The following is a 72089-nucleotide window of genomic DNA, read 5'->3' as shown; positions in this document are numbered from 1 at the left end:
CTCTTATCCAATTAAACACTCTTCCTTCAACCCCTATCTTACTTAATTTGATTAATAACCCCTCCTTCCACATTATATCGTAGGCTTTTTCTATATCAAAAAAAACTGCAATTACGGACTCTCTATTTGCTTGCGCCTTTCTTATTTCAGTCTCCAATCTCACCACTGAATCTATTGTGCTTCTTCCCTTCCTAAAGCCACTTTGACATTTAGCCAGTATTCCTCTTTTTTCAAGGACATAAGTCAGTCTATCCGCTATCATCCTTTCCATGATTTTACACAGATTGGATGTGAGCGCTATTGGTCTGTAACTAATAGGATTAGTTGGATCTTTACCCGGTTTTCTTATTGGTATCACTATCGCTTCTTTCCAGATACCTGGTAACTTCCCCTCTTTCCACATTTTATTATATATCTCAAGAAGCTTCAACAATGATTCTTCCCCTAACTGTTTTAACATCAAATAACACACTTGATCTTTCCCTGGGGAAGTATGTTTTGCCCTCTTTATTGCTCTAATCAATTCAGCCAAAGTAAATGGCTCATCTAACTTACTTCCAGTTTCTTCCTTCCTATTCACTTCATTAAGATGCTGATTTAAAGTTATAGATCTCCTCCTCCTCCCAACCTCTGACAGATTTTCTGAACTATGAACCCTTGTAAATGATTTGGCCATCATCTCAGCCTTCTCCTTATTAGAAACTGCAGTTTCTTCTTCAAATACCATAACTGGATATTTCCACTTCCTCCTGTCTCCCCCCATTCTTTTAATCATTCCCCAAACTTCCCCCACTGGCGTAGTTCTACCTATTTCATCACAGAAATTTCTCCAACTACTCCTCTTTGCTTGGTGAATTTTCCTTCTAACTATTGCTTGTTCCTTCTTGTATTGCATTAGATGTTGCACATTATGTGTTCTTTTAAGCTTCCTGAAAGCTTTATTTCTGTCCCTTACTGCCTGTTGACATTCCACCAAGGTACCAATTTTCGATTTACCCTCTTTCTCGTCTTAGGTATAGCTTCCTCTGCTGCCATAATAATTGCAGAGGTTATCTGATTGTTAACATCATCTATACTTCCTACCACCTCAACCTTAACCATTGCATCATCACACGAATTCTTAAACCTTTCCCAATCAGCTTTACCAAAATTCCACCTAGCAATTATATCTTCTGTTCCTCCTTCCAATTTCTCACCCACTAAGCACAAGACAGGGTAGTGATCACTTCCCACTGTTGTTGCTGTCAACACTTCCCAATTAGTATTTCCAGCCAACACACTAGATACTAATGTTATGTCTAATACAGACTCTTTCCCTGTTGAAACATTTATTCTAGTTCCTCTTCCATCATTTAAGCACACCAATTCTCTTTCTTCCATCAATTCTTCAATTATTTTACCATTAGTATCTGTATGTACACTTCCCCACACCGAGCTATAAGCATTCAAATCTGCACACCAGATTATTTTTTGTCTATCTTGCCTTGGTAATCTTAGAAGCTTGTCCAGCTCCAACCTCTTACATGGGTTATAGTAATTAATAATACTAATTCCCTCCCCCCTTTCCCACACCTCCACCACTATATACTCTTGATCATCCACTTTGCCCAGTAATCTATATGATACACCCGCCTTAATAAATATAACACACACCCCTCCCCCCTCCCCAGAATTCCTATCTCTTCTAATTATTGTATACCCATGGATCACAAAGTCTAGATTTTTTTTGGATACAGACATAATAACAACAAAACTTTGTGCACTTATAAAATAAAGATAACAAACAAGGTGTTCTGTCTGCAGCCTTTGTCTGCGCTGATCTTCTTTTACAAACACGTCATTAAAATGAACTGTAACTCCGTGAATACTCAACGAAAATACATGAGAGAGATATCTATAGAAAGCTTGACATGTCTATTTTTAAACTAAACAAGTGCCGCCGAAAACAGATATTCTGTGATAAAGTAATCCATATGAAAACAACGCGATGTCTGTTTTTAATGTCTCCCTTCATTATATCTAATGTGACCACGCCCCCGCGCTGAACGCGCTATTCAGACTCAAACTGAAGCGCGCGGCTTGAATACGCCCACACAGAAGAAAAAGCAGCCAGACTGTTCAAGTTTTTTTATTTTACTGTTTGCTTCGCGATGAGAGGAATAAGACATAATTCACCCCAAAAAGATGTGATGTGGTTGAGGATTTGAGAAATGGATTTCCTCAGAAAAAAATAAAAAATAAAGCACGTTATTCAGCAGAGATCATAAACATGAGTAAGTCTCTTTTTATTTATTTATATACTTGTACTAGTTTTCACATAACGTGTAAACATTTTACTAGTTAGACTTTTTCCAAATACTTTTTCCAAACTATAATTCCTGACTAAATATATAATCAAGTGAAACATTATGAAGTTTCAATAACAATATACAATATATACCATTCAAAAGCTTGATGTAAATAATATAAATGTAACAAATAGATAACTGTAACAAATGTAAAAACAATGCTTTTCTTTCAATTTATTCCCCCTAAAAACCCAGAAAAATATTCTCAGCTCTTTTCAACATTAATAATAATGATAATAATAATAACAATTAATGTTTTTTTTTGTAGAAAATAAGATTGCTAAAAGGATTTCTGAAGGATTGTGTGACTGGAGTAATGATGCAAAACAATTTGTTTGAAAGTCAGCTTTGATTGTTTCTAATAAACTGTTTAACTGCACCCCCAAGTGGATATTAAATTATGTTGTGGGATAATTAAATATATTCTAAATAAACTACAAACATAAAATTATATAGATTTATTTTGTTCTCACATTCTCTCTTGTAACTCCTCACTCACAGTGGCACAGATGACTGAGAGGCTCATTATGCAGCTCATTATGCGGGCCTTTGTCTTCTCAGGTGTAAATCACAATGATATTCATGGTAGTTGACGCCTACTCGCATATGACTTTACCAACAAAAAGTGTCTTAGAAAATGTAAATCAATATATTGTTCTCTGTGAGTGAGTAAACAAGATGATTTTCACATCATTTAGAAAGAAAAATTCTAGGCTATAAGCTCCAGCTCTCAAAAATCCCGGGAACCATTGTTCTTTATGTGTTTTTTTGCCTTATTCAAGCGTTTTAACATTTTTAGTTTTTCGCTAACCACGCATAATATTTTTTTTCTCAAAAACACAATCATGTACATACATTCATTTCACATATTATTACAGCCCAGTTTGTGCTGATTACAGTGAGATTAGACTTTACCCATTTAGATATTTATTAGAAACTGAAAAAAGCACAAATGTCAGGGCATGACAAAACTTCTCCAGGCTCCAAAAATACCCTTAGACTCCAGAGGGTTAACTGCTTTTAAGCCGGTTGGGGTATCAATATTGGTGTACAAGCTATCAATATCAATTGTAAATAGAAATGAATTTTCAGGGATTTTGAGTTTACTTATTTTCAAAATGAAATCGTATGTGTCTTTCAGGTAACTTGGATGTCTGGTGGAAAGAGGATTGAGGAAGTGCTCTATGTACTCGGCCGTGAAATACGTCTCACTGTTGCAGTCAGACACGATGGGTCTGCCTGGTGGGACCTCAAAAGGTATACTCCACTTTTCTGGCTCCTTATGGATTTTTGGCAACAGGTAAAATCTCCTGGCTCGGGGTGGCCCTTCACCCATGAAGTACTCTTTTTGTCTTGCACTGATCACTTTCTTGGAACACATATCCTCTAGAATTTCCCCTACTTCCTTGACAGTGTCGGTATAAATGGGCCCTTCGAGTGGACGATAATGTTCTATGGCAGAAAGTTGTCTCAGTCCTTCCCCAAGGTATTGTGCTTTGTCTAAAATAACCGTAGCATTGCCCTTGTCGGCTGGCTTAATTACTATCTCCATGTTGTGATGTAATTCTTTAAGAGCCTTTCTCTCGCCTGGGGTCAAATTGGGGGTCACCCCCAAGCCCCAGTGTAACTTTTTGAAAGCAAAATTGTCAGCCCTGATGATTTTGTCTATTTCTTTGGGCAGGCTAGATAACGCGGGCTCCCAATCGGAGGGGTGAGTGAACGGTACTCTGTTTCTTTGATTTTTCTTGCCCTCAAAAAATGTTTCTAACTTCAATCTGCGGTGGTACGCCTGCATGTCGGCCAACAATTCTTTTTTTCTACAGCTCGATGGGGTGGGGATGTAGGAGAGGCCCCTTCTAAGGACTGAGGTTTGATCAACCGTTAACACAAAGGACTTTGACAGGTTAATAATGAGCTTGTGTGAACCTCATTTTGGGTTATCAGGGTTTACAAGTTTAAATGTGAAGTCCAAAGTGCAAGGAGAGCTTTTGCCGTGGCAGGTCTCCAACGGACCCCGTCTCTTTCCACATGAAAATGTGTGGAAGCCAGCACCGGGATGAAGTTAAAGTTCTTTTTGATGAAGCTGTTCATGTGCTCTAACATGTCCTGCTCTGCCTGTGGCAGCGCTCTCGAGAAATTGTTTAGGGGGACAACTATTTCTGTCTGTGGAAGAATCCTTTTCGCCGTTTTGTAGGTCTTTTGAATTTCTGTTATGGCTGTCATTCTGTATCTCTGTTTTTGATTGTTAATGCCAAATGACAGCACGATTTTTTCTGGTACCCTGACCAATGTGGCCCTTTCTAAAAGATGGCACGCATGCTGGAACTTAGCCCCAGGGAAACTGTCCACTTGGAGATCGGGTTCCTCATAGCGAGGAAGTCTAGAGAGGTTCGAGTCCCCTATGATGACTATTCTCTTTTTTAACATGAGGCTCCAATCTACCAGTTTTTTTGTTGTTTTGATGTGGCGTAGTGGGGTATTAAGGGAACTGGAAGATGGACTTTTAATCATTTAAGGTTCATTTCTGTCAGTTTCTGTTGACAGCCTGGGTGTGTTTATGTTTTCCCTAGGAGCAAGAACCTCAGGAGATGGTGCGGGCTTTGGAACGCTGGGCTCACCCTGTTCAACACCCATGTCTCTGGTTGGTCGTTGGACCAGGTTTGGTATCTGTTCAAATCCCCGAAGGAACTCAGAGAGCGAACTCTAGACTCGAAAGGAGTGAGGAGAACCATATAAAGTGTACACAGGAAACCAAAAGTTGAATATAAAAATAACACTTTACTGTAACAATAATAATAGCAAATACAATCACAACAAAGAACAATAAAGCATCAAACAATATGTAGAATTTGATATCGTAACTCATAGAGCGGTCCATTAAGTGATTCAGACTAAATTCACAGTAGCAAAACTACAACAGTAACAAGTCTGTGTTGACAATATATTTAGCAGCTTTTACAGTTAAAGATAAAACTTAAAAAATGTAGTTACTAAATTAAATCTAAAAATATAAAAAAATGTGTAATGCATTATTTAATTGTTAAACCATTAATATTTAAATTTCATTTGTAGTTAACTAGTTAAGTATTTAAATAATTCTCCCTTATACACTGTTGGTGTTGGGACATATTTTTGTTCTTATTAAATGTCATGAGACTTTGTGATTCTAGCACTTTTTTTAATTCTGAGAAGAACTAGGCAGGAGAGGTTTCTGTACCTATGTAAACTATCACAATCAGCTTTAACGGAAGTTTACGAGCTGGCTTATGTTTATGCAGAAGTTATAAAGATCTCCGTGCATATGGTCAATTGTTTACCAGGCAACGTAACAGGTCCTCGCTGACAAAGGCCTGTCATCTTATTCTCTTGTCATGCATGTCTTCTCCATGTAACTTAGACACACACACACACATCACAGGAGAATTGCTGTCCCATGTGTCAAACTTTTTAACTGGAACATAAAACCTGACCTGGCCAACAGCCCGTAAGAACATATAACTCACAAATAATTAAATTATTGCGCTAAACAAAACCGTAAAGCCCAATTCAAAACAGCTCAAAGTGGCAGAACAGGCATTTTGTACTCACTGCTCCAGTGTTTTATACAATTAAATGTTATTATAAACTGCATACAATAATATTTAATTAATATCAGTTGTTAAACAATTTAGCTTTTGCTATGTAATGGCAGACTCCTGTACTAATCAGAAAACGAGATCAACAACTCACCAACAGATATAGTTAATTAACTCAAAAATGTTTGTTTAGGATGCAGCCCAGATAAGAATAGTTATTTCTTCCCTTTTAGCGTCTTTAAATAAACTTTTAACAAGTTTAACAACGTTAATACTCGATTTCTCAGCGTCCTCTCCTCTTTGACCGTTACTGTTTAAAGTATGCGCGCTACAGTTGCACGCGCGCTACATTCGGATTTCTTAAAGCGGAAGCGTCACGACAATACCATTATAGATGTTTGTGTTTCTATGAATTTTTAGTCACATGTAAGACATTTTAACTTATTCGGATATCATTAAATACCATATTTATTATTTTTGTCTTACTGTATTATGAATTTCAGTTTTTATATTTGTGTACATTCATGTAGGCTGCATTTTTATTGGTTACAAGTACACACACACACACACACAGTGTTACTCTAAAAATTTAAAGTTACTCTTAAAAGTAATTAACATAATCAAATAAGATCATACAAGACAAAGTGAGTTTCCATTTAAAAATCACAATGTCCAATATGATACAAATCAATAAAAGATCCTGCATGAAAATTTTTAATTCCATTAAATAAAACACAATGTCCAATAGGATTCTAAAAATCAAATAAAATCCAATAGGACAAAGTGAAATTCCATTAAAATCAATCAGAATGTCCAATAGGATTCTAAGAATCCAGTAAGATCCAATAAGACAAAGTAAAATTCCAATAGGATTTTTTGACAAGGGGTAGCCGCTCCCGTAGGAGCCTTTTCAGTATTTCCCCACTGCCGAAACAGTGTCTGCTCCCGCAGGAGTCTCTCGGTATTTCCCCACTGCCCCAGGTTAGTTTAAGAATTTGCTAACACTGCATGAAAATTTGGATGTCCGACCCCGTAAACGGCCGTAAATCTCCCTAATTTTCGGCAGTTAACGACAATTTACATCCTGTGAACGTCGCGTTCGTCTGTGCCGAAAATTGTCGGAAACGAACCATGACGTATGCAGAGCGCTCGCGCGGGAGGTGTGAATGGCTCTAATTAGCATATGAATTGCAGTTCTTGCCAAAGAAAGGCTTGAATTTCCTCACTCACTATTGGTTGAACCCACGTGGGTTAAACAAGAAAAATCACTCGTGATTGGTTGGCAGATCTGTTACTATTGGTCACCCTCGCTCATTATAAATTCAAAAAATTATAATATTCATATAAATAATATAAATTATTTTTTTATATTCATAAATTCAAAAAATTATAATATTTATATAAATTATTTTTTCTATTCATAATATGCTATTCTGTGGTATATTCATGTCATTGTTAACCTATGGACTACACTTATTACCATCAAGGACATGAATTTATAAAGGAAAGGAAAATTTGCCAGGGTTTATTAAAAGAAAGAGCTTTATTAGCACAAACACAAAACAATATACCAGCAATGCCAGATCTGGGTGTTTGTACCTGAAGTTCCTGCGTACTGTCTCGTAGTACGTCTTACAGGCAGCTGGAAAACAATTTAATGATAGTGATATGAATAAAAACAACGCAAGTCACAGTAGAATGAAACAAGGAGAAAATAGTAAAAGTTACTTACAATGTCATCATGATCAGAGTCATGAAAATCTGGACTTGGAGACATAGCTCCGAGTAAATGTGAGGTTACGCCCTCGTTATGAGACAAGGTTACTCTGTGAAAACAAAATGTATGATTAAGATCGGTATCTATAAAGGATCTATTTTCTTATACAAGAGAATTAAAGCATATTCTTTGAATCTTACCTTTAAAATGTTTGTAAGTTTTTATTAAAGTAAAACATAAAAGAATGTAAGATTCTTTTATTTATTTTGTTTCCTTGCTCCAGTTTGTAGCGCCCACAATTTGTCTCAGAGTTGAGAAGATGGCATACTGCTTCCTGTAAATTACAGGATTATTTACAATTATTAAACAAATAATAGCCATCAATCTCATGACCTCTTGCTTTATGATGAAATCATGAAAAACAGTATATTCTTACATTTCACAAGGCCTGACATAATACAAAAGTGACCGATGAGATGAATACTTACTGGGTGTCAACATCTGGTTGTTTGTACCTGAAGTTCCTGCGTACTGTCTCGTAGTACGTCTTACAGGCAGCTGGAAAACAATTTAATGATTTCATTAATACGCTTAATTAAGAGTGAGAACCTACTCATCTTGAATGGACCAAAAAAAGCGAGTGTTTTGGTTTCATCTTTCCATAGAACATTCGAAAAGTAACTGTAACTACTGTAACTTCAAACGGACGGGGACGACCAGACTCTGACCATAGAACGCTGCCCGTTTGAAGTTCCAGTAGTGTCAGTTACTTTTCAAATGTTCTAGGAAAGATGAGACAAAAACATAGGCTTTTTTTGTCCATTTAAGATGAGTAGGTTCTCACTCTTAATTAAGCGGCTTAAATAAATCTGACCAGCACTGTATATATTTAAAATAGATTAAATCACAAACAGTAAAACATTACTTGTCTTGAATGGAGTGTGACACTGGATTGTCTTGGCGCCGGTACAGGATGGCTGCCTCCGTGACGTGCTCTGCATATGTTTTTGTCTTTTTGTTAGTTTGTCCTGTCTTTAGTTATATTCCTGCAATCAGTTTCACCAGGGATGAACTGCTGAACATTCGGCAGAACGCACCACAAGATGTTTTTCCGGATCTCAATTATTCAGACGTTTTACTGAATATTGTTATCGGAGGAGCAGCGGCGCTGATCAAACGCTTCAGGACGCGCAGGCGGGGAAAGCGAGCTGGCGCGCTCGTCAGACTCAGGAAGCGCGGATTTCGAACGCCGTTGCCTAGCATCCATCTGGCAAATCTACGCTCTCTACCCAACAAAACGGACGAACTCCTTCTGCTTTCTCGGACAAATAAGGATTTCACACACTCTGCTGCTCTGTGTTTCACGGAAACCTGGCTGAATGACGCCATACCGGACAGCGCGCTCCATCTGCCGGGCTTTCAGCTGTTTAGAGCGGATCGCGACGCAGAATCTGTGTTAAAGAAGATGTGCTGTCCTGATCTAGAAATGCAGTTTGTCAACTGCAAGCCGTTCTATTCGCCGCGGGAGTTTCACTCGTTCATTCTGGTTAGTGTTTACATTCCTCCGCAAGCGCAAGTAAGTCTGGCTTTACAGAAACTCGCTGAGCACATCACAGAGATAGAACAACAACACCCGGACTCTGTTTTAATCATTCTCGGGGACTTTAATAAAGCCAATCTCTCCCGTGAACTGCCAAAATACAGACAGCATGTTACCTGTCCCACCAGAGACAGTAATATATTGGATCACTGTTACACCACAATAAAGGATGCATATCACTCTGTTCCACGAGCAGCTTTGGGACGTTCTGATCACCTTCTGGTTCATCTTATACCGACCTACAGGCAGAAACTAAAATCAGCTAAACCTGTATTAAGGACTGTAAAAAGATGGACTAATGAAGCAGAGCAGGATTTACAATCTTGTTTTGACCTCACTGACTGGAGTGTTTTTGAAGCTGCTGCCACCGATCTGGACGAACTCACAGAGACTGTAACATCATATATCAGTTTCTGTGAGGATATGTGTATTCCTACCAAGACTCAACTAAATTACAACAATGACAAACCATGGTTCACTGCAAAACTCAGACAGCTCCGTCAGGCCAAAGAATATGCTTACAGGAAGGGGGACAATGTCTTGTATAAACAGGCTAAATACACACTGGAAAAGGAGATCAGAGTGGCAAAGAGGAATTATTCTGAAAAAATAAGGACTCAGTTCACTTCGAACGACTCAGCATCAGTGTGGAAAAGTCTAAAGAAGATCACCAATTACAAGACACCACCCCCCAGCACTGTGGAAAATCAACGACTGGCAGACGATCTGAACGAGTTTTACTGCAGGTTTGAAAGAACACCCATCACCTGCCCTGAACACCTCTCCACACAACCGTTCACACCAATAACAACTCCTGCAACCAACCCTGAATGCCTCTCCAAACAACCGTTCACACCATTCACAGCTCCTGCAACCCACCCTGATCACCTCTCCAATCAACCGCTCTCACCATTCACAACTCCTGCAACCAACCCTGAATGCCTCTCCAAACAACCGTTCACACCATTCACAGCTCCTGCAACCCACCCTGATCACCTCTCCAATCAACTGCTCTCACCATTCACAACTCCTGCAACCAACCCTGAATGCCTCTCCACACAACCGTTCACACCAATAACAACTCTTGCAACCAACCTTGAACACCTCTCCAAACAGTCGTTTACACGATTAACAGCTCCTGCAACCCATCCTGAACACCTCTCCAATCAAGCACTCTCACCATTCACAACTCCTGCAACCAACCCTGAATGCCTCTCCACACAACCGTTCACACCAATAACAACTCTTGCAACCAACCCTGAACACCTCTCCAAACAGTCGTTTACACGATTAACAGCTCCTGCAACCCATCCTGAACACCTCTCCAATCAAGCACTCTCACCATTCACAACTCCTGCAACCAACCCTGAATGCCTCTCCACACAACCGTTCACACCATTAACAGCTCCTGCAACCCACCCTGAAAACCTCTCCAATCAACCGCTCTCACCATTCACACCTCCTGCATCCCCCCTCTCCCCCACACCTGCAATACAGATCAGCGAGGATGCGGTGCGCCAGGTCTTCTGGAAGCAGAAAAGGAAAAAAGCACCAGGCCCAGATTGTGTTACACCAGCCTGTCTGAAATCCTGTGCTGACCAGCTGGCCCCCATCTTCACAAAGATCTTCAACAGATCGCTGGAGCTGTGCGAAGTCCCTTCATGCTTCAAACGCTCCACCATCATCCCCATCCCAAAGAAACCCAAAATTACAGGACTAAATGACTACAGGCCTGTGGATTTAACATCCGTAGTCATGAAGTCATTTGAAAAACTGGTGCTGGCCCACCTGAAGGACATCACTGGACCCTTGCTGGATCCTCTTCAGTTTGCCTACAGAGCAAACAGGTCTGTGGACGATGCAGTAAACATTGGACTGCATTATGTTCTGCAACACCTAGACAGACCGGGGACCTATGTGAGGATCACATAGGACCTGTTTGTGGACTTCAGCTCGGCTTTTAACACGATCATGCCAAACCTCCTCCTGCCCAAACTAACTCAGCTCTCCGTGCCCACCTCCGTCTGTCAGTGGATCAACAGCTTCCTGACAGACAGGCAGCAGCTAGTGAGGCTGGGAAAATACACATCCAGCACCCGTACAATCAGCACCGGAGCTCCCCAGGGCTGTGTTCTCTCCCCACTGCTCTTCTCCCTGTACACTAATGACTGCACATCTAAGGACCCCTCTGTCAAGCTCCTGAAGTTTGCAGATGACACCACACTCATCGGCCTCATTCAGGACGGTGACGAGTCTGCTTACAGACAGGAGGTTAAAGAGCTGGCTGTCTGGTGCAGTCTCAACAACCTGGAGCTTAACACGCTCAAAACAGTGGAGATGATTGTGGACTTCAGGAGAAACCCCCCTGCACTCCCCCCACTCACCATCATGAACAGCACTGTGACTGCAGTGGAGTCATTCAGGTTCCTGGGCACCACTATCTTTTAGGACCTGAAGTGGGACATTCACATTGACTCCATTGTGAAAAAGGCCCAGCAGAGGTTGTACTTCCTTCGCCAGCTGAGGAAGTTTAACCTGCCACAGGATCTGCTGAACTGCTGAAACAGTTCTACTCCACCATCATCGAATCCATCCTCTGCACTTCAGTAACTGTCTGGTTCAGCTCAGCTTCTAAATCTGACCTCAGAAGACTACAGAGGGTAGTCCGGACTGCTGAGCGAATCATCGGTTCAACTCTCCCATCTATTCAAGAACTGTACTTATCCAGAGTGAGCAAAAGGGCTGTTAAAATCACTCTGGACCCCTCACATCCAGCACACTCCCTCTTTGAAGCTACAGAGCACTGAGCACCAGAACGACCAGACACAGGAACAGTTTCTTCCCTCAGGCAATCCATCTTATGAACAGCTGATACACACTGAACACACTACACTTTATATTTATATACACATACACTTAATTTATCTAACACACATACTTAGTATACACTTAAATTTTGCACATAATATACATGTACATACATAACTGCATTTTTGTAATATACCTGCCTACAATTGTCAATTTGTATATTGTCATTCCTTATGTACTTATTTGTATTTTTATATTCTTTTATTATGTGTTTTATGTTCTGTCGCTGTCATTCTGTTGTACTGCGGAGCTTCTGTCACGAAAACAAATTCCTCGTATGTGTAAACATACCTGGCAATAAAGCTCATTCTGATTCTGATCTGAATTCTGATTCTGAGTATGAGTGTACGGGCAGAGGAGATTTGTCAGGTATTGGGGGCCGGTTTGTTAAGAGCTTTATACACAAATAGTAAAATGTTAAAATCAATCCTGAATATGACAGGTAGCCAGTAGAGTTTGAATAAAATATTGACTCATATTTGCTATTCGCATATTTATGAGCTTTATTGCCAGGTATGTTTACACATACGAGGAATTTGTTTTCGTGACAGAAGCTCCGCAGTACAACAGAATGACAGCGACAGAACATAAAACACATAATAAAAGAATATAAAAATACAAATAAGTACATAAGGAATGACAATATACAAATTGACAATTGTAGGCAGGTATATTACAAAAATGCAGTTATGTATGTACATGTATATTATGTGCAAAATTTAAGTGTATACTAAGTATGTGTGTTAGATAAATTAAGTGTATGTGTATATAAATATAAAGTGTAGTGTGTTCAGTGTGTATCAGCTGTTCATAAGATGGATTGCCTGAGGGAAGAAACTGTTCCTGTGTCTGGTCGTTCTGGTGCTCAGTGCTCTGTAGCGTCGACCAGATGGCAACAGTTCAAAGAGGGAGTGTGCTGGATGTGAGGGGTCCAGAGTGATTTTAACAGCCCTTTTGCTCACTCTGGATAAGTACAGTTCTTGAATAGATGGGAGAGTTAAACCGATGATTCGCTCAGCAAAGTGATCCAGTGATCACTGTCTTCTCAACGTGCCCAGATCCAGACTTAAGAAAACGAGGCAACTGCACTTTTGCGACTGCATGCCCAAAACTTTGGAACAGTCTACCCCTCTATATCAGACTAACTCCCTCAATTTCCATCTTCAAAACATCCTCATTTATTCTCTCTTGCTTTTAATACCCCTTGACTATGATAGGCCTTCAACTATTGCCTTTTTTATTGTCCTGTTTCTACCCTGCATTTTATCTATTGCCCAGAGCACTTTGGTCAGCCTTGGCTGTTTTTAATTGTGCGTTATAAATAAATATTGTATTGTATTTTTTTTAAGAATTAAGTTAATACCTTTTAGTCACCTGGGATAAAACTCCCCCTGCTTCCCTCATTTGCATTTGTAAAGCTCACACCAGTCTCATTTACATGTTAAAGCATTAGTGGGAGGGGGGTCACGGGGGAAAACCTGCAAAGCAAGTTCCACGTCATTTCCGACAATTTCCGACAGTTTGCAGTGTTGCCTGTAAATTGCCGTTTACAGTCGTAAACCTGAACTTCCACGACAATCTACAGCGCCGGTAACTGTCGAAAATCCCACTTTTCATGCAGTGTAAATCTAAACAACAAATGGCTAAATTGGGAACACTGCAGGCTACCTGGGCATTTCAGCATTTCCCGTCAAAATGTCACAAACCACCCTTTCCCGTGGCCTGCAGCTGAAGCAAGCGTGGCCCCCACTGCTCTCCCTCTCAGCTCTCTATTTCATTTAAATCACAATATTCTCTTTTTTTATAGCAAAATCACTTCCCGTTCCAACAAATGCTGTTGCCTCGGAGCCACCTCCAAAGGTTCACAACATCCTAGCTCAAATCCTGGCAAGTGCGGAATTAGATCCTTTATCTAAGGTCATCACAAAGAATTAGTGGAATAACAGAGTTTTTTGTGGATTATTATGTCGATTGGTCGGATAATTATATTATTATATTCTATATTATTAAGATATATTACATTATAAAAAGTGATTGGTTTAAATGAAGTATGAAAAGCAATTACTGATACTGTCCTATCGAACAAACATCATAATGGTATAAACAATATAATGTACATGCACATTATATCAAAAGCCTTCAAAGGGCACCCACGTCACAACAATTGTATCTACATGTCACTGTGCAGACTAATCCTCGTTTGGCTAAACCTTTTATTCAAAAGGTTTGAAAATGTTGCCATTTTTCATTACTTTCAGCCATTTTTTATGAAATAATCTGTTCAGTTTTCCCCCATAGGCGGCATGAATTAAAGAAGGGTTCATGATCAGCCCGTGTGAAGCCATGCCTTCTCAGTTTTGCATTAGCCCATTGAAGTGGCTACTCTGAAAATTCTGCGACAAGAAATTCCCAATCGATCCGCCAGCTCCATATAATTTCGCCGTTTCCAAGTATAATCACCTTGATTGCTCTTAATGAATCCCCTCTCTCCACCGTAGAACAAGTATCTTGCAAAAAAAAACAAAAAAACATGGGTCTTAGCACTTGGCTAGCAAAAGTCGACATCACCTAAGCTTTCAAAGCTATGCCCATGCATGCAGATTCATGGCACTTATTTGGGGTACACTGATACAGGAAATTCTATTTTTCCATATGCTTAACTTTTGAAGGCAAGCCGCACCAAGATTTTCTGATTCATTATCGGAAGCATCTTTTCGGATTCACTAAACAATTACGCAAAGTAATCCTCATAGCATCCACTATTTTAGGCAACTCAAATTGCTCTTAGTATTGAACTCCCGGTCAGGTGCTGCAAGAGTGTTCCCGGCGGAAGAAATGTTTCTTTTAAATACCGGCAAGGTTCACCCATCTGATGCAGCGAGTATTGAATTCCCGTCAGATGCCGCAAGAGCCTCCTGGTCATGCAAACCTTGCCTTTTCCATCCCACTACTGGCGAGGTTTACCCGTCAGATGCTGCAGTAGCTTTCCAGGTTGAGTGAATGTTTTTTTCAACTAACAGTGTTGCTTACCCGTCTGTGCAGTGAGCATTGAGCTCGCGTCTGATACCGGCGAGAGCCTCCCGGCCACACAACTTTAACTTTTCTATTTTACGGCCAGCGAGGCTTACCCGTTTGATGTAGTGTGCTCCCATCGGACGTCGGCGAGAGCCTCCAGGCTAGACTACCTTACTTTTTCCTTTCTACGATCACCAAGCTGACCTATCCAATATTCGAGTATCGAGCCCCCGTGGGAGGCCAGCAAGAGCCTCCATTTCCATTATACGATCAGCGAGACGTACCCATCCGGTGTTGCAAGCATTGAGCTCCAGCTGAACACCGGCGAGAGCTTCGCAACTTAACAACCTTAACTTTCCCCTCTCATGGTCGGAAAGACTTACCCATCTGGGGTCGCAAGTATTAAACTCCCACGGGATGCTGATGAGAGCCTCCCGGGTAGACAACCTTACCTTTTCTATTCTGCAGCCAGCAAGGCTTACCCGTTCATTGCCAGGAGCTCGAGCTCCCTTCGGACATAGGTTAGAGCCACCTGGCTACTCTACATTGCTGTTCCATCTTACGCCCGGAGATGTTTACCCATTCGATGCCTGGAGTTGGAGCTCCCTTCGAATGTAGGTGAGAGCCTTCCGGTTAGACAACCTTACCTTTTCCGTCTTTCGGCCAGCGAGGCCTACCCGTTCGATGCGTGTGCTCACATCGGACACCGGCGAGAGCCTCCTGGCCAGACAACCATTACCTTTCTATGTTTTTCAGTCGCCAAACCTATCTACCCAATATGCAAGCCGTCCGATGCCGCGAGTATCAAGCCCCCCATCAGACATCGGCAAGAGACCCACGGCCACACAAACCCACATTTTCCATCCTACGGTCATTGAGGCTTACCCGTCTTATGCCATGAGTAGTGAACTTTCATAAGATGTCAACGAGAGTCTGACGGCCACACAAATTAACCTTTTCCATTCTACGGTCTGCGAGGCTTACCCAGCCGATACAGTGAGCAGGAAGTCCCTGTTGGATGCTGGCGAGAGCCTCCTGGCCACTTAATTTTACCTCTTTTGTCTTACATCCAGAGAGGCTTACCCGTTCGATGCGTGTGCTCCCTTCAGATGTCGCCGAGAGCCTCCTTGTTAGACAACCTTACCTTTTCCATTTCTACATTCAGCAAAACTTACCCGTTCGATGTGTGTGCTCGCTTGGGACGCCGGCGAGAGCCTCCTGGCCAGACAACCGTTACCTTTCCATTCTACAGTTGGTGAGACTTGTCTTTAACACCTTAATATTTGAAATTTATATAAATCTAGTTGTTTTTGCTATGGTATTTTTTTTAATTACAGGTAAAATTCCTTCTGCAGTGTTTTGTAGGCTGCTGATTTTTGCTCATGTTATTCAGCTGCAACATAATCATTTGTAAAAAGACAGAATACATGTTTAACATCTAATTGTTTTACTTAATTTTTTTTTATATTGGATTTTTTTTCTTATTGGAATCGAAACTAGGAATCAATAAGAATCGGAATCGATAAAAATCAAACGATACCCAACCCTACACAAGACTTGACTGAGCCAATGAGGAATGGTAGCTTTAGAGGGAACGTTTATAACCTTTTGTCTTCAGGCATATGTTTCACATATGGTCTTTGATTGGATGTTTATGCAGAATATATAATTGTGAAGATAAGTTTAAAGATTCTGGGAACACAAAATCTTCCATAGCTATCAACATACAATACAAAAGAACATTTTTACCATTAAACATGCAGCCGAAAGATAACCAAACATGGCATACCTGTGACCTCTGTCTAAGAGTTTGTATCAAGACAGAAGCAAAACACTGTAAGAGGAAAAATAATGAGAAGGGGAAAATTGGGTACGTTCCTACATTTCTCAAGTGGTTATATCTAGAGAGATATAATTAGGATGGACTGAATAGTACAAGTGTACATTTATCTGTTTCAAAGTGAATTAAAGAGTGAAAACTAGAGTTGTAAAACAATCTCATCTTGATGCATGTCTTTATTACCACAATAACCAAAGGCCTGGTTTTCTCTACCACATGTTTTGCATGTTGGGGAGAGGTATTGTCCACTATTTGTTAAATATAACACATAGCACCAAGATCAACCCCTCCCTAATCTATATTAAGAGTTCCATAATTAAACTAGCTGTTCAGAGATGCTTTCATGCGGTGTCTTGTTAATATCAATAGGGACATACAGTGCTCTTATTACAGGGACTCGGTCCCCCTGCCGCCACCTGGAGAAGAGTCTCGCTGAAGGACACACACACAGCGGTGGTGACGACTGCAGAGATCGAACCAGCCGCCTTCTGCTGACCAGCTCAGGGCTTTAGCACACTACACCACAGGAGTAATGAAGCGCAACTTAATTTCTAAGTAGCAATACTCACATTTTCTCCAAAGGCGAGATCTTCAAGCAGCTGATCGACGTCTCCTTTGTGCAGATATTACAAATATTGCAAACGCTGAGGAAAACTTTACTAGGTAGTGCTGTGGAGTTACTGATGCTGTGAGGCATTAGTGCACCTCTCTTATCTTCTTTTATTATTATTACAGCAGAACTTATTACATACAAGCTCTGGGAAAGATGGTTGTATCTTTAATAATGGACAATCATAATGAAAAAAATGTTAATCTACATGCAGAACTGTCAGTTTTGATTTGTCATTGAGTATTTAGGACACAGCCTTCTTCTTCTTAATCTGTGGATTTATTGGCGGGTTGCAAACCAACTGGAAAGGTGCATAGCCAAAATACTCAAAAACCCTCCAGATATTATTCACACATCATCAAAAAAAGCTAAATGAACAGCAAAGCCACTGTAAGATCAATCGACTGTCTGTTTTAATTGCTCTCTGCACTCTTTCTGTTGCTTGTTGTTTTGTAGAACTTCACTTTTCGGAGTGCGTTGTTCAAAGTTCTGTAACACTGTGATACAGACAAACATATCTCATTCATGTGCGGGGAGAATTTTTAATTATTCAGCATATAAAAGTGAGAAAACAGAGGCCAAAGAATCACTTATGGTACTTCTTTGCTGAAAGCCCCTTTCTGCCACAATTTAGTAAAGAAAATATGATTGTGTAATGCTCAATAATAAACATTCCCATATTTATGACTAGTAGTTGTCGTGATACGTTTCTTTGTCGTGATAGACTTTATTAAAGAGTTTGGTGATTTTACATCCGAGTTAGTTCTGGCTGCAGATAAAGTCTTAATAGTTGGTGATTTTAATATCCATGTTGATAATGAAAAAGATGCATTGGGATCAGCATTTATAGACATTCTGAACTCTATTGGTGTTAGACAACACGTTTCAGGACCTACTCATTGTCAAAATCATACTCTAGATTTAATACTGTCACATGGAATTGATGTTGATGGTGTCGAAATTATTCAGCCAAGTGATGATATCTCAGATCATAATTTAGTTTTGTGCAAACTTCATATAGCCAAAATTGTAAATCCTACTTCTTGTTACAAGTATGGAAGAACCATCACTTCTAACACAAAAGACTGCTTTTTAAGTTATCTTCCTGATGTATCCAAGTTCCTTAGCATATCCAAAACTTCAGAACTTGATGATGTAACAGAAACTATGGACTCTCTCTTTTCTAGCACTTTAAATACAGTTGCTCCTTTACGCTTAAGGAAGGTTAAGGAAAACAGTTTGTCACCATGGTATAATGAGCATACTCGCACCCTAAAGAGAGCAGACCGAAAAATGGAGCGCAGCTGGAGGAAAACAAAACTAGAGGTATTTCGTATTGCTTGGCAGGAAAGTAACATATCCTACAGAAAAGCATTAAAAACTGCTAGATCCAATTACTTTTCTTCTCTTTTAGAAGAAAACAAACATAACCCCAGGTATTTATTCAATACAGTGGCTAAATTAACGAAAAATAAAGCCTCAACAAGTGTTGACATTTCCCAACATCACAGCAGTAATGACTTTATGAACTACTTTACTTCTAAAATCGATACTATTAGAGATAAAATTGCAATCATTCAGCCGTCAGCTACAGTATCACATCAGACAGTGCACTATAGACCCCCTGAGGAACAGTTCCACTCATTCTCTACTATAGGCGAGGAAGAATTGTATACACTTGTTAAATCATCTAAACCAACAACATGTATGTTAGACCCTATACCATCTAAGCTCCTAAAAGAGGTGCTTCCAGAAGTCATAGATCCTCTTCTGACTATTATTAATTCCTCATTGTCATTGGGATATGTCCCCAAAACCTTCAAACTGGCTGTTATTAAGTCTCTCATCAAAAAACCACAGCTTGACCCCAAAGAACTAGTTAATTATAGACCAATCTCGAATCTCCCTTTTCTGTCCAAGATACTAGAAAAGGTGGTATCCTCACAATTATATTCCTTCTTAGAGAAAAATGGTATATGTGAGGATTTCCAGTCAGGATTTAGACCGTATCATAGTTCTGAGACTGCTCTCCTTAGAGTTACAAATGATCTGCTCTTATCATCTGATCGTGGGTGTATCTCTCTATTAGTTTTATTGGATCTTAGTGCTGCGTTTGACACAATTGACCACAACATTCTTTTGCATAGACTTGAACACTTTGTTGGCATTAATGGAAGTGCATTAGCATGGTTTAAATCGTACTTATATGACCGCCATCAGTTCGTAGCAGTGAATGAAGATGTATCCCATCGATCACAAGTGCAGTATGGAGTACCTCAAGGCTCAGTACTAGGGCCGCTACTCTTCACGCTTTATATGTTACCCTTGGGAGATATCATCAGGAAACATGGTGTTAGCTTTCACTGTTATGCTGATGATACTCAACTCTATATTTCTTCGCAGCCCGGTGAAACACACCAATTTGAAAAACTAATGGATTGCATAGTCGATATAAAAAACTGGATGACGAGTAATTTCTTACTGCTAAATTCTGAAAAAAACAGAGGTGTTAATTATAGGACCTAAAAACTCCACTTGTAATAACCTAGAACACTGTCTAAGACTTGATGGTTGCTCTGTCAATTCTTCGTCATCAGTTAGGAACCTAGGTGTGCTATTTGATCGCAATCTTTCCTTAGAAAGCCACGTTTCTAGCATTTGTAAAACTGCATTTTTCCATCTCAAAAATATATCTAAATTACGGCCTATGCTCTCAATGTCAAATGCAGAAATGTTAATCCATGCTTTTATGACCTCAAGGTTAGATTATTGTAATGCTTTATTGGGTGGTTGTTCTGCACGCTTAGTAAACAAACTACAGCTAGTCCAAAATGCAGCAGCAAGAGTTCTTACTAGAACCAGGAAGTATGACCATATTAGCCCGGTCCTGTCAACACTGCACTGGCTCCCTATCAAGCATCGTATAGATTTTAAAATATTGCTTATTACCTATAAAGCCCTGAATGGTTTAGCACCTCAGTATTTGAATGAGCTCCTTTTACATTATAATCCTCTACGTCTGCTACGTTCTCAAACCTCAGGCAATTTGATAATACCTAGAATATCAAAATCAACTGCGGGCAGCAGATCCTTTTCCTATTTGGCGCCTAAACTCTGGAATAACCTACCTAACATTGTTCGGGAGGCAGACACACTCTTGCAGTTTAAATCTAGATTAAAGACCCATCTCTTTAACCTGGCATACACATAACATACTAATATGCTTTTATTATCCAAATCCGTTAAAGGATTTTTAGGCTGCATTAATTAGGTAAACCGGAACCGGAAACACTTCCCATAACACCCTATGTGAAAAGTGAAGTGAGTGAAAGTGACATTCAGCCAAGTATGGTGACCCATACTCAGAATTTGTGCTCTGCATTTAACCCATCCGAAATGCACACACACAGAGCAGTGAACACACACACACACACTGTGAGCACACACCCGGAGCAGTGGGCAGCCATTTAAAACTATGTACTTGCTACATCATTAGAAGAATGGCATCTACGCTAATATTTGTCTGTTTCTCTCTTGTTCCGAGGTCACCGTGGCCACCAGATCCAGTCTGTGTCCAGATCAGAGGATCACTGCAGTCACCCAGATCCAGTATGTATCCAGACCAGATGCTGGATCAGCACCTAGAAAGGACCTCTACATCCCTTAAAGACAGCGGAGACCAGGACAACTAGAGCCCCAGATACAGATCCCCTGTAAAGACCTTGTCTCAAAGGAGCACCAGGACAAGACCACAGGAAACAGATGATTCTTCTGCACAATCTAACTTTGCTGCAGCCTGGAATTTAACTACTGGTTTCGTCTGGTCAGAGGAGAATGTGAACTTGAAAGCATGTGTATTAGGAGGAACAATGGAAAAATAGTGACATATGCTGGTCAAAAAAACGCATAAATGTGACAAACACTGCATGCTTTGCAAATCCACTTGCTTTCATTAAAGTTTAATCTATAACATATAGTTATCTCTAAATAATCTTTGTAGGGATTTTCAGATCTCATTTTGTGCATCAACAAGTAGCTCCTCAGGAAACACATAATGTTTCCCTAACATTAGCTTCCCTTTTGTTTTGGCAGATTTTTTTTTTATTATTATTAAAATATATGCAAAATCTAAATGGAAAATATATATTTAAATAATTAAATTTACACAAATCTTAATAATATAGAATGAAAATGGATATTTGCTTTTTGAATGCATATGGTGCCTGACATCTAAAATAATTTTTACAAATTAAGTAACATTATGAGACACTGCTACAGTAAAGTGATTACTTATATAATATCTAAAACACAGATACACAAAGTTCTTGACAGGGTCTACAATGTCATTGCCAAGCCGAAGGGAAGGTGGATGTGGTCTGTCACTGACGTACATGAACTTGGTTTCGTCCAGTTCACCTGGAGGCCAACCTTCTCAGCCTCCTCACTGTATATGCCCAGAGCGTCTCTCAGCTGGTTGTAGGACGTGCTGAGCAGGATGGTATCGTCAGCGTACTCCAGGTCAGTCAGGCGGTAACTGCCGAAGGATACTCCGGGGATCCGCTCACAAACCCTGGACATCAGATGGTCAATGATACAGTTAAAGAGGTCAGGAGCAGCCCTGCAGCCCTGGCAAATGCCATTGGAGATGGGAAACCAGTCTGAATCTCTGCTGTTGATGAGGACACACCTCTGAGCGTTGCTACTAAGCAACTTGAACAGGGCAACAATCTTGGGTGGAGCTCCAAGGGAGTGTAGGACACTCCACAGTGAAGTGTAGCAGACGGTGTCGAAGGCAGACTTCAAATCTATGAACCTGATGTAAAGATGGCAATCTTTACGGAATTCATAGGTCTTCTCTATCAGCAAGCGAATGGCGGAGATTTGGTCTGTTGTGGAGCAGTTAGGCATGAAGCCAGCCTGCTGGGGACGGCGGCTGCTTCTGATGTCTGGGAGAGCATGAGTGAGCAAGATCCTTGTAAAGAGCTTGCCAGGGATGGAGAATAGGGTAATGCCTCTGTGGTTGCCACAGACTAGCCTGTCACCCTCACGTTTCCAGAAGGGCAAGATGAGTCCTCTGGTCCAGTCGCTGGGAAGCCTCTCTGTCTCCCACACCTCATTGAATAAGTGGGTATATGTGACAGAGTGACCTGTCCCTGTTGGTTAGCGCAGCACACACGCACACGCTGAATTACTGCATTCTGTTAAAACTTGTGTGTATACCTCTAATGCTGTTAATGTTGCTTATCCGGTAATGACACGAGCCCAGGTGAAAGCAGGTCTGCAGCCATTGCCAGACTTTCATCATAGCCTGCTGCAAGGCGGGACCAAGGGCCCCAGGAAAACACGTCGCCAGCGGCGACTGGAAAAGGGCCTAGGTACACCAGACCCTAAGATTCAGACAGAGGGTCTTGGAATTCATGATTGGCAGGTCACAGAGAATATTGCAGAACTGCAAAAAGCTGACGAGTCTTTGAAACCCTTGTTTACTAAGGTGTTGGAGGGAAAACAAGCTGACTTGTGTGGGGAGAAATATGTTATTGTTAATGATGTATTGTATATGCAAACCCCTGAGTCTTCCCGTTTGGTTGTCCCTACATGTTGTCGTCCCCTTGTGTTACACTTAGCACACAGTGTTCCATGGGCAGGGCACATGGCACTCCAAAAGACCTATGCTCGCATTAGCTTACGATTCATTTGGCCCTCCATGTACACTGATGTTCAAACCTACTGCACCACATGCCATATATGTCAAAAGACCAGAGCTGTGCGCCAACGAGACAGGGTACCATTACATCATCTCCCTGTGATATCTGTCCCCTTTCAGCGCATCGCCATGGACATTGTGGGGCCGCTGGAGAAAAGCAGTGCAGGGCACCAGTATATCCTGGTCATAAGTGACTATGCGACAAGGTATCCCGAGGCTTTCCCTCTCTGTTCCATCACTACACCAAAGGTCATCAATGCTCTCGTCCAGCTGTTCTCCCGAGTGGGGATACCTGAGGAGATCCTCACAGATCAAGGGACCAACTTCACGTCGAGGCTGATGAAGTTACTGCACCAGCAGCTGGGCATCACTACCATAAAGACTACGCCATACCATCCACAGACCGACGGGTTGGTGGAGCGTTTTAATCAGACACTAAAGAATATGCTTTGCAAGTTTGTGTCAGACACTGGAAGGGACTGGGACAAATGGCTACCATTCTTGCTGTTCGCCTACAGGGAGGTACCACAGGCATCAACAGGCTTCTCTCCATTCGAGATCATGTATGGATGGCAGGTTCAAGGGCCGCTGGATCTTCTACGGAAAAGTTGGGAGGCCACTTCATCAGGAGACGTAAAGCAGTCTGAGAAGGGCATTGTCCAGTACGTCCTTGAGATGAGAGACCGCCTAGAGAGCTACAGGGAGAAAGCCCGAGAAAACCTCCGACAGGCACAAAAAAACACAGAAGACGTGGTACGACCAGCACGCTAGATCCCGAGAGCTGCAACCTGGACAAAAGGTTTTGTTATTGCTCCCAACATCAGCAAACAAACTACTAATGAAGTGGCAAGGCCCATACAGTGTTGTTCGGAAGATGGGACCAGTGACTTATGAAATTCATCACCCTGACAAGGGCAAGACGGTACAAACTTATCATATCAACCTCCTGAAGGAGTGGAAAGAACCACCCAGGAAGACCGAAACATCACTGCTGATTCGTGAGGTGGAGGATGATCAGGATGAAGACCAGCCAGTGCCGAAAGTGAGAGAGTCAGCACAGCCAGCAGAGGTTGAACTCCGTCATCTCGGAGAAGATAAACAGGCTGAACTGCACCACCTTCTGGGTCGATATCCCTCGTTGTTCCGCCAGAGGCCTGGGCGGACCAGCTTGGTTCAACATCAGATCCATCTGCTCGATCAGAACCCTTCACGACAGAGACCGTATCGTGTTCCTGAGAGGCTGGTAGCACCTCTAAAAGCAGAGATTGGGATGATGCTGGAGTTGGGAGTTATTGAGCCCTCTAAGAGTGAGTGGAGTAGCCCAATTGTTATCGTCCCAAAGAAGGATGATACCTTGCGTATCTGCATTGACTTTCGGAAGCTGAATGCTCAATCGAGGTTTGATGCATATCCAATGCCGCGGATCGATGACCTCCTAGAGCGTATCGGCCAAGCCAGGTACATTACAACTTTGGACTTATGTAAAGGTTACTGGCAAGTCCCCCTTGAGGAGGCATCCCGACCCTATACGGCGTTCCGGACCCCGCTGGGACTATACCAGTTTACCGTCCTACCATTCGGGCTGCATGGAGCACCTGCAACATTCCAGCGACTAATGGACCAGGTTCTCAGAGGCTGTTAAGAATGGTCGGCTGCATATTTGGATGACGTGGTTATCTACAGTGCAACGTGGGAGGACCATCTTCTACACCTCAGAGAAACCCTGAACAAGATCCAGGAGGCTGGCCTGTCACTAAATGTGGCAAAGTGTGAGTGGGCAAAGTCAGAGACCAACTACCTTGGGTACCACCTGGGAAACGGAGAGCTAAAGCCTCAAGTGGACAAGGTAGAAGCAGTGCGACGTAGCCCAAGGCCAAAGACAAAGAAGGAAGTTAGATCCTTCCTAGGACTGGTGGGGTGGTATCGATGGTTCATCCCCAACTTTTCTACCACTGCTGTTCCATTGACCAACTTGCTCTGTAAGAACTTGAAGAACCCGGTTGTTTGGACTGAGGAATGTGAAAGGGCCTTCAACACCCTTAAGAGGCAGATGTGTTCTGACCCAGTCCTTATAAGTCCTGACTTCACCAAGATGTTTGTTGTCCAGATAGATGCTTCAGCTGTTGGAATTGGAGCAGTCCTGGCCCAAGGCGATATGGGCAAGGAGAGGCCCATAGCATTCCTGAGCAGGAAACTTCTTCCAAGAGAAAAACGATACTCTACCGTGGAGAAGGAATGTTTGGCGATCAAGTGGGCCTTGGAGAGCCTAAGGTACTACCTGCTAGGGTGGGAGTTTACCTTAGAAACGGATCACCGAGCCCTGACATGGATCCACACCATGAAGGACCACAACTCTCGGGTAACTAGGTGGTACCTTTCCCTGCAACCCTACCAGTTTAAGGTCAGACATCGACCAGGACCCCAAAATAAAATAGCCGACTACCTGTCCCGAAATCTGGTCAGTTCGCAGCCTGGAGAGGGGAGAGGTGATGTGACAGAGTGACCTGTCCCTGTTGGTTAGCGCAGCACACACACACACACACACCCCCTCTTACCTCATCCTCCGTTCCCTGCTGGGGCGTTGTGGGTGCACACGCACGCCATTAGCACGCTGGTCATCATACACGCAAACATAGCCACTCCATTTCCATCCCCGTCAGAATCCCTGCTGCGCATAACAACATGCATACATACCCGAGTTGTTTGTTTCTTTTTCCATGTTTTATGTTTCGTCATGTTATGTTAATACATACCTGTGTTTGTCAGCGTCTGGGTTGCCGGTCTTTCGCGTTGCTTCTCCACCATCGATCGACCGAACCCGAGCGCCACCCAGCGGCCTGGATAAATATTAATATTATGCTCATTTTTATGTGTCTACATTTGTTTTTGTTATTTTTGGTTTGGAGATTGTTCCTGTAAATATTTTGCTATTTTTGTGTGTATATATTTTTGTGATGTTGTGAAAATTGTACATACTCCCCTGAAATACTTACCCACTAATTTAGGCAATGATTTTAACAAAAGGGGCGGGGCTTGGACTATAAAAAGGAGCCCCAAAGAACTTTCGGCTGTCAGTTAACCTGGCGAGCGAGCGTGCAAGTGTGGTGCCGTGAGCAATCTATCATTGGAGGAGTTTGCGTATATATATATTTATACATATTTTTGTTTTTTTTCCCTTTTGTATAGTGTTTATTGTTTCAGTTTTTCTTTGTTACTTTTGTATATAGCTTTTGGTCGTTGGTGTACTGGGACTGTTTCACCTCTCGAGCACTGTAAATAAACATCACTTTACACCTTACATCTCTGCGAGTATTGCCATATCTTTTTTTTTTTTTTTTTGGGCAATCCCAGTTTCGCCTGACAGCGGGCCTGTTAAGGCCCGTTGTCCCACAGTATACCACTCAAGGATGCTTTCACCTCCTGATTTTAACATCTCAGTGGTTATTGCACAGATGTCGGGGGCTTTCCTGTTGTTAAGTTTTTCCAGAGCGGCTCTGACTTCCTCAGGGGTATCAGGTTCTGTACTGCAGGCTGCAGCATTAGTGGTCTATAAGATGGCGGGATCAGCCGGGGAGGTACCGGCAGGAGGAGGCTGCAGTGCTCTTTCCAGCGTTCGAGGCAGTTTGCTTCAGTTGTTATAAGATTGGCATCAGAATCTTTCACCTGGGCTGTCTTGATGCGTGGGCCATTACGGGCTTGGCGAAGCAGAGTAAAGACATGGCTCATATTGTTGTTATTGGCCGCGGACTCTAGGTGTTTATCTTCTGTTTGCCAGAACTTATCCCTATCCTCTGCTATAACCACATTGCGCTGGCGGTTCAGTCACTTATACTCTGGCAGGTAACCTTGGAGCCGGGCCTCATGCCGCCAGTCAATGATGTTGAGTGTCCTCCGATATCCAAGGCTTTTTCGGGAAAGTTTGAAAGCATCCAAAGACATTGTGAGCTCACTGGATAACCCTTTCCTTGAAGGTCTTCCAGTCGTTCACCTTGTCGGTAGCCAGGTTATCAAAGATGCGGCGGATGGCACAACTGAAGTCTGTGGCCATGTTTGGATCACTGAGTAGGGAGGAGTCCAGGCGAAACTGAGACTTGGTGAGCTGGTTGGCTCGCAGCTTTAACTTGAGCTGGGCCACCAGCAGCGATGGTCTGTGTTGCCAAGCTCTGCTCCTGGGTACACACGGCAGTTGGTGACGGACGGCTTCCAGCGTCGAGAGATGAGGATATGGTCCAGCGCTTTCCTGGTTCTCCCATCTGGGCTGTACCATGTCCAGTGATGGATAAGCTTCCAGGGAAACCAAGTATCAGCAACACAGAGATTGTTGTGCTGGCAGAGATGGAGTAGGGGGTTACCTTAGTCGTTTGTGAACCTGTCAGCAAAGGTTGTGCCAACAGGTGAGCCTGTGGACCGATCACTGCTAGACAGAGAGGCGTTGGCATCGGTGAGGATGTCGTGTGTCGTGTGGTGTTTGTCAACAGCCTGATGGAGTTGGTCACAGAAGGCATCCTTTGCATCCTTATCAGCGACATCGGTGGGGGCACAAGCAACGATTACTGTCATCTTGCCATGTAGGTGGAGAAAGCGGGCCGACAGTAATCTGTCGATCAGTGGAGTCCAGCTGATGAGGGACTCGCGGAGGGCCTTTGTGATGGCAAGTGCAGGCCACTACAGAAGTAGCAATGGTCGCCTGCTGGTATTTCACCATTGCCGTGCCATCCAACTTCACAGAGCCCTGCCAAGGAGATGTTATAGCAGCACGGTGGCAGCTCTGGGATGAAGGAGTGTTTGTTTGTTTATTTAACAGGGACAATAAACTAGGCATTGTTATACAGAGACAATCGATACTGTGTACATAAGGCATACAACATAAAGCTATTTTGCAGCCCTTGTCCCTAGTGTTGTCATGATACCAAAATTATTGTTTCCATACCGATATCTAGTCAAGAATTGCGATTTCGATGCTTTTTCGATACTTTTCCTGAAAGGGGAAAATACACTCTCAAATATCATTGCTGTGCTTTATTTTAAATCGGGACAACATTCTAATCATAACACACTAATAAATGAACATATGAACAGCATATATGTTAAACATTTGAACAAAATATGAAATATTAAAATATAAAAAAATAAATTAGAGCAATGACATTCAAGGTAAAGAAAGAATAACTTTAGCAGCATTATCTCAGTTATCATAAGAAACATAAGAGTAATAAATTTATCTTGATTCTGAACTTTGAATAAAAATATGAACAGCGATTATATTAAACAATGTTTCTGAACTCAGAAGATTAAATGTCAAAACATAAATAATATCAATTTAAGCTATGGCATTCAAGTAAAAAAGAAAAAAGCAAATAAAATTTAGCAGCAATATCTGAGATATTGTAACTTATTCTGTCAGTTGTGCAACCAGTGAGCTTTTTTGAGCATCATCTTCTTCTTCCAGTCGTGGACCGGCGGCCACAGTATCACTTGTGCTCGCACATGCAGCCTAGTGATGCACGGGTCTGTTTTTTTTCCAATCCGCGGGTCCCGCTTTTATGAAATTACTTGGCCCGCCCCAGCCCGCAAATAAAGTACAATTTCTTTACCCACCCCGACCCGCGCATCGGGGACATCAAGGAAGATACGTTGCTACTTAGACCTTCGTATAACCTTATCAAAGAACCTAATAAAATATTAAAATATATATTTCAAATATTTAATATAGGCTATATGAAATTGCACTAGTGATGGTTCGTCCATGAACGAATCTTTTAAGTTAATGAATCGTTCCCGTTCAGGCAACCCACTGACTCATATTTCTCGTTCACTGAAGTTCCTCTCTCCACAGCATGCGCAGCTCGTGAACAGCTCTGTGAACTGTTTCATCCTGTCAAAGAGTTACTCAAGATGTGACGGAGCATGTGATTTGTTGAATATAGTGAACGAATCCGCCCTTCACCGAACGAGATCGATAGATCTTCTCATTTGTGAACGAGCTGAATGAACTGATACATCTTGTGAGGAGAAAAACACAGCCGTCCATAGGGAGGCACTAGAAGCGTGCGTTGCACACACCAACATGACATACGTCTCTTACAAATCTGGAATGGAGTCATTCTTTGAAGTATCGATACTAATAAATTTAGGAATCGTGACGTTTTTAATTTCCGAGAATCACGATACTTTTGAAGTATCGGTGCACCGAGCAACACTACTTGTCCCTAATCTGGACATTCCTTGAGGCGACTCAGGTCCTGCGACGAAGGTTGATCCGTACTCATTGGTCGGGGGCAGGCTGGGGTCCGTTAATGTGTTGGGCAGTCCAGCTACTTTCTCTGATCGGTTTCATAACAAAACGGTTTCTCCTGGGTGGGTTGTTAACCCTCAGCAGGATAGTCGGTAGGTGAGGCTGCCACCTCACAGCGTACCGACATGCTGGTGTCCTTGTTACATAAAACATATAACAAACAGACACACACACACACACACACACAATGCATTGCATCATATGAGATTAATAGATGGTGGAAATCAACTCACCAAATCAAATTTAGAAGTTGATATCAAAGATAAAATGGTTGATGATGTAGACAGATAGCAATCTTAAACTTGGTCATGTGGGGAGAAATATTTTTATTAGACAGCTCGATCAAGAAATGTAAACATGGTAAAGTTCAAGTTCAAACAGACTTTTAGATATTAACAATTACAGTTAAAGTTACTTTTTTGATACAAGTAGAATAACAAGCCTTCAAAAGAGCATGGTAATTGAAAATATATGATGTGGGAAGAAAAATTAAATTTTAATGCTTACAAATTTTTTTTTAATGCTTTAAGGCTTACAAAAGTTTCTAAGGGAAGCACAAAACTTGTGTAACTAAACTAACATATAGAATAACAATGAGCAAAACTATCAAGAACACATTCCTTTGTAGATTCGGCACACAATAAAAGTTTAACTAGTTTAATCAATGATTAAATCTCACTTCCCCATGACATCTTTGGATGCTGTCTATTTGTTCTCATTTACTGTATATGGAAGATAACTTTTATTGGTCGAAATATTGTTGGGTCTTGTTCAGCGAGGATGCGGCATCACACCTGAAAGTACATTATCTGAACACGAACTACTTCCTGTGACTTCAGATGTACACTTTTCCTGTAAATGATTAAACCAGATAAATGAGTGAGTGAACCTCTTACCACATGAAAGGCAGTGATATTGCTTGGGGATCCTCTCATGCATTTATGCCGATATGGGGTTTTTGGGGGCCGATAACAATATTAGGGAGTACAAATAAAGATATTGACATATCAGCCAATATTTCATGTGACAGTCAAAATTTTGGACATATTCCCATTCATGTGTCCAAACATTTGACTGGTAGTACATATAGGATAAAGTATAAACATAAACAGAATATATTTCTTGCAATGATCACTCAAATGTGGTGATCAAACACTTATGTGATCGAGATATGTAATGGAGACAGAGCATTTAACGATTTAACAATACACTTTACTATCCAAAATGAGTCTGACATCAGTGCATTTAACAGTAAAGTTGAAGTTATTAAGTTGAAGTTTCTTTCACTTCGGGACATTCACAGATTTGTGCTACTCTTTTCACACACAGACGAAACTTACTGGAGAAGAGTGAAGTGTGACAATATACCGCTGTAAATAAATTATTGGTGCGCCATTATCGGCTTTAACGTGCTGCGTTAACGTGAGACTCTTATCGGGCGTTAAAAAAAATATTGCCATTAATCTATTCTCAAAGTTGGGTTGGGAGCTGGGTCTATACTACGCGAACTATGATGACTTTCACCTATGTCGAGAGCGCATTACTGTAGCGCGAAAGTACATTAATATAATGCGCGAGCGCAAATTTTAAGTATGCCTGCACTTAAAACGTGTTCATACACACTTACTTTAAGCGATGAGGAGAGATTCGCGATTGCACCGAACACGTTTTAAGTGCAGGCATACTCTGAGCGAGCCCAGAGAAAATTCTTACGAGAGCAACGTGTATCTGAGAGCGCACGCCCAGTTCCCGCAGAGAGATTCGCGCTCCGCACATTATATTCCGCGCTCGAGGAGAGAGATTCGCGCTCGCACATTATATTAATGTACTTTCACGCTACATTTATGTGCTCTCGACATTTGACAGGGAAATAACGCCATAAAATAAAGCCATATTTTGGAAACAGGAGATGAGCCCCTGGTCTAATGCACCACCTGTCTTAAGAAACCCGTTCTCAAAGACTTAACGTTACTTTTAGTCATTATTTTATTTGGGTAACACACATATTCTGAATGCATTCGGCAGAATTCAAATTAGCCATTTTAATCTAGATTAATCTTGAATAATTACAAGATTACAGTGAGATTAATCTAAATTAAAAAAATTAATCTATGCCCACCACTAAAATAAATACAATTTAAATTCATATCTCACACACTTTAATGCCCTTTTAATGTAACATGCACATTGCCTTGGAACTGGAATCATGGTGGAATTTCATGTGAAGTCCACTTCGCAGGGCACTTGAGGTCAAATAAGACAACGCATGAATGCTGCCTGAACAAGAAACCTTCTTAAGAGAAAGTGTTGACTAGTGTCAGTTTATATCTCATGAACGCACTGGCGGATCTCCACCAAATTCGGGGGATCCCTTCAGCTCAAGGAGCCCTCCCGAACGCCACCCTCCACGTGTCAGTAGCCCCCCGGGATCACTAGATTGGTCAGCGCCATACCACGAATTTAGGCATCCATAACTCCCGAACCCCGAGGGCTATCGACACGGGGGTGGTCTCATTTGAAAGAGGACTTCTAGACATACACTAGATTTAGCATTCGAGACGGTTACCTGAAATGAAGGAAATGAAGAATCCCCGAATTTGCTGCGGATTTGCCACGACGTTACAGAGATATGGCCATTCAAAGTTTCAATGGTATTCCATAGACTTAAGCTTTAAAGCATCTCATCCGGGTCTCTAGTTGCAAATGAGCGCTCTCTACTGGACAAACTAAGTAATTATACCATTTACATGCATTTTATCGGCGTTATATGTACTGTAATAAAATATTTTATATCAGTGGCATATTCTATGATACATCTGCTACGGGCTCATATCGGCCAATAAAAATCGTCAAAACGATATATCGGTCGGTAAAATCTGCAAAACTATATATCGGTAGATAAAATCGGCAAAACAATATATTGGTTGGACTCTGGCTTTTCTAACCTGTCATCGTGTGAACACTTGTAAGGTTTTCCCACAGTATGAACTTTCTGGAGCATTTCAGTTAAGAATCTCTCTCTCTCTCTAAAAAAACAGCCCTTCCGCAATCAGAACAGATATGATTCTTCACAGCGCTGTCTTTTCAGATGTTTTTCAAGAAATACCCATCTGTCTAAAACTCTTTGAACAATAAGATCGTGCGTTACGTCCTCTCCTGCGTATGCACTTTCAGGTGATCCTTCAGGGAATATGCCCTAAAATATGTTTTACTGCACTGGTCACAGTTACATAGTCTTTCTCCAGAATGAGTATGCAGATCTTCTTTTAAAACCCTTGACTTTCTGAAACACTTTCCACACTGTCCACATGTGAAGGGCTTCTCTCCAGAGTGGATTTTCATGTGCTCATAAAGAGTCAGAAATTTTTACCGCACTGATCACATGTTTTTAGGCTTCTCTTCAATGTATTTTCATGTGTTTTATAAGGCGTTCTTTTTTCATGAAACCCTTTCCGCAGTGCTTACATGTGAAGGGCTTCTCTCCAGTGTGGATCCTGATGTGGTTTTTAAGGTGTTCTTTTTGTATAAAACTCTTCCCACACTGATCACAACTGTGTGGCTTCTCACCAGTGTGGATTTTTATGTGATCATTATAATTTCCTTTATGTCTGAAACTCTTCCCACACTGATCACATGTGAAGGGTTTTTCTCCAGTGTGGATTCTCATGTGTGTATTAAGGCTTCCTTTATGTCTGTACGGCATCGCTCCAGTGTGGATTTTCATGTGTTCGTAGAGAAATCCTTTAAGTCTGAACTTCTTCCCGCACTGAAAACATGTGTGTGGTTTCTCTTCAGTGTGGATTGTCTCATGTATTTTCAGATATTCTGGCCATGTGAATTTCTTGTCAGAGTGTGAACACTGGCTATGTTTTTCTCCGGTGTGAACGCTCTGGTGCTTTTTCAGTGCATGAACTGTAAAAAAAGTCTTTCCACACTCAGAGCAAATATGATCCTTCACACCGCTGTGTCTTTTCAGATGTGTTTTTAAAGTACCCATCTGTCTAAAGCTCTTTGCACACAAAGAACATACATAAGGCCTCTCCTGTGTATGCACTGTCAGGTGGTCCTTCAGGAAATCTGCCCTAAAAAACCTTTTACTGCAGTGGTCACACTTATAAATTCTGTCTCTAGAATGGGTTAGCTGATGCACTTTAAAAACACTTGACTTTCTGAAACTCTTCCCGCACTGTTCACATGTGAAGGGCTTCTCTCCAGTGTGGATTTTCATGTGTTCATTAAGCTGACCTTTTTGTATGAAACTCTTCTCACACTGATCACATGTGTACTGCTTCTCTCCAGTGTGGATTCTCATGTGATCATTATAGTTTGCTTTATGTCTGAAATTCTTCCCGCACTGATCACATGCGAAGGGTTTCTCTCCAGAGTGGATTTTCATGTGTTCCTTATAGTTTCCTTTATGTGTAAAATTCTTACCACACTGATCACATGTGTGTGGCTTTTCTCCAGTGTGGATCCTCATGTGTTTTTTAAGGTGTTCTTTTTGTATAAATCTCTTCCCGCACTGATCACATGTGTGTAGTTTCTCTCCAGAGTGGATTTTCATGTGATCGTTATAATTTCCTTTATGTCTGTAATTCTTCCCGCACTGATCACATGTGAATGGTTTCTTTCCAGTGTGGATTCTCATGTGTGTATTTAGGTTTCCTTTATGTCTGAATTTCCTCCCGCATTGATCACATGAGTACGGCATCGCTCCAGTGTGGATTTTCGTGTGTTCATTCAGGTTTCCTTTATTTCTGAATTTCTTCCCGCACTGATCACATGCGTATGGCTTCTCTTCAGTGTGGATTTTCATGTGTTTATTCAAGTTTCCTTTTAGTGTGAAACTCTTCTCGCACTGATCACACTCGTACAGCTCCATTCCACTATGAAATTTCATGTGAAGATTAAGAGTTTGTTCACATGAGAAACTCTTTCCACACTGAGGGCAAGTGTCATGATGTTTCTTCCCTGCTTCCATCAGTTCTTCAATCACCTTGGTATCTTCCATCAGGTCTAAAATGAAAGTTAAAAAGTTTGATTTACATTAACTCAAAAGAAAAGTATTAAAGTATGATCATTTTGATACATTCATTTTAACAGGGTACACTGAACTTATTTTAAAAACACAACAACACTGTTTTTGTAGTCAAAATATTAAATATTTACATTTTATTAATCAGAGTTGTAAAACATTCAAAAGTTCAGCAACATGGTTGCAAAAAGTTTGAAACAAATATAAACTAGATATTAAAATTTGTAGTAAAACTAAGTTGGCTTGAAAAAGGTTTGCTATAAAGTTTGAGGGTTTTCAGTTTTAACTAATTTGAAGTAGTTTTAAAGTTTTGAAGACAATACAATTCATCATAAAATATATAAATAGTGAACTAGCAATTTGCTAACATAAGCAAGTAACTAGCATGTTTTAAGCATGATAAACAAGGGACTAGTATGTTGATGGCATGATTAGCAAGTAACTAGCATGTTGATAGCATGTTTCTAGCATCATTCCAATTATTATTTTTAAAACATGACAGGCAAAAATTGCATGTTTTTGTAGTAAGTTGGCTTGAAAAAGGCTTGCTAGAAAGTTTGAGGATTTTCAAGTTTTTAAGTTTTGAAGGCAATACAATCATAAACATAATTAGCAAGCAACTAGCATGTTGCTTATGTCACTAAAACAAATTCCTTTTATGTGCAAGCATACTTGGCAATAAAGCTCTTTCTGATTCTAGTAATTACTAACATGACTAGCAAATTACTAGCATGATAATCAAGTGACTAGTATGTTGGTAGTATGATTAGCAAGTTACTAGCATGTTTATATGCTATTCCAGCTAAAACCAGTTAATTCAGTAAAAAAGAAAAAAGAAACCGCTAAAAAGCTGCTTGACATAATGGCGCCATTGTGGGTGGCTTGCCGTCTGTCGCTTAGTGCAGTGCTCATCAAATCTGTGAAACCCACAATAAGAACACAATTCCTCATTACTGCTAACCTAGCACTTACTCCAGGAGCGGCTCACACTCCAACGCAGGTCATCTTTCGACGGAACCTACGCTCATTCTATCCATCTCGCCTATCTTCTGTGGTTTCATCCTCACTTCCTGCACTCTCTCAGTTCTCTGCTCTGGACACGAACAGCGCTACGGACACTCTTTGCTCCACTTTAACATCTTGCTTGGACAACTTTTGCCCACGGTTGTCTAGACCAGCACGCACTGCCCCATCTGCCCCCTGGCTGTCTGAGGTTCTCCGTGAACATCGCTCTAAACTCAGGGCTGCAGAGAGGAAATGGCAGAAATCAAGAAACTCTACAGACCTCAGTGTGTATCAGTCTCTCCTCTCTTCCTTCTCTGCAAATGTCTTCACTGCTAAAACAGCCTACTACCACAACAAAATTAATAGCTGTTGTGACGCTCGGACACTCGGAGACTTTCTCTTCTCTTCTTAATCCACCGCCACTACCTCCTCCATCGACTCTTACAGCGGACGACTTTGCAGTTTTCTTCACAAATTAGACAAGAACCATCAGTGACCAATTCTCCACACCGCAGACTGAGGACAACTTCACAATGACCGACGCACACTCTTTCTCCTCCTTCTCCCCACTCTCAGAGATGGACGTCTCCAAACTTCTCCTGTCCAATCATCCTACTACTTGTCCACTTGATCCTATCCCCGCTCACCTCCTTCAAGCGATCTCTTCTTCAGTCATACCTTCGCTTACTCACGTTATCAATTCCTCTCTTCACTCTGGAACATTTCCCTCAGCATTCAAGCAGGCTCGGGTAAGCCCACTGCTCAAGAAACCAGCTCTAAATCCAGCACTTCTTGAAAAGGACCTCTTACTGGACCTGTCTGCTGCTTTTGACACTGTTAATAACCAGATTCTCCTGTCCACCCTCAGAAAGATGGGCATCTCTGGAACTGCATTCCTGTGGGTTAAGTCCTACCTCTCTGACAGATCCTTCAGTGTGTCTTAGAGGGGTGATGTTTCTAAGTCACAACAACTTGCTACTGGGGTTCCTCAAGGCTCAGTACTTGGACCACTTCTCTTCTCCATCTACATGACATCATTAAGATCTGTCATTCAGAAGCATGGCTTTTCTTATCACTGCTACGCTGATGACACCCAACTCTACCTCTCATTCCAACCAGATGACCTGACGGTAGCTGCTCGCATTTCAGCCTGTCTGAGTGACATCTCTAGCTGGATGAATGACCATCACCTTCAGCTTAACCTTACGAAGACAGAACTCCTGGTGATTCCAGCTAACCCATTGCTTCATCACAACTTCTCTATACAGCTGGGCTCATCAACCATTACTCCTTCGAGGACAGCTAGAAACCTAGGAGTTGTGATGGATCATCAGTTAAGCTTCACAGACCACATTGCTACAACTACCCGGTCCTGCAGGTTTGCATTATACAACATTAGGAAGATTAGACCCTTCCTGTCAGAGCAAGCAACCCAACTTCTTGTCCAAGCTCTTGTTCTCTCCAGACTGGACTATTGTAATGCTCTCCTGGCGGGCCTTCCTGCATGTACTGTCAAGCCTCTGCAACTGATCCAAAATGCTGCAGCAAGGGTTGTCTTCAATGAGCCAAAAAAAGCTCACGTTACTCCTCTCCTCATCAGGTTACACTGGCTACCAGTAGCTGCTCGCATCAAATTCAAGGTACTGATGCTAGCCTACAAGACGACCACTGGCACGGCACCAACTTACCTAAACTTATTGGTTAAGTCGTGGCCTAATGGTTAGAGAGTCGGACTCCCAATCGAAAGGTTGTGTGTTCGAGTTCCGGGCCGGCAGGAATTGTGGGTGGGGGGAGTGCATGTACAGTTCTCTCTCCACCTTCAATACCACGACTTAGGTGCCCTTGAGCAAGGCATCGAACCCCCAACTGCTCCCCGGGCGCCGCAGCATAAATGATGAACACTGCTCCGGGTGTGTGTTCACACTGTGTGTGTGTGTGTTCACTGCTCTGTGTGTGTGCACTTCGGATGGGTTAAATGCAGAACACAAATTCTGAGTATGGGTCTCCATACTTGGCTGAATGTCACTTCACTTTCACTTAATTCTACGTGGCATTGATTCAACAAGGTGCTGAAAGCATTCTTTAGAAATGTTGGCCCATATTGATAGGATAGCATCTTGCAGTTGATGGAGATTTGTGGGATGCACATCCAGGACACGAAGCTCTCGTTCCACCACATACCAAAGATGCTCTATTGGGTTGAGATCTGGTGACTGTGGGGGCCATTTTAGTACAGTGAACTCATTGCCATGTTCAAGAAACCAATTAGAAATGATTCAAGCTTTGTGACATGGTGCATTATCCTTCTTGAAGTGGCCATCAGAGGATGGTACATGGTGGTCATAAAGGGATGGACATGGTCAGAAACAATGCTCAGGTAGGCCGTGGCATTTAAACGATGCCCAATTGGCACTAAGGGGCCTAAAGTGTGCCAAGAAAACATCCCCCACACCATTACACCACCACCAGCAGCCTGCACAGTGGTAACAAGGCATGATGGATCCATGTTCTCATTCTGTTTATGCCAAATTCTGACTCTACCATCTGAATGTCTCAACAGAAATTGAGACTCATCAGACCAGGCAACATTTTTCCAGTCTCCAACTGTCCAATTTTGGTGAGCTTGTGCAAATTGTAGCTTCTTTTTCCTATTTGTAGTGGAGATGAGTGGTACCCGGTGGGGTCTTCTGCTGTTGTAGCCCATCTGCCTCAAGGTTGTGTGTGTTGTGGCTTCACAAATGCTTTGCTGCATACCTCGACCACACCCCTAAATGCACTGAAGCAACTGCCATGTGTTTGGTTGATTAGATAATTGCATTAATGAGAAATTGAACAGGTGTATATATATATATATATATATATATATGATAGGATTGCTGGGAGAAAAAGGGACCCAAGAGCAGAATCACAGTTTGCCAAATTTATTGAACAAAAACAAAGGCAATAGTCCAAAACAAACGTTGTCAATCAGCAACCAGGTAAGGAATCCAAAACTGAACTGCATACGGGAACTGGGTACACCAAAAAGAAAAAACAAGATTAAATGAACAAACAAGGCATGAAAACTAGGCACAACTAGAGCAAAAGAGATTTAAGGGCAGTAGTGAAACGGATGGTAGCCAAGACACACTGCCAGAGAAGTACAGAAAGAGAGAAGCATAAGTATTGAAGAAAATCAATGCGAAATTGAGAGACAGGTGTGTGTGTGAGGAGAACTGGAGCACTAATTAGAATAAGGTGCAGCTGTGAAGGCAGAGTGAGTGGAATTAACCACTTAAGACATAACACAACAGAAGGCCTGATGATCAAACCAGCCTCCTGACATATATATATATGCATAAAATACTTAGTCAGTTTGATTTGTTTGGTTAACTTTGGATAATTTTTTTTATTTTAATACCGTGCAGTGAACAAAATTAAGATTCGAGAGATTGTTCAAGTCAGTGCTCAGTAAATGATGATAAGTTTAGAAATGTTGTGCATCCACTTATTATTAGTGTGACATTTTAACATGCAAATGAAGGGGAAAACGTCAAGATATCGGCCCTAAAAATCGGCAGCACATATCGGCCATCGGCTGACCCTGACCTCTAAACAGCGTTAATGGAAAAACCCATATCGGTCGATCTCTACCGCAAAGCACTCCAGCGGGTGGTGAAAACTGCTCAAAGGATCACCCGCACCCAGTTAACTTCCACTGAAGCGCTGTCTGGGCAGGGCAAGAAACATCATCAAGGATGCCTCTGACCCTAACCATGGACTCTTCACCCTCCTTCCACCCGGCAGGCGTAACAGGAGCTACGCTCTCTAGTAGACTCAGGAAGAGCTTCTTCCCCGAGGCTGTGACACTCCTGAATGCCACACCACCAATCTAACCTGCACCTGCTCTCTTACTGCACTGGTCACAGTACTTACATACATGTGTTTGCACTACCCATATTCTGCACACTGTTCTAGCTATTACTGTAAACTGTCTAAAGCTGTTACTGTACAAAGCACAGTAAACTATTTCTATAAAAATATCACAGAATACATTGTTTAACAATACTTTTGCACACTCATCCAACTGTATTTATTACCAGTTATTACATTGCTGCGGTTTAAAATGTACATATAACCCTTCATTGCTCTGTTCATAATGTATATATAATCCCTACATTGCACTCATATTTATATTCTGTATGTTCTCTGCTCAGTACTGTAGAACTCAGGGCTGCACGGTTCTGGATAAATTGAGAATCATGATTGTTTTGGTCTCATATAGAGATCACGATTCTCCTACGATTCTGAACTAAATAAAATAACGTTGTTACTCAATCTTATTGCTGCAGTCTCTTTAAAAGTGTCTAATTAATCTGAATTAATTATTAGACATTTTAATATACACTACCAGTCCAAAAGTCTTTGAACAGTAAGATTTTTTGTTTATAATTCTGTTCTGCTCACAGAGCCTACATTTATTTTATCCAAAACACAGTAAAAGTAGTAATGTTGTGATACATTTGTACAACCAAAAGACTGCTTTCTATTGGAATAGATTTTAAAATGTAGTTTATTTCTGTGATGCTCCGCTGTATTTTCAGCATCATTCCTCCAGTCTTCAGTGTCACGTGATCCTTCAGAAATCATTCTTATTTCTATTATTATCATTATCACAGGTATATAAATTAATACTTTTATTTTGCAAGGATTCTTTAAATTGATCAAGTGTGACAGACATTTATAACAAAAGATTTCTATTTCACACAAATTTTGTTCTTCTGAACTTACAAAGAAACCTGAAAAAAATCTACTCATCTGTTTTCAACACAATAATAATAATAATAATAAAAATAAATGTTTTTTTGAGCAGTAAATCAACATATTTTCATGATTTCTGAGGATCATGTGACACTGAAGACTGGAGAAATGATGCTGAAAATACAGCGGAGCATCACAGAAATATATCAAGTTATTTTAAATTGTAAAAATATTTCAAAATTTTACTGAGCAGAAGAGACTTATTTAAAAACATTACACATCTTACGGTTCAAAATCTTTTGACTGGTGGTGTATATATATTTAAAACCCCAGTTTGTTATATTAGAATGATGAAAAAGTTGTTTAAATCACTGATTCAAAAACCTACTTCCCTTGTTTCATTACTGGATGAATAAGCGTTTTTGAACGATTCTCTTGAATGAGAAATTAATTCCTTGACAAATACATTTAAGACACTTGTCGCAAATAGTGGTGAAACAATGCAATCGACACAAACGTTCTTTGAAGCGCACTACTTTCAAAAGGGGATTTGGACCGCTGCCATATAACATATGACTGTAAGACAGAAATAATACTGTGTAGTTGAGAAGACCGTTTGTGAAGATGTTTCTTAACCAAACATGCTAACTGCTCTCTCCGTGTCAGCGGCAGTGTGAAAACAGATCTGAATGATCCGGTAAGACTTTGTCAGAGGTTTAAAACAGACTCGGGGAATCGTTGTCATTTAGAAATGAGATCGAGAGGGTGTCTGAATCGAGATCGCGATCTTTTAACGATTAATCGTGAAGCTCTATAGCAACTCCACTGTACATTCTGTAAATCCCAGCGTCACTTACTCTGCACTTTTATGTGTATAAAACACTATATTCTTACACTTCTGGTTAGATGCTAACTGCATTTCATTAGCTCTGTACTTGTACTCTGCATAATGACAAAGTTGAATCTCATCTAATCTAAATCTTAAACTATGTCTAACGCAGTCTTAACCTATGATCGATATTCTCTTGTAAGCTTGGAAGAAATTTCAAATAAGCTACTGAAGCGGTTCTCATTATGCTCCACCTCGACACCTGACAGTCTACAACACTGTTGGCCGTGCTCCTCCCGGCGAAAAACCAGCCAAAGCAGCCCATCAGTTTAGGCTGGTTTAAGCTGTATTTTCAGTAGAGCGTTTTTAAGCTTTGCTTCGGCAGTAGACGGCTAAAATACATCATAAGTCTTATTGTATAGAAGTTTTCACCCATGGGATTTCAGGTGAATTTGATTGTCTGGTTTATGAAAACAGTAAGCCGGGTCAGTTAAAAAAAAAGATAAAACAACCCGACTCAGACCAGGCTGAAGGTCTGACCCGAGTTTGGTGGTTCTAGCTTTAAGTCTAAGAGGAGATACATTTTAAAGCCAACTTAATAAGAGTAAAACAGCTCAGATAATATTTATTCATAAAGTCATAAGACTAGGCTGGACGTAAACTGCACTTTAAGTCGCGCGTAGAATTGATACCCATCACACCATCTCGGCGTATGCTACGTCTGAGACTAAACCTTACGCCTAGTCAGAGCTAGGTGTAAAGTGAAAAGTCATGAACTGTGTTTAGAAGAGCAAAATTGTAACCATAAAATAATGACTTATAATTTGAACGGCCAGGCTGGATTTCATAGGAATCTTTACCTGCTAACGTTACGTCCATAAAAACAAAAATAAAAAACATTTCAGAGATCTCATCAACTCTGAACCTTAACTTGTATTAGATTCAAAATGTCACTGAAGAGAATTTGGTAACACTTTATTATAAGGTTTATTAGTTAACATTAGTTAACTACTTTAGCTAACATGAACTAAAAATGAATTGTTCTTCAGCATTTATTAATCTTAGTTAATGTTTGTTTGCTAATGCATTATTAAAATCAACAGTTGTGCTTCTTAGCACCGAGTTAACAAAACAAACAATGAATGTCTGTATTTATTAATATTTCTTAATGTTAATGAGAATACTGTAATAAATGTACTGTTCATTGTCCTTTGTAGGGCTGTCAATTTTGAGAAAAATCTAATTCGAACGGATATCGAATATCATGCAGTGTATTCGAATATATATAAATTAAGTTCCAGTCTTGTAGTTTGAAACTGGGATACAGAATCGCTAACCCCAACCTTCATCTGCCCACTTTATCAACACCCTAATCACGTAACGCTGTCACATTAAGTATTCTGTGTTTCCACCGTGGTAAATAGTCTGGGTGCGTTTCTCCATACAAACTATGCAAATGTCAGTAATACTTGATAACATCAGTCAGCTCGCCTGGACTACTGCAATTTTCCTCTCTGTATATTTACAATAAAACGAAATAGGATATCAAATACCACTGCCTCCTCTCGTTTTCATTTAAACATAATAACAGCTGCAGAAATGTACTTAGTTCAGGGATATGTGTATGTATAGAGCCATTACAATGAAACGAAATATTATATAAATTTGACTTTTTAATTTTCATTTTAACATATAGATAAATTGAATACAGACCAAAGATTACCTGTTAGATTTCCCCAAACGAATTATATTTTATGTTTAACCACTAAAGAGACATCAGAGCCAGCGGCACACATCAGAAGGTCTAGCCGAGGTGAGGCTGCTTCTCGGTGGATACATGATCACTGAGCTCCTGCTGATCGCGTGGAGCTGACCGTCTCTGAGATCGGCGAAACACATTTTTAAATAGGCGCTGTCTTTATAAATAAACCACAGATTTGACTTTAAAGCAACTACATTCACAATACTTTTAAAATTACATTTCATGACAAAGTAACAGTAATATTTAGAAAATGTTGATCCGAATAAATGGTGGTTGAACTCAACCAATGCTGCGTGAACTCAACCAATCAGGATGTTTAGCGGCCAAGCCCCGCCCCCGAAAGTTCAGGAACTTTGAAAAAGTACCACCTCGCCAGCAGGGACTTTCTGAGGGGCATTTATTTACCCGGAACTTTATTTATTTCCTGGTTCCTGCGGTGGAAACACACCGAGTACCAGGCCAAAGTCCCTAGTTCCTGGGTAAAGTTCCTGCGGTGGCAACACACCGAGTACCAGCCCAATCTCAAACCTGTGCCTCATTGCAAAGATTTGAGAAAATAGTCCTCCAACAATTGCAAGCAGAAAATATATATATTTTTTCCATTTCAATCTAGTTTTAGAGAACATCATACTGAGGCTGTTTGGTGAAGGTTTTTAATAATAATAATTCATTACATTTATATAGCGCTTTTCTAGGCACTCAAATCGCTTTACATAGTCTGGGGGTATCTCCTCATCCACCACTAGTGTGCAGCATCCACCTGGATGATGCGACGGCAGCCATAGCAATATTATAACAACTGATATTAATTAAATATTATTGTATGCAGTTTATAATAACATTTAATTAGTATAAAACACTGGAGCAGTGAGTACAAAATAGTCTGGAGCAAGTAGTGGAGTGGCGCCGATACAGGATGGCTGCCTCCGTGACGTGCTCTGCAGTTGTTTTTGTGTTATTGTTAGTTTGTCCTGTCTTTAGTTATATTCCTGCAATCAGTTTCACCAGGGACGAATTGCTGGATATTCGGCAACACACATCTCCCGATATTTCACCGGTTTTCGACTATTCTGATGTTTTGCTGGACATTCTTGTCGGCGGAGCGGCTGCGCTGATCACACGCTTCAAGAGGACGCGCAGGCGGGGAAAGCGAGCGGGAGCGCTCGTGAGACTCAGAAAACGCGGATTTCGAACGCCGTTGCCTAGCATCCATCTGGCAAATCTACGCTCTCTACCCAACAAAACGGACGAACTCCTTCTGCTTTTTCGGACAAATAAGGATTTCACACACTCTGCTGCTCTGTGTTTCACGGAAACCTGGCTGAATGACGCCATACCGGACAGCGCGCTCCATCTGCCGGGCTTTCAGCTGTTTAGAGCGGATCGCGACGCAGAATCAACGGGGAAATCGCGCGGCGCCGGGACATGCTTTTACATCAATGAACGGTGGTGTACAGATGTAACTGTGTTAAAGAAGACGTGCTGCTCAAATCTCGAAACGCTCTTCATTAACTGCAAGCCGTTCTATTCGCCGCGGGAGTTTCATTCGTTCATTCTGGTTAGTGTTTACATTCCTCCACAAGCACATGTGAGCTCAGCTTTACAGAAACTCGCTGAGCAGATCACAGAGACAGAACAACAACACCCAGACTCTGTTTTAATCATTCTCGGGGACTTTAATAAAGCCAATCTCTCCCGTGAACTGCCAAAATACAGACAGCATGTTACTTGTCCCACAAGAGACAGTAATATATTGGATCACTGTTACACCACAATAAAGGATGCATTTCACTCTGTTCCACGAGCAGCTTTGGGACGTTCTGATCACCTTCTGGTTCATCTTATACCGACCTACAGGCAGAAACTAAAATCAGCTAAACCTGTATTAAGGACTGTAAAAAGATGGACTAATGAAGCAGAGCAGGATTTACAATCTTGTTTTGACCTCACTGATTGGAGTGTTTTTGAAGCTGCTGCCACCGATCTGGACGAACTCACAGAGACCGTAACATCATATATCAGTTTCTGTGAGGATATGTGTATTCCTACCAAGACTCAACTAAATTACAACAATGACAAACCGTGGTTCACTGCAAAACTCAGACAGCTCCGTCAGGCCAAAGAAGATGCTTACAGGAAGGGGGACAATGTCTTGTATAAACAGGCTAAATACACACTGGAAAAGGAGATCAGAGTGGCAAAGAGGAATTATTCTGAAAAAATAAGGACTCAGTTCACTTCGAACGACTCCGCATCAGTGTGGAAAAGCCTAAAGAAGATCACCAATTACAAGACACCACCCCCCAGCACTGTGGAAAATCAACGACTGGCAGACGATCTGAACGAGTTTTACTGCAGGTTTGAAAGAACACCCATCACCTGCCCTGAACACCTCTCCACACAACCGTTCACACCAATAACAACTCCTGCAACCAACCCTGAACACCTCTCCACACAACCGTTCACACCATTCACAGCTCCTGCAACCCATCCTGAACACCTCTCCAATCAAGCGCTCTCACCATTCACACCTCCTGCATCCCCCCTCTCCCCCACACCTGCAATACAGATCAGCGAGGATGCGGTGCGCCAGGTCTTCCGGAAGCAGAAAAGGAAAAAAGCACCAGGCCCAGATGGCGTTACACCAGCCTGTCTGAAATCCTGTGCTGACCAGCTGGCCCCCATCTTCACAAAGATCTTCAACAGATCGCTGGAGCTGTGCGAAGTCCCTTCATGCTTCAAACGCTCCACCATCATCCCCATCCCAAAGAAACCCAAAATTACAGGACTAAATGACTACAGGCCTGTGGCTCTAACGTCTGTAGTCATGAAGTCATTTGAAAAACTGGTGCTGGCCCACCTGAAGGACATCACTGGACCCTTGCTGGATCCTCTTCAGTTTGCCTACAGAGCAAACAGGTCTGTGGACGATGCAGTAAACATCGGACTGCATTATGTTCTGCAACACCTAGACAGACCGGGGACCTATGTGAGGATCCTGTTTGTGGACTTCAGCTCTGCTTTTAATACGATCATGCCAAACCTCCTCCTGCCCAAACTAACTCAGCTCTCCGTGCCCACCTCCGTCTGTCAGTGGATCAACAGCTTCCTGACAGACAGGCAGCAGCTAGTGAGGCTGGGAAAATACACATCCAGCACCCGTACAATCAGCACCGGAGCTCCCCAGGGCTGTGTTCTCTCCCCACTGCTCTTCTCCCTGTACACTAATGACTGCACATCTAAGGACCCCTCTGTCAAGCTCCTGAAGTTTGCAGATGACACCACACTCATCGGCCTCATTCAGGACGGTGACGAGTCTGCTTACAGACAGGAGGTTAAAGAGCTGGCTGTCTGGTGCACTCTCAACAACCTGGAGCTTAACACGCTCAAAACAGTGGAGATGATTGTGGACTTCAGGAGAAACCCCCCTGCTCTCCCCCCACTCACCATCATGAACAGCACTGTGACTGCAGTGGAGTCATTCAGGTTCCTGGGCACCACTATCTCTCAGGACCTGAAGTGGGACATTCACATTGACTCCATTGTGAAAAAGGCCCAGCAGAGGTTGTACTTCCTTCGCCAGCTGAGGAAGTTTAACCTGCCACAGGATCTGCTGAACTGCTGAAACAGTTCTACTCCACCATCATCGAATCCATCCTCTGCACTTCAGTAACTGTCTGGTTCAGCTCAGCTTCTAAATCTGACCTCAGAAGACTACAGAGGGTAGTCCGGACTGCTGAGCGAATTATCGGTACAACCCTCCCATCTATTCAAGAACTGTACTTATCCAGAGTGAGCAAAAGGGCTGTTAAAATCACTCTGGACCCCTCACATCCAGCACACTCCCTCTTTGAACTGTTGCCATCTGGTCGACGCTACAGAGCACTGAGCACCAGAACGACCAGACACAGGAACAGTTTCTTCCCTCAGGCAATCCATCTTATGAACAGCTGATACACACTGAACACACTACACTTTATATTTATATACACATACACTTAATTTATCTAACACACATACTTAGCGTACACGTAAATCTTTTGCACATAATATACATGTACATACATGGAACACACTATACTACTTATATTTATATTTATATACACATACACTTATTTATCCAACACACATACTTAGCGTACAGTTACAATTTTTCCACATAATATACATGTACATACATAAATGCTCTTTTTAATATACCTGCCATACATTGTCAATTTGTATATTGTCAATCCTTACCCACCTATTTGTATTTTTTTGTATTTTTTATTCCTTATTGTGTTTTTTGTTCTGTCGCTGTTATGTTGCACTGCGGAGCTCTGTCACAAAAACAAATTCCTCGTATGTGTGAACATACCTGGCAATAAAGCTCATTCTGATTCTGATTCTGATTCTGAAAATGCCTGTTCTGCCACTTTGAGCTGTTTTGAATTGGGCTTTACGGTTTTGTTTAGCGCAATAATTTAATTATTTGTATTTATGGAGTTATATGTTCTTACGGGCTGTTGGCCAGGTCAGGTTTTATGTTCCAGTTAAAAAGTTTGACACATGGGACAGCAATTCTCCTGTGATGTGTGTGTGTGTGTCTAAGTTACATGGAGAAGACATGCATGACAAGAGAATACGATGACAGGCCTTTGTCAGCGAGGACCTGGTAAACAATTGACCATATGCACGGAGATCTTTATAACTTCTGCATAAACATATGACTGAGCTGGCTTATCTAAAACAGGAAGTAATTGTGCATATGTTCAATTGATAGAGCAATAGTGATTGCTCTGGAATATATTTAATACAATAATTTTTCAGTTTTTTTCTCTTTTTACATTACATGTACATTAATTGAGTTACGATATCAAATTCTACATATTGTTTGATGTTTTATTGTTCTTTGTTGTGATTGTATTTGCTATTATTATTGTTACAGTAAAGTGTTATTTTTATATTCAACTTTTGGTTTCCTGTGTACACTTTATATGGTTCTCCTCACTCCTTTCGAGTCTAGAACTGATCCAGTGGATATTTGCATTGGAGGATACAAGTGCTACATTGTGTGTGTGTGTGTGTGTGTGTGTGTGTGTGTGTGTGTGTGTGTGTGTGTGTGTGTGTGTGTGTGTGTGTGCGTGTGTATGTGTATGATCAATGCATTATCAGTGCCTTAGAAATTTTTGCACTAATGCAATGTGCTGCACAAATCACCTCTCATGTTGTTTACAATATTACTAAAGGTTGTGCAACATACAATAAACATTGTCTACATCAGGGTGAGTTTAAGCAAACTGCAAGTACTATTTGTTCATAAAACAAATACAATGGAAAAGTGTACCTTTAGAATAATAATAATAATAAATAGAAATCCCCTATAAACAGTCACCCAACTGGATCCCATTAAAATCCTATAGGACTGATCCTACAGGATATTTATTTCTTGTCCTACAAGACTATTCCTATCAGAATCCTATAGGAACGGTTCCAAAATATGATAGAAATTCCAATTAGAATCCTGTACAGTTTTCTTATTGGAATCCATTTAGGATTTTTTGAAACCGCTTTAAAACACAGCATCAGGTTCCTATGAACTTACGTTTAATACGACTATAACAGCAATAAAAGAGCTAGTTCTGTAGGCACAGAAACCGATGATAAAAGCTCTGAAGAGCACAAAGGCGCTGAACACATTATTAACACGTTTATCGTTACACGTTATCTTTCAACATCAGTAACTCGTTAGCATTGTTACACAGGTCTCAGGTCACACATATATCACAGGTGATCTCAGTTTAAACACTTCTCCAGCACACACACACACACACACACACACACACACACACACACACACACGAGCAGTGTAACTCACCGAGATGTGTTCAGTTCATGCACTGCCGATGTGTCCGTCTGCTTCAGCTCTCAGTCTCACTCTTTCTGCTCTCTCTCACACACACACACACACACACAGATCAGTGTTTAGTGTTGTTCATCACACTCTTCCTTCACACATAGATCAGTGTTGTTTATCACACTCTTCAGCAGATCGCTCTTCTTCTTCTTCTTCTTCTTCTTCTTCTTCTTCGGTGTTTTCTGCGGTTGGTCTACCAGCTCAAGGCGCATTACCGCCACCTAACGATAGTCCCTCTATTATTATCAACACATGGCTATGTTAATCTAATCGCTTGTGTTTGTGTACACACTGAACAGAGAGTAGTGATGGCCGTTTCGGCTCTTTTTTGGCTCACAAACGGCTCTTTAAAAAACAATAATGTTTTGACTATGATAGGTGTGAAAACAATTCTAATTAAATTATTAAATGCAATCATACTCACAATGTGTCACAATTTTTTTTTAAATGCATTGATTTGTTATGAATAAAGAATACTATTAAACATTTGCATTTAAATTACAACTTTTTAATGTATAGAAACATTACAAAACAAATACAATCTGAAGCTGAACAACATAATATATATTTTTTTACTCTGACTCTGACTCTTTCCTGCACTGAAGCCCTTGTGCTCTCATACCGTGGTGGAATAAGTGATTTTGAAATTACTTTCCTGCTTGGAATTGTGTACATTGGATTTAGACTACTGCTATAATTTCTAAAAGCTAAATTTGGCCTTGTTTTGCGACAGACATTGACTTTGGCATAAACTGGTCCATTACAGAAGACTGCGTTACTGTGGGTTGAGGATTACTTGACTGAGTGGATACATCTCTACGTGAGGGGCTGCTTCCAGTCGCTCCACCACCATCACTAGCGCTGATGCTGGTGTAGGTTGTGTGTAGAACCGGCTTTATGTGAGACTTTTTTTTTGGCAAATTCTTCACTGTGCTTTAACATTGTCTACATCATTCAAATGATTCCAAATACTGCTGTGCTGCCGACTCTTCTTCCTGCTTTTGTTTTGTTTTCACAGTTGTTGTGTTTATCATCTCCTCTCCTCCGAGTTTGACACTGTGTGTGTGTGTGTGTGTGTGTGTGTGTGTGTGTGTGTGTGTGTGTGTGTGTGGTGTGGTGTGGTGTGTGTGTGTGTGTGTGGTGTGGTGTGGTGTGTGTGTGTGTGGTGTGGTGTGTGTGTGTGGTGTGGTGTGTGTGTGTGTGTGTGTGTGTGTGTGTGTGTGTGTGGTGTGTGTGTGTGTGTGTGTGTGGTGTGGTGTGTGTGTGTGTGTGTGTGTGTGTGTGGTGTGTGTGTGTGTGTGTGTGGTGTGGTGTGGTGTGTGTGTGTGTGTGTGTGTGTGTGTGTGTGTGTGTGGTGTGGTGTGTGTGTGTGTGTGTGTGTGTGTGTGTGTGTGTGCTCCTTGTTGCTCCTTTAGGCCTATATAATATTTTTTTTCTTTGAATTAGTCAATTATTTAAAATAAAATAAATTGCATCCATTATTTCATTATTACATAATGATTTAATTTCTATAGGCAATATTTATTTTAAATAGAGTCGTCTCTTCAGACATGCGAGCCAGCTACAAGAGCCGGCTCTTAGAGTCGAACGACCCATCACTAACAGAGAGCCACGGTGAAAGAGACCGACTCCCTTCTCTTCTGAACTAATAACATCACTTCTTATTGCTGCTGTTACACTTTCCCCTGGAATTGATGTTGTATTGACGAACTTGAAGTCTTAATGTAATTCAAATTGAAATTTATAATTGATTACATTATAAATTAAATATAATTAAACGTGTTTAATCAGAATGTCTCACATGAAGATTGCTAAAAGTTTGTGTTCTGGATTGAGTGCACAGAGAGAATGACTCCTCATGATCAACTGATGTCCCTGTGTTGACCACATAAACGCTGAAGCAAAGGAAAGAACTGCAAATCCCTACAGAAGAACACTCCGTACATATCAAACTATCTGTAACAGACAAAGCATTGGTAACTCATGGTCTGTGTGCCTCACTGCTTGGAGTCTCCAAACTCACAGGGAAGGTCATGGAAAGACTGTTTGTAGGACAGTGTCAGGAACAGTGCGCTCCAACAGAGCTGAAGTGTAAAACAGGGCTGGTGGTCAGTGCTATCTTTTTGCTCTACTGCAGTCCATTTCAAGGGAACAAGGCATGGACATAAAAGCATGGACATTTGAAGGAACGTGAGCAATTTTGGAGCTGCAGGTGACAAGTGTTCATCAACTCAGTTCTGGCTCATTCCAGACGGTTGGTCTGGGAACGCCCCGTCACGTGATGTGAATTTAGCCTGTGGGAGAAAACATTGCCTTGGCTCCAATTGAAATACACGGGACAATCATTGCCGAAGGGTTGCTGTGTCGTTTTCTGTACCTCCAATAAACTAACAAATTATGAATTAAAGTTCTACATCATTCCTTATAAACATAGAGACAAAATGGCTACAAGCAATAAGTTGTGAGGAAGATCAAGGGAAGTTGTGGAATCCCAAGACTAAGCATGTGTAACGTTATGTGTGCAGTCGGCATTCATCACAGGCAGGCTACGCTACCCAGTAGAAAAGGCCAAGGATTTCCATATACCCACTTAAAAAAGCGTGAGGACACGTAACAACTTGTTTTTTTGTCATAAATTCATGTCTGTGTTTGCGAAGCGACACGGATCGAATCGTGGAATCCAGTCACAAATGGAACTGGCAATATTGAACCTTTTCACAATATTCTAATTTTCTGAGATACTGAATTTGGGATTTTCCTTAGCTGTCAGTTATAATCATCAAAATTAAAAGAAATAAACATTTGAAATATATCAGTCTGTGTGTATTGACTGAATATAATATACAAGTTTCACTTTTTGAATGGATTTAGTGAAATAAATGAACTTTTTGATGATATTCTAATTATATGACCAGCACCTGTATATAACGTGCTCTGACACGCAGAAACGGTTTCTGATTCATGAACGAACTGAGTCTTTTTAATGAACCATTTAAGTGGGATTGCAAATCGCACCAAACGATTCGTTTATGTTCTAGAGTCGTCAACTCCCTTATTCAAATGAACCGTTAAGTGCGAGTCTCCAGTGAACTGAATTCACAAGTAAGTACCGTGAGATATTGTGAGCGTGCATGCGTCTGATGCTGTTAAAACTACGTTACTAATATCAAATTTTAGGATTAATTATTGTACAGGAAAATCATATTTAGCTCAAAACTATTAGTTGTTTGGGAACTAAATCTGCTGCAAAGAGTGATTTAAACCCACTGAAATGTTTGAATACCGACACATCAATCAGTGTCTTTGTTTTTAGGTAAAAAAACTAAACATTAAAGTAACACAGATTAAATAAAATGACTCATGCACATTCAAATTCCCTGCAGACGTAATGTTAATAGTTTTATTAAAACACTACACGTGACGTCTGTTTTATATTGTTTATCAACCGTATACATTTTTATATTGTTTGGATTAACTAGTTAAGTAGACAGGTTTAAATGTTTATTCATCACTAAACTGGAAATAAGTAAATATTGCTAGCTGATGCTGTCTAGCTAACAAACTTGCTGGTGCTAAGTTGAGGTAATTTTTTTTACCTTGAAAAGAAAGGCTGTGATGTTCAGAGCATGGTAATACAGTAAATATCAAAGTGGGAAGTGATGCACTCTGGGGGCTATTAGCCAGGGATGTTTTTACACCACACACAAGGTTTGAGAAGGACACAAATCATTATGAAATTATAATTATATTTTCCTTAAAATGTTCTTTCTCAACTTCAGGCCTTATTCTCATGTCATATATAACTGTGAAGTTCTGCTAAACAAACTTTAAACACTTTTTTCTTCCTGGTGAAGATCAGATGGTCAGATCTGTTTTCTCTCAGCTTCATCACAGTGTAAGCGTCACAGTGAACATTACTCTCGTCAACAGAGTCCATATCAACAGCACAAATACTGTATATCAGGACTCCATATAGTTTATTTTGAAAAACAAATCCCAGGTATTTTGAGCAGTAGGATTATACAAATAAATATGCGCAAATACAAAATCAAATTAAGTCGACACTCCAAGCTTTCTATAGAAATGTCTCTAATGTCTGTGTATGGAGTATTTGCTGAGTTTCAGTTTTAGTGACGCGTTTCAAACAGATATGTGCGGAGAATGAGACTACTGAAAGCACACAGATTGTTTTCTTTATTTCATAAAAGCACAATGTTTTTTTGATATTGTGAGTGTACACAAGAAAAGAAGACCCTTTATAGATTTAAATGCTGTATTTCTCTTATATGTTCAATCAAATGTGACGGAGCATTTTAGATACATGAATACATCAGATATTTAGATACATGAAAATATATATATTATTAACATATTTCAATCTATTCATCTTCTGTACGGGATCATAACAGGGTGAGATTTGTGAAGCAGAAGCCTATGGTTGTGAAACATTTACTCATGAAAATAAGTCAGGAAACTTGGAATGTGTTCCCTATGATTTCTGAACCGTTTTCATTTGTTTCCTCAGGTACTACAACTTGGGTTCTGCATCCGGCTTGTCTCAGTGGGATTTGTCACACTCGCTGTGGTGGAACAGATATTGTGGTGGCTTCTGCCATGTCTAGAAGAATCACTCTCTAAGTCTTGGGGTTTTGATGCCAGAATTTAGATTTTGTTCTCAAGAGAATAAAACCGAGAAAGCTCTGCAGAGTCAGTTCCCTATGTTATACAGTGCTTCTGAAGGCGTGCTCATGTTCAATACTGTTCAAACATATGGTTCTGTTTATCAACTCTTTTACCTGTTTTGGCTGGGTCTCCTTTTAGGATGTAGAATTTATTTTAAGTGAGAAGAGGAGAGGCCTATTCATATATTTTGTCGTATGTCGAAACAGGACATGCAAATTTACCATATACTGTACTTTTGTAATGTCTGCACCAAGGAGGTCTCCTCATATATTTTGTCTTATGTCCAAATAACCTGTAAAAACAAACATATATAGAGAAAGAATATAGAGATCGCTAATGTGTCGTCATCATGACGTATTCCCAGTGGTGAACGCAAAGCATTTTGGGAATCCTCGGCACGAACATTAGGCGCCAGACTTCTTTGCATGGAGGGAAGAACGCAGTGTTCAAGAAGCCGTCTACCTGCTGTGTTATAAACTGCAATAGTCGTTCTCACGATAGAAGTGGCATAAAGCTTAAGAACGGAATATCCTTTTATCGTTTTCCAGCGCGGAAAAATAATAGTACAAGCCATGTTTCAGAGGTGACAAAAAGGCGACGAATGGCATGGATAGCAGCGGTAAGGAGGCCAAGATTACCTTCGATAACACTGCACCACACATGATGGTGTGTTCAAAGCATTTTCACAAAGGTAAGTTACAGTTACTCTCTGTAAATGTTAACTGTTAACTAGCATGAAATGGCTAGAAAATGAGCTTAAGTTACGTATCGTTAATCAGTTTTAAATGTTGTACATCTAGGCTACATTGCAATCTATTTGGTGACTGTGTTTGCAGGCAAACCTGCCTCTGAAATGTTGGAGTGTGATCCTGCTTTGATTACAGGAATACATTAGTTTAACATATATTAAAATAGAAAAGTCATTTTATATTGTCATAATATTCTACAATATTACGTTTTATTATTATTATTATTTTATCCAATAAGTGCAGCCTTGGTGAGCAAATCGCTCTATTCTTTTTTTAAAGTTACAATACATTTTGTGCTATCTGAAGTAAGCTTTCTTTGTGGATATTTGAAGTTAAAAATAGCTTAGATTGCAGAACAATGACAGCACATCATTTACTCATCACTTCAAGTAAAAGACAAGGCACAGTCAAACATGTCGTGGAAAAGGTGAACAGTAGTAACTGCAACAAAACAAACATTAAGACAAATACACCGTCAAACAGGTGTAGAGGAAAAGGTGAACAGTGTCAATTAGTCAAAAGCATACCTTGGCTCCTATCAGAGTGTCCTTTTAACCAACAGACCATGGAAACAGCTCACTCATAGAGTCTGTTTCTGAGAACTTGTGCTTTCTGGACAGAGTCGAGCCATCCAGCTCCATGACTATCTTCTGCAGTACCTCAAATGTACTTTTCATTTCAGGTGGGTGGTTGAAAATTAAGGCATACATAAGACCAAAAAGCATTGCCGTAGCTAACGCATAGTTGTCCAAGCCTTGCAAGATGTTCTGGCCTTCCAGAACAATCCCGATGTCATCTGATCTGTCACTGAATTTGAGAATGTAGATTCCCACTGTGGTCTCCTTGGTGGATTTTTGGATGAAGGCTTCCTCATCATCCTGCAGAATGCACAGACAAAATGAGATTCGACAGATCACCAGGCACTGCTCTGGGAATATTCAAACAAATGCAATTTCAATCATTTAATAATGTAGATATCATGAAAAATGTGAACTTGTATATAATGAGAACCAGACAAGACCAAGAAAGACAGATGACTGATTACAGATTACCGTTAGACCTCAGTTCTAGGATTGTGCAGTGGTCAGCAACCTTACGGCAGGCAGATGTCCATATGCAATAGGGGTGTCGAAATTAATTGTTTGTACGATGCATCACGATGCAGACAAGGACGATTTGGTATCAGTTCAGTAATAGACTAAAACCAATAATAATGTAATAATGTAAACCACTTTGTCATGGTAGCATACAATAGCAGAGGGAGTCGAGACGAGAGTAATTAAAGCTACACTGTGTAATAGAAGTTGATTTTTTTTAGACAAAAACACTTTGTTCTTTCAAAATTATATGTTCTCAATGTTTATACACTTCAAACAACTAATTAAGTATTCTCGTTCTAATGGCAGAAGCCATGTTGAGCCTCCATCTTGAAAATAAATCAGTCGAAGGGGGACATACCTGGAAATGCAAGCTTTGTGTGTATCTCTAATGGTAACATGATACACTGATGAATGAGCACTGCTTTTAAATGAACATTTAAACATTTAAATTAATTAATTAAAAACATTTATTTGACCAAATTTAATTTCCTAATGGCATAAACAGGCTTTACTCCCTTGAAACCTCAACTGGAATGTAACTATGTCACTGCGACTTCCCGAATAGGTGAACACACGCACACGTGCACACACATCACTTGTGAAGTCAAATTGAAAATTGAGGTTGCAGTGCATCGGGATTAGAGGTCGACCGATTTATTGGTTTTGCCGATTAATCGGCACCGATAGTTGACTGGTGGAACTGGTCGGTTATCGGCAAAATTCCTGCCAATAGTTTTGCGTGTTTCATCCTTTGCTGGAGCGGCTGATAGTTTCCTGGGTTGGGTCTGTGCTGCAGCGGCTGAGAAGACTCTGTTGTCATTATACAGAGCGAGAGCGGCCTCTAGTGGCTGAAATCACTGACCGCACGTGCTGTGTGTTTAGACATAAATACTGACGCGCCTCAGAGCGCCATTCACATAGTTTTCCATTAAATTACATTATATTCGCCCGAATAGTTGTTAATGTACATAATGAATTGTATATTGAGCATTTCCATCGAAACGCTTGTCTTTCTGTGGCTCTAATAAAGTCTGTATGCTTCATTTATAGAGCTATAATATAGATCGCTCTTTCCGTTTGCTCCGTTTTTAATCACTGAACTTCAAACTGCCTCATTGTTCATTCTTGAAGTCAACTCGTGAATAAATAAGCAGTTTTAGACCGTTGCTGGAGTTGAACGGGATGCGTCCGGAGTGTGTGTGACACAGGCGAGTTCTCCTAGATAATCACTTGAGTGTTCAATAACAGAAGCAGTTCAAGTGTGAGAGTTTACATTGTGCTGGTATAATTGTAGGGCTCTATGTTTCCCGCGATGCAGAAAACGCAGACGGAATCGCGGAATCCATTCATAAAGACGGAATTCAGAGTTTAGCGCGTGTCAAGTAGACGTTATTGGGGATCTACAATTGTTCCATCACAAGATGACGACTAATTATTTTTCCTATTCTAAAGAAGAAGGTGAGAAGATCATTGTCACAGATACACTGTTGGGTCAAGAAGATAGACCGCAGCATGTAGATTGTAAAAAACTGTGTTACGAATTAAAGAGACATTCTGAAAAAGAATTAAGATTACATCTTCACATGGTTACATTATCAGATTATTGGAGAGAAAATATGATTCCCAGAGGACTCAGAATCAAAAAATTTCCTTACATCAGAAGGGCATGAATCGCTTTCTCAATTTGAAGAGATACTTAAAGAAGAATTAGAACAACTATCTAAAAAACTCAAGCAAGACAAGCTGGCCAAATTTGGAAGAGATGAAAATGATTACAAGGAGCAGAAGGTTTACACATGGTCACAATGGAATGTGAAGACTCCCAGAAAGAGGTCAGTGTCCTTTAATTTACCTAGCAGTGATGAGGACCGTCCAGTATCAGAGACATCACCCAGAAGAGATTTTTCAGAGAACAAGTCCAGGACACATCAGAGATTCAGAAGACAAGAAAGCGGAAGACGAGACGAGGAAGAAAGAGATCGACCAAGAGCTCCAGTACAAGGCAGATACACCAGGAGCCGAACAAAGGAGATGAGGTGATCAACATTTCAGATGTCACGCTTTGTCAAAAGGCCTCACTTATGCCCCAATTAATACTGCAAAAGATTTCCAGACTAAAGTGGACTTATTCAAGTTTCATCGGAGTCTTCAACTTAAAGCTTGGGACTATACATCTGAAGCAGATACTCGTACCTACGACAAGAAGACAATCTTCAAACCTAAGTCAACAATTATGCCATGTGTATCTAATCCAACGTTGAATTCCTTTTACAAAAAAGTAACGTATGACATTGACAAGATCTTTGTTTCAAATAAACGAAAACAACATAACCTTTCAAAAGAAGAAGGAGAAGCTTTGAACTGGATTTGTAACAACGAGGATCTTGTTATAAAAAGAGCGGACAAGGGAGGTGCTATTGTAGTATGGGGTAGACAACAATATATTGAAGAAGCCTTGCGACAACTACAGAACTGTGAGTATTACCAGCGCTTAAAATCCAACCCAATAGAAGGAATTAAAAAAGAACTGACTGATATTTTATTACATGCAGAAGAAGAGGGATGGATTTCAAAAAATGAGTGTGAATTTCTCTCTTGTAAAAATCCTAGGATTCCTACTTTTTATATGCTTCCAAAAATTCATAAAAATCTAGAAAATCCACCAGGGAGGCCTATTATTAGCGGTAATGAATTTATTACAGAGCCAGCTTCAAAATTTGTTGATAGCTTTATTAAACCAATTGTTTGCAAACTTCCTTCATTCATTCAGGATACTACCCAGGTATTGAATAACATTAAAAAATTGAAAAGAACAGAATCATCTATATTGGTCACTATGGATGTAGAGTCACTTTATACAAACATAGACCATTTAGATGGATTGGAAGCACTAACATACTATCTAGATGCGAGATCAACTACTGAGAGGACACCTGCTTGTTTTATTGTACAGTTAGCAGAATGGACATTGAATAACAACATCTTTTTGTTTCAAAATGAATTCTATAAACAAATTAAAGGTACAGCTATGGGTGCCTGTTTTGCCCCAAATTATGCGAATTTGTATTTGGGACTTTGGGAAAAGAGATTTGTATTCTCTGACTTAAATCCTTATTTGAAGTATGTTGAGTGGTGGGGAAGATATATAGATGACATTATATTGATATGGAATGGTTCAGAGGCTGATTTGCTGTCTTTTCATACATATCTAAATAACACCAACGCTAATTTGAAGTTGAGTCTAGAGTATTCTAACACTGAGATTCATTTTTTAGATATCAACATTTTTAAAGAAAGTGATGGGATGTTACATACTACTATTTTCAGAAAAGAAACTGATAGAAATACTATATTAAGAGCAGACAGTTTCCATCCCTTATGAATGACTGAGAATATTCCAGTGGGACAGTTCCAGAGGTTAAAAAGAATATGTGATAAGGAAGATGATTTTAACATTAGGGCACAAGATATGACTCAAAGATTTAAGGAACAAGGGTATAAAGATAGGGTTATTAATAAAGCATATACCAAAGTAAAAAATATGAGTAGAGATGAGCTATTACAAAAAAAACAAGAATCACAAGAGTCAGACAATTCAGTTTATTTTGTGACACAATATAGCACAGAGGCTAACAGAATTAAGAAAATTATAAAAAGTAATTGGGAAATAGTTATGAGTGATCCTTATCTAAGAGAAGTCATGCCTGAATCTCCTTCCATTGCGTTTCGAAAAGCACCTACAATCAAAGATAAACTTGTGAGAAGTCATCTTCCAGCTAGGAAATCAAATACCTGGTTAGGCTTAAGTGTAGGAAATTACAGATGTGGTAATTGCAATCATTGTGATAATATGGTTAAGACTGGTGTGTTTAGAGATGTAACCTCTGGTTCTGAATTTAAAATAAGATCATTTATTAATTGTAATACCTCGTTCGTGGTATATAAGTTGGAGTGTCCATGTGGTTGTTTCTATATAGGGATAACTACAAGAAAATTAAAGACCAGATTAGCAGAGCATAAAGATGCGATTAGAGTTTGCAACCCATTATACCCTATGGCCCTACACTATAGAGATGCGAATCATGGTAATCCAAGTACATTAAAAATTACTGGCATTGAACATATCCCAAAATCAATCAGGGGAGGAGATAGGACTAATTGGCTGTTACAGAGAGAGTCTTTCTGGATTTATACATTGAAAGCAACTACATGTCCAGGCTTAAACGGAGAGTTAGACTTTGTACCATTTCTTAAATGAAATTTTTTTTTTCTTTTGTCTCTCATTCATTATATTTATGATGATAATTCCATGATTTATTATTTTTGTGTGAGATGGTTTGATTTTTTTTTTTTGTCTCATGCATTATATTTATGCTGATATTATTATATTTATAATGATAGTTTCACACTTTATGACTTTTGTGTAAGAGATGCAATTTGAATTTCCTTTCCTTTTTTTTTTCTTTTTTTTTACCTCTCTCTTTGAGTTGCTTTACACAGAGTGACCAGGTGTTTCTAATTTGATTAATTAGCTGTTGTTAAATGAACTGAGACATTGTTTGTAATACACACCCTGATGAAGGCATGTAGCCGCAACGCGTAGGTGTACCTCTCACCATTTTTTAAAAAAGCAAGCCAAGAATGTAATAAAGGCTTTTCAATTTTTTCACTGAGATATTCGAGTGCCTTGGAGTTCTTGTCTTCACAAATAAAATTTATGTTTTATGCCTTGATTTGATATTCAAAATTTAAATTAACAATTTTTGAGGGGAAAAAATCATTAGGCTTCTTTAAAAAAAAAAAAAGTTATTTTATACGTTCAAATAATTAGCTAAAAAAGAATTTGGTAACAATAAAAAAAAAATATGGTGAGGAAAAATAAAACATTTCATAGGGCCCTAATCATGTAATTTTTGTTAAACTTTTATTCAATTGATTAGAAAACGTATAAGTTTCGTGATTTTATTTAAATGGACTTTATGATGAATAAACTTTAATTTAACTATTAAAAAGGAGGGGAGTAAAATTAAAATGGAATAAAACTGAATCCAGGAAATTTAAATAACAGATTTTGGAATTAAATAAAATGGAATTTATGAAAAAGTTAAACAGATTTCATAGGGCCCTATTAGAGTGTGGTAATTTCAACATTTACGATTACTATTATGGTTATTATTATTATTATTACTATTACTACTATTAGTATTGTCCAGTACTGTTTATTTATTTATTTATTTATTTAAATTAAAGCACTATTGAAATGAGGTTCATGAACTTGTTTCCAAATAGTGAATCCATAAACTAAAGCCTTAAGTTAGTTTTAACGCCACATTGTCTTTTTACCTCGGTTACAAGTTTACCGAGAGAACCTGGAAGTCCACTTTGAAAGTTCATTCTTTGACTGCTGTTGTCTCCCAGGATCACTTTAAGAATGGCTGGAGCCGTCATTGTCCGTCTCAATCTGTGAAGATGGAAAAAGATTTAGGTTTTAAAACATTGTTGCATATAGGCCTTTATCACAGTGCGTGTGTCATCACTTCCAATGGCGAATAGTAGCGTAAACCGAGCAATGGTGGCGAGTAGGGATGCGACAATTACCAGTTTCACTATAAACCACCATAAAATGTTCTGACGGTCGGTAATATTTAAAATCTAATTATCATTAAAACCGTGTTTGATTATGGCAATTTTAATAACTCGCTATAAATCATGTCCCGCCAGCAACAGTCTGACGCAGGCGTAGCGCAATGTTTTTTATTTCTTTATGCTGGAAGTCAATGTCAATGTCAATGTCACCTTTATTTATATAGCGCTTTAAACAAAATACATTGCGTCAAAGCAACTGAACAACATTCATTAGGAAAACAGTGTCAATAATGCAAAGATGATAGTTAAAGGCAGTTCATCATTGAATTCAGTTATGTCATCTCTGTTCAGTTAAATAGTGTCTGTGCATTTATTTGCAATCAAGTCAACGATATCGCTGTAGATGAAGTGTCCCCAACTAAACAAGCCAGAGGCGACAGCGGCAAGGAACCGAAACTCCATCGGTGACAGAATGGAGAAAAAAACCTTGGGAGAAACCAGGCTCAGTTGGGGGGCCAGTTCTCCTCTGACCAGACGAAACCAGTAGTTCAATTCCAGGCTGCAGCAAAGTCAGATTGTGCAGAAGAATCATCTGTTTCCTGTGGTCTTGTCCTGGTGCTCCTCTGAGACAAGGTCTTTACAGGGGATCTGTATCTGGGGCTCTAGTTGTCCTGGTCTCCGCTGTCTTTCAGGGATGTAGAGGTCCTTTCTAGGTGCTGATCCACCATCTGGTCTGGATACGTACTGGATCCGGGTGACTGCAGTGACCCTCTGATCTGGACACAGACTGGATCTGGTGGCTACGGTGACCTCGGAATAAGAGAGAAACAGGCTAATATTAGCGTAGATGCCATTCTTCTAATAATGTAGCAAGTACATAGGGTGTTATGGGAAGTGTTTCCGGTTCCGGTTTACCTAATTAATGCAGCCTAAAAATCCTTTAACGGATTTGGATAATAAAAGCATATTAGTATGTTATGTGTATGCCAGGTTAAAGAGATGGGTCTTTAATCTAGATTTAAACTGCAAGAATGTGTCTGCCTCCCGAACAATGTTAGGTAGGTTATTCCAGAGTTTAGGCGCCAAATAGGAAAAGGATCTGCCGCCTGCAGTTGATTTTGATATTCTAGGTATTATCAAATTGCCTGAGTTTTGAGAACGTAGCGGACGTAGAGGATTATAATGTAAAAGGAGCTCATTCAAATACTGAGGTGCTAAACCATTCAGGGCTTTATAGGTAATAAGCAATATTTTAAAATCTATGCGATGCTTGATAGGGAGCCAGTGCAGTGTTGACAGGACCGGGCTAATATGGTCATACTTCCTGGTTCTAGTAAGAACTCTTGCTGCTGCATTTTGGACTAGCTGTAGTTTGTTTACTAAGCGTGCAGAACAACCACCCAATAAAGCATTACAATAATCTAACCTTGAGGTCATAAATGCATGGATTAACATTTCTGCATTTGACATTGAGAGCATAGGCCGTAATTTAGATATATTTTTGAGATGGAAAAATGCAGTTTTACAAATGCTAGAAACGTGGCTTTCTAAGGAAAGATTGCGATCAAATAGCACACCTAGGTTCCTAACAGATGACGAAGAATTGACAGAGCAACCATCAAGTCTAAGACAATGTTCTAGGTTATTACAAGCAGAGTTTTTAGGTCCTATAATTAACACCTCTGTTTTTTCAGAATTTAGCAGTAAGAAATTACTCGTCATCCAGTTTTTTATATCGACTATGGAAGTCAGTGACCTTGCTCGGGAGATTTTTCAGCCTTTTAAGAGAACCAATTCTGTGGTCATATTTGCTTTTACAAAAGTCCTGAGGGAGACGTAAGTGAGGATAGTCACCCTGTCTGCAGAACATGCACAAATAAGTCGCTGCAATAGAAACACTATAAATCTGCCGAGTCATCTTGTGTTACCATCACCCACTGTTGTATAACGAACGCAACGCAAGTTAACTTTGACCTAAACCAAACCTACGTCTGGGGAATAATTGGCCACAGAATGCTGTTCAAGTTCAAATATCTCACTCACTTCAAATAAACGTGAAGCTTCTGCAAAGAAAAGTATGCAGCAAGTGGCCTTAAACTAAAGATGAACGAACAAGTTCAAACAAGACTATTAACAGCGACATTTAAAGGATGATAATCTATATTCATTTTACACTTATTACACCTATTTTTTTTTTTACCACAATTACGGGGACAAATTAAATTCAGGATAATGTTTTCAATCATACTTGTTTATAAATCAATTTTTGTACAGCGTACAAAACAATTATCCAGACAAGATTATTACAGCAATATTATCAAACTCTGTAAACCATAAATCTCTGATTCCATTTTCAATACAATCAAAAACATTTTTACCCAGCCCTAATAGAGAGGAATACTGAAAATAGAAAAAAAGCAATCAAATATACATCAGCTCATCGATTCTCAAATCAGACGCGTCCGACAGAAAGCGGTTCTCCGTTCAGTGTACTGGTGATCCGACAACCGATGCTACCGGTTCTTGACTGCGTTCATACTGCGACACCATACTGTTAGATTATTATTGTTGTTCTTACTTGGGTTTGTGTGTACATGTTCCCTAACACAGCTGACCAACACTTTATAGAACCTTTTCCTTTTTGGGAAGTGCACATTTTATTTTTTGGCTTTCATAAACAATTGTAAATGGAAGGAGACACGGTTGTAACTGTAAACTTAGTTGTGCATTTGGTATGCTGTCATCCTAAATCCTCATCATCTGCAGAAAAGAGACACTGGAATGATAACAAATAGTTTTTACATGAACTCTGTCTTCAGTTTGTATATCATTTTATTTTACTTATGTAACTCTTTATGTTCAGTGTCATTTATTACATTATTGTTAATAATTAATAATTTTTTAACAAGCACAGTTATATTTGCTGAAATGTTACATCAATATGAAAAATAAATAACATTGAACAAAGAACCTAATTGACACAACATGCTGTTGTTTTTATTATATAAAACATTAATAGAGACACTGCAAGATACTTAATATCCAGGCAGATCTATGTGTTGTATGTGCAGTTACACACATTTTACAGTAAATTTTTTTTTGTTAAAAATCTGTTTTTGTAATATTTATAAATAACGTTTACATTACAGCAACTGCAATGTATGCTATAAAAGCATTTCTAATCGAGTTGGTGCCACCAACTGGCCTTATCTGGAACAGCACCTAAACTGAATATTACACACATATATTTATATTATACATATATCTTTAAATAGAGTTGATAAAAAGTTATTAATACATTTAGATTGTAAGGTTGTAAGGCCTTTGCTGGGTAGCAGAAAACTGAAGACATCATGGACACGCGTCATAGATTGAAACAAATCCTTGCTGCACACTTGTTTTCACACACCAGCATTGAAAGGTTGCTCACAGTAGAAAGTGTGTTTGTCTACATATGACAGTGAAGACATCATGTGTGTTGTGGATCAGACAAAAACCATTCCAGTTCCAGTTCCAAGAATTGGTAAGGGACCTCACTGGAAAGAGGAGGTAGGGTCTCGCCCTGATCTCAGAAAAACACCCATTCCTGAGGTGGCTGGAAACATCAGTAGGTGTTTAAGTCATTTCCAGTGAAGTTCGGAGACAAGCCTCCTCTCCACATCTCTGAAAGGGTGACAAATGACCACACCATCCCAAATGTTTCTTTCTGGTTGCAAAGATACAGAAACTGAGAGCATACGACATACACCAGGTTGAATCCGACTACAGTTGGGCACTCATCCAGAGTGTCCTGTTGTCATTCAGCAAACAAGACACACACACATATGCATCTAATGAAAGGGAATGACACAATCACAGACTTCAGTCGACAAACCGTTCTTCACTTGGGTTCTGCCCAAGACACGAAGACAGTGCAAGGAGCAATTGGCAACAAAACAACTGACAAAGGTATGAAGGAATTTGCCACTCACTGTGAGGCACAACTGATTAATAGCACAAGTGTTAAGTTTTGAAATGAATGTGCCATGTGTTCTACACTACACCAAACAGAAAGTGTGTCAACCAGTGTCTGAAACAACTTCATTAGTGGATTAACAACTCCAGAAGACACACTTGATGTGAAGCCGCCAGTGGATGACTACATCCCTCCAAAACAATACTGGCCAGGTCAGCGTTCACCAAAGAATGTGATAGTGTACTTGACACTGTCATCTGTAACGAAGATCCAGAAGAAGAAACGGAGGGATACTGCATTTTCTCATGAAAGATTATATGCCAGTTTTCCCACTCTGGTCAGGGATAATGCTTGGTGATTTGACAAGACATAACGCCAAAGACGAAGTACAGGAAACTCATGACACAAATTATCAAGCAGAAAACTGGTTCTGCACTATAAAAGATCAAATATTACAGAAAAAACTGCACCATTGTCCAGCAACATTCATACAAAAAATGTATGCATCATTGCAAGGCCATTGTGCAACACAACCTTCCTGACAGAATATTACAGAAGTGTTTCAGTGAGAAAAAGGAGGATTGGAGGACTCTGAAGAAACATGGGCCACGAAGAGCGTGAGTGACCGTGTGTACTTTCATAAACAGGGGTGATACCTTCTCCAAAAGCAGAAGTGCGTATTAGGGACGGACATTTTAAAACCCAATAATGTTTTCATAAATCTGCATAGATGACAATATAGAAAGATGACATTATATAATGTAATGTTCTATGATTAACAGAAAAGTGTATTGTTACACCCTGCATCACGTCCTTCACTTCTGTCTGTTTCTGTAGTCATACAAACCTTCAGTCGCTCACCCAAAGTCCAGGAAAGAGGAGATTGTGTCACAACTGAGTCCTAAACTTCACAGGTAAGAGTAATGTAGTCAATGACATGAATCATTTGTGTCAGAACAACATGGATTGCACGGATAATAATTCAGAGTGTTTTCTCAGGAAGCAAAAGCTTCTGCTCCACTAACCACAGCATGTCAAACGAGTGTCTAAAACTTCACACATGAGACTACTTCAACGGCATGATGTTATTTTTCAATACATATTGACTAATTCATACTTTTATCTTTCACAACTCCACAATAATGTAGCTTTTCTTCTGATTGCTCTAATAGGCATCAGAAGCTCAGCCCAGAACCAGAATCAAAGGAACAGACAGTGTTGAGTTTGTGTCAGAGACTTCACAGGCAAGACCAAGTCAACTTTGGGCACTTTGAAGGGCATGACCATTAGAATAACACATGAGCTAGCTTTATCACAACAACATGTAAATACTGATTGCATTTTGATTGTCCTCTCAGCAGAGGTCCCGAAGGATAAACCACACCAACCTCACAGGTAAGACTACTTCACAGACATGACGGCATATTTAAATACAGGTAAGGTAGAAGAATATACAGTGTGTACAGTATAAAAACCATTACACCTATGGGATGAACACACTTTACACAAAAACAAACATGTGTGTGTGTGTGTGTGTGCCTCTGTTAAGAGATCCATTCATTAACTTAATCACATATCTGCATAAAGCATCCACTATGGATACATTGTCATGCTTTTAATATATGTAAAGAATTTATTTACCAGTGCACTTGTAGACAACAAGAAATGATGTGTCCTTGAAGAACCAAAAAAAAAAAATCCTATACCAAGTCTCAATGGAGGTGATGTTCAGGGTGAAGGATGAAGGATGGTCATGAAAATAGACACTAAGATCCAGATCAAATAAATTCTAGATCTTTGGTCATTTCTTGTGAAGGTGTAGTGTTTGTGAAATATGCATTCAATTATTAATTTTTTCATCTACAATGTAATGTTTTTCAGGCTTCGTGGAATTGAAAGGACAGTGAAGTAGTAGTTTCAGTGGTGAAGTCACTAAACACGGATGTGTGAACAGGTTTCTAAAGCCTCACACCACACGACTGGATGAATGGGGAGGTAATTATAGATCTAAGCCTTGATGTACAGTTAGAAATGTTAGCGTTTACATTAGCTACCACTGTAAATGCTGCATTAGATCTTGAACCTACGTTTCACCATGGATTGTCATATCTGTAGTGCTAGAGTTTTATGTGAAATCATTTTTTGGACATGAAATGTAAATATACACACAGAACATAGATTATTAATTATGTGTTATTACGACAGTATGATTGCTGTATACAACTGATTTATACATTGATTAAAAACAGTGTAAACAGTCATTGGGGTTCAGTGTCAGTGCTGGTAGACTAATAAGTAAAAATACATATGAAACAGCCTTTTAATGAATCTTCTTTATTGTTATCAGGTTATTGAATGCTACTTCCAAACACTGATGAATTCAAAAGACTGTGGAAGAAAGTATCTTTATTCAATCACTACTATGCCGGTGTCATTGTATTTGGGGAGAGGTCTGCAATGTCAGATTACAGTTAAGGAAAGGTTAGACTTTACCGTAATTATTTAATCAATGTGGTATATTCCGTCTTGTTTGCAGGTCAACTTTGCCATCATTGGATTCATACAAGTACACAGTAACCACTGGACATTTCTGATGTGGAAAACAATAATCAAACCACAGTCCATGACTTATGGGCATGGAAAACTAAATATACTATATATTTTCAATAGTATCTCAATAGGACAATAGCCTTTGTGGTAGATCCCCAAAGGAATGATGAAGAAAAAGATTCAGAACTTGCTGTCAAAAGATTATTATTTGTGTTTCATTTATTCTCAAACAGTACAATATGACGTGTGATTCTTAACAGTGACATATAGTGCCATATTAACCAATTGTAAATGCAATAATATGCAATCCTCACATATGTTTAGACAATACTTCAAGATGCGGCAGATAGCTGTGGTATATATGTCATGCAGGTAATTATACAAGCTAATGTAGCCTTGGAACAACATTCAGTTTTGCATAACATCAATAGTGTAATATACTGTATCAATTTCCTATACTGCTATGTCTAGTTCATTTAGCAAGTATATTTTATTACATTTATGAAACCAGCAGATGGCTAAGAAGGTTTTCCAATGACACCATGTGAAATGGTCATACCTTCCAGTCAGAGCTGCGTCAGAAAGATGGCTGTAACAATCCTAGAGTCATCAGGTATGTATCGTATGCACACAATCAATAATACTCCTGAACAGATCTTTTACTGTGGTAATAGGAACATACTGTTCACATGTTTATTCTTCTTATTATGGGTCAAAGCACTAGAACCATATCGTATTTGCAGAGATCCTTTGTCAATAAAAAAAAAAAAAAAAGTGACGTGACATTCAGCCAAGTATGGAGACCCATACTCAGAATTCGTGCTCTGCATTTAACCCATCCGAAGTGCACACACACAGAGCAGTGAACACACACACACACACTGTGAACACACACACACACTGTTCACCATTTATGCTGCGGCGCCCGGGGAGCAGTTGGGGGTTCGATGCCTTGCTCAAGGGCACCTAAGTCGTGGTATTGAAGGTGGAGAGAGAACTGTACATGCACTCCCCCCACCCACAATTCCTGCCGGCCCAGGACTCGAACCCACAACCTTTCGATTGGGAGTCCGACTCTCTAACCATTAGGCCACGACTTCCCAACGTTCCCAAACGTTTTCCCAAAGTTGATGAAAAGGATCTAAATTAACCTAGGCTATTGGGACAACAATATCTGGGATACCATTTCCTAATGGACTGCTTTTACTACTTCAGAAATTTCCATGTGTACAAATGTTACTGATAAAGCATATAATGATATATAGTTGATATTAAGTATTATAGCTATAGATTGTTCCCTTTTGTGTTCTGAGATGGAAATGCCTCTGTGTATACAGCAAGGATCCAAAAGAAATGATTGATTCAGTCAGTTTGGAAGAACTCTACTGGTCTGCATGAAGCCACACCATAAATCCAGCTGAACTCCTCTGGTTTGACCCTAAACGCAGACATCGAAACAGACTCATCACGAAACACCAATGACGTGTACATACACTACATGGACAAAAAGTATTGGGACAACCCTTCTTTAGAACAGAAATTGTGGCAACAAAGATGAAAACAAAATGATGTATTTCCATCTCTGTTGCAGCAGTTTTGAAATGGTCTAAAATGCCTGTACCCCTATGTTGAAGTCATTGTTGTTTGTTGATGGTTTTTTGGCTCAAGGTTTGCATTTAAAGTCACTCCAGAGGTGTTCTGCTGGGATTGGGATGTGGCTTTCTTCGGACTATTCAAGTTGTTCTGAAGGGGGTGTCCCAATACTTTTGTCCATTACTTTTGGTTGCTTAACATGAAATTACAAAAGAAGAAAGATTTCTCCACTACAGTGACCCAACAATGTGTATGCAGCATGTCACTGTAATTATTAAAATGATTTGGTAACACTTTACAAAAAGGGAACACTTATTCACTATTAACTAAGACTTTTCCCTCAATACATTTCTAATTTGCTATAAACTATACACAAATTGAATATGACAGTAACTCATGCAACCCCTGTTAATGAATCACTGTCTTCTTAAGTGAAACAACAGGCATATGTAAGAAAAATAAGACAGTTATTCATATTCAGTCACGTCTGCAGTGGTTTATTTGTGTTCACATAGACTCACTGAACAGTGTCAATAAGGATTTATAGACCAAAGATGCATATCTGCTGAGATATATGGATATATTTACTGATGTTTACTTCAGGCAGAATCATCATTTGTATTTATTTTCCACTGATTTACGCGATCTGATGATAATGATCCGCTCCGAGTGCTTTTAAAAAAGAGAAATATATATATATAAATACACACAAATGCGCACACAATGATTACACACACATATAGCCCACTGATTCATCCTCAGACTTAATGCGCAGAACAATAAAACCACTTAAGAGACAACTGTGAGGACATTAATTTATTGTGAAGCTTGTGAAACCTTGTCAGATTGAGCAACACACCCCATTAAAGACCAGAGCATGTTAGCAGCTCAACCTCCAGATAAACTGGAAAGAGTTTTTCTGATCAAAGTCCAAGATTGTACAATGTCACTATTATACAATATAAAAACTTAACTCTCATAGTTGAACTGTAGCTAAAGGCATATTTTCGACCGTGTGTGTGTTAATCACAGCAGTGTAGAAGACAGCAGTAACCGATCATGTCTGCAGTAATTGAATTGATTGTGTATTTCATACACGCTCTTATAATATACTACGCATCAGTGTCTTTCCTTACTGCTTTAGACTAGTCACTTGACTTTTACTAACAGTTCACTATTGCTGACAAGCTGTTTTATGTGTGTGTGTTTCTGCAGTAAACAGCTTGTGACTCTCTTTATCTTGAACTGTTCAAATCACAAAATGCACACAGGAACTAAGCAGATCAGAAATGTACATTTCTTATAAAGTCATTGCAATTAGTACATTTGGTACTGGTTCTCGATATCCATCCATAGTAATGAGATGTAACCTTGTTACTCGCTGTAAAAAAGGATTTGAGACTATAGCTTCCTCAACTCATTTTCCTAAACCAGTTCAACTAAAATGTTGGGTACACTTAAGATATTAAGTTCACCAGTGCCCAACTAATCCGTTCAATCACAGTAGTTCATGTAACAAACATTTCTTAGTTGTATGAGTGTCATTGATGGAAACCGCGTCCACCGGTCCGAGCCGTCATCGCAGAACAGGTCGCCATGTTTGAAGAAGACTTACGAAAAGCTCCAATTTCTGAGTCAAGAGTTACAGAGGTAAGAGCCAACTTACGCCCAGCTTATATTTAGGAGAAGTGTTTGATAAATGAGGGTAAAGAGTAATATTTCACAGGTTGTCAGTGTAATCCGTGTTAGTGTTGTACGGAGTGTAAAACATGGACAAAAATATATTTATAGTGATCACGTATGTTAAGGTGTAAACAGTAGCCTGGAAGAATTACCTCAGGTAATACTAATCCCATTTGAATAGACCAGCTGTAAATATGTTTGTAAATAGTCTGTGATTTCCTATTTAACAGTAGCTTTCTGTATTTTGTCACATGCTTGAAGCATTTAGTTGCGTTCTAGGTGGTGGGATCAACAGCTGTTATCAGGAGTGCAGACTAGTTAGTGTGATTATTCCAGAGCTGATGAGTTTTTGAAAAATGGTGGCTGAAGTTGTCTGTGATCAGTAAATTTACCACAGTAGCCAACCTGGTCTCACAGAATTCCGTGAAATGTCCACGGGCCCTTAACTCAAAATCCGTGAAATCATCACGGAATTGCCCCAAATTCCGTGACGCGGCCACGGATATATCTCCAACGCAAGTCAATGACACTGACCTTCCGTGGTCCACACACGGATACCCGTTTCAATGACGGAGTACAGAACTCGCTCAACGGACGTGCTTTCTCATTTGGAAACGCAACATTTGAAGTATTTGTTTCTTTTCCAATGCCATAATGACGTTAACCAGACAGTTATTGTAGTTATTGCATTGTCCTGCCATCATAAAAATTCACTTTGATTCTGTTAGCCTAACTAAAATCTGTGATACGAGCACGGAGTCTGTGCTGAGATCACGGATAACTCTAACGCAAGTCAATGACACTCATCTTCCGTGGCCCACACACGGATGCAGTCTCACGGCAGTTCGTGATTTGGGCACGTAATTTAATCTATTTATTCGTGGCATGGACACGTTTATTTCGTTATTTTCGTGATTGCAGCACGTTTTTTTAAACTAATGCATTTCAATTGGAGGCATCTTTCGTGCATCAGCACGATACTTTCTGATTAATTAATTTTTTCCCCCCACAGGACAACAGAAGAAACTCACTGAAACTTTTTTTTTTTAAATCGGAGCTTAACTTACTGTAACAAAACTGAGCAACATACTGTATTGCTGGTGACAAAAACACACATTAAAACTTTTTTGGCTGTAAAATGCGCAATGGTTCTTTTTTACTTTTTTTTATTGATTTTTATTTTTTTCATAGGCCTAGGTTTTTTTAAATTACAGAATTCAATATCAAGTCCTTGACACATAACTGTAACACATTTTCACATTTAGAAACAATATCGTTTAAATAAAAAGAATAAATAAATAAACTAGCAGAGATCTTTTTTTTTTTTTTTTTTTTTACTTTAGACTCTAAA

General features: G+C 40.0%; 1 protein-coding gene across 2 annotated transcripts; it reads right to left on the bottom strand.

The window, feature by feature from the left end:
- Positions 1 to 32638: 32638 nt before the first annotated feature.
- Positions 32639 to 49015, bottom strand: LOC132133537 (gastrula zinc finger protein XlCGF8.2DB-like). 2 transcript variants are annotated; one of them, XM_059546508.1, is made up of 3 exons: positions 48801 to 49015; positions 33734 to 34588; positions 32639 to 33256 (listed from the first exon to the last, which is right to left on the bottom strand). In XM_059546508.1, the coding sequence occupies exons 2-3, from the start codon at positions 34581 to 34583 to the stop codon at positions 32973 to 32975; spliced, it is 1134 nt and encodes a 377-aa protein (XP_059402491.1). In that variant the 5' UTR covers positions 34584 to 34588; positions 48801 to 49015; the 3' UTR covers positions 32639 to 32972. The 2 variants fall into 2 exon arrangements, with proteins under 2 accessions (XP_059402491.1, XP_059402426.1); XM_059546443.1 differs by having other exon boundaries at positions 32639 to 34588.
- Positions 49016 to 72089: the final 23074 nt, after the last annotated feature.

The sequence above is a fragment of the Carassius carassius genome, chromosome 1 (genome assembly GCF_963082965.1).
Source record: "Carassius carassius chromosome 1, fCarCar2.1, whole genome shotgun sequence".
Taxonomy (NCBI): Eukaryota; Metazoa; Chordata; class Actinopteri; order Cypriniformes; family Cyprinidae; genus Carassius; species Carassius carassius.
This window is presented reverse-complemented; position numbering and strand designations above follow the sequence as displayed.

Coding starts and splice junctions, on each gene's coding strand:
- LOC132133537 (XM_059546443.1), bottom strand. CDS start 34,583: ATGGAAGATACCAAGGTGATTGAAGAACTGATGGAAGCAGGGAAGAAA.